At 37.0% G+C, this 72,089-nt stretch overlaps 3 protein-coding genes and 1 pseudogene across 3 annotated transcripts; all 4 read right to left on the bottom strand.

Annotated features, from left to right (window-relative positions):
• Nucleotides 1–13,618: 13,618 nt before the first annotated feature.
• IMPA1 (inositol(myo)-1(or 4)-monophosphatase 1) lies at nt 13,619–42,400 on the bottom strand. The gene is made up of 9 exons (XM_008580729.1): nt 42,329–42,400; nt 39,270–39,335; nt 38,740–38,873; nt 36,855–36,959; nt 33,392–33,437; nt 30,744–30,852; nt 29,219–29,327; nt 21,618–21,769; nt 13,619–15,055 (listed from the first exon to the last, which is right to left on the bottom strand). Exons 2-9 carry the CDS (start codon nt 39,330–39,332, stop codon nt 14,940–14,942), a joined length of 834 nt encoding a protein of 277 aa, XP_008578951.1. The 5' UTR covers nt 39,333–39,335; nt 42,329–42,400; the 3' UTR covers nt 13,619–14,939.
• Nucleotides 42,401–45,506: 3,106 nt separating this feature from the next.
• Nucleotides 45,507–46,119, bottom strand: LOC103596942 (annotated as a pseudogene).
• A 2,343-nt stretch (nt 46,120–48,462) lies between these two features.
• Nucleotides 48,463–51,583, bottom strand: SLC10A5 (solute carrier family 10, member 5). Its single transcript, XM_008580728.1, has one exon. The coding sequence runs from the start codon at nt 50,513–50,515 to the stop codon at nt 49,199–49,201; it is 1,317 nt and encodes a 438-aa protein (XP_008578950.1). The 5' UTR covers nt 50,516–51,583; the 3' UTR covers nt 48,463–49,198.
• A 2,427-nt stretch (nt 51,584–54,010) lies between these two features.
• ZFAND1 (zinc finger, AN1-type domain 1) lies at nt 54,011–71,161 on the bottom strand. Its single transcript, XM_008580727.1, has 8 exons — nt 71,090–71,161; nt 67,522–67,564; nt 66,538–66,577; nt 64,996–65,123; nt 64,817–64,908; nt 63,917–64,038; nt 54,524–54,679; nt 54,011–54,428 (listed from the first exon to the last, which is right to left on the bottom strand). Exons 1-8 carry the CDS (start codon nt 71,142–71,144, stop codon nt 54,258–54,260), a joined length of 807 nt encoding a protein of 268 aa, XP_008578949.1. The 5' UTR covers nt 71,145–71,161; the 3' UTR covers nt 54,011–54,257.
• Nucleotides 71,162–72,089: the final 928 nt, after the last annotated feature.

The raw sequence follows: 72,089 nt of genomic DNA, 5'->3' as shown, positions 1-72,089 counted from the left end.
AAACTTGCCCAAGAACACACAGATAGCGAGAGACAAGAATACTTTGGAGAGCTTCCCTGACCATACAGTCAGTTGCAGACCCCTCAGTAACTCAGCCTTGTGAGTTTTGATTTCCATCACAGTATTTTTTAAAAATTGTCTGTCTCCTCCAAATAAGATGTATGGTTCATGAGAGCAGGGACTGTGTCTCTTGTCACCATAGCCCAGCACCTACAGCCTGCCACTGTTGGTTCTCCAGAAATACTTGGATTTAATGACTTAATGGCAATGAAATAAATAAGCAGAGATTTGAATTCAGGAGTATTTGACCCCAAAGCCTTTGTCATCAATGTACTCTGCTGCCTCCATGAGTGTCCAGAAAATAGGCAGCATCCCATTAGTGACTGTCTCAATTGGATTACTTTACAGATATACATGTCATCTCCATTGTCTTAAAGAGTAGGTGAAGAAAAATGAGTCTAAAATGAACAAGATCTGATTCTTCAGAAGATTCAAAATCTTTAAACAGATTCCCATTCACCACCTCTCCTGAATCTTACCACTATGGGAAACAGAAAGAAGCCAAAAAAAAGCAGCATTCACCCTGGGCTGGATGGATTCCCTTTAAAGGGCCATTCATGTCTGGGGGTGGAGAGTGGAGGACGGATAGAGATAAGCTGCCCTATCGCATGCTGAGGAACTTGCTGTGAGTAGAATCTAATGCCAGTAAAAAGGGGTCAGTTTCCACAGTATTCTTTTGTTATTTACTTTATAGTAGTTATTTTCTCAATCATTATATGCCCTAAACTATTATTTGCCACTAACCAGGCAACTTCAGAGTGTGATCACTGTCATTCAAATCTATTAGCCTTTCTTTCTGTGTTTGAAAGTCATTAGCAGTGTTCTAGCCTAAGCCACCAATTGCAGAATAGTAAATATTGAAAGAGTAATCGTGCCATTTGAAGTGCTTCCGGCTGGAATAAATGTTTGTTCAGGTTTTAGCACTGCCCAGGTAATTACCAGGAAACGAGGCAGGCTCGCCCCTTCCAGTGCTGGGACAAGCAGGAAAAACTGCTAGGTGCAGGAACACTTTTATAGCGGCACTCTCTCAACCTACCCTTTAGGTTTATATCTTAAAGGGAAATTGCCAGTGTGTGCTCCTATTACATAAGACATGGCAAAACGAACACAAAGAGAAAACTGAAGAGAGGTTCTTTTAGGCCAACCATTGTTGGAAAAATAAAACCCAACAAAATAGGGGATCCTGAATATTACAAATCAAGAAGTCTTGCCTGTCGTTGAACTTTATTAAAAGTTGCAGTGGTGGTTCTTTTCTCCTTGTTCAGCCTTTTGTGTATGAGTTCTGAAAGACAAGTTTGCCAACGAATCCTAATTTCACCCAGATTTTTTTCCTCCACAGTCAAATTGTGCTTATAATTGATAACCAACATCTTGCTTTGAGAGATCAAGATACCAGTTTCTGATGGGGTTAAAATGCCGTTAGTTAGTCACTGTTTTTATTTTATACATACCAACTTCCTTGATAAACTATCTTCACGAGCATGGATCCACACTAAAGAAGATCTTCTAAGGATCTTTTATCTCCGATCTCATCCTTCTGCTTTTCTTCAACAATCTCTTCTACAGTGTCAACAGTCACCTCTAAGCAGATAACTCTCTTGTCTTCCTAATCCTCCCTTCTCAAACACGGTCAGCCAGTCCAGCTGCCTCTGGGCATCTCTTCCTGGATTTCCTACTCTTGCTTGAAGCTCAACATTTCCCAAACAGAATTCATTCCCAACTATGCTCCTGCAGCACCATCTTCCTAATCATGGCCCAAATCCTGTAAATGATGTCTCTACAATGGGTTTTTGATCTCTCCCCTTCCAGGGAGTTCTAGATGCCCAGAGCCAAGTGGCTTTCTCTCTTTCTTCCTTTCTTGGACTTCCATAAAAGTCTTTTAACCAGCCTCCATCCTTTCCAAATACACTCCCTTATGCAGGCAGCCATTCTTCAATCTCTAAAACCTGTATGCAAGTTGCAACCAGTCTTTCTGGTGCTCAAAAACGCCGAATAGTCCACTGGCGAATTAGAAACTCTTCAGTCCAGCTTGGTATCCAGGGCCCTCCACAATATGGTCACCTCCAATGTGCCCTTCGACTTACCCTAGATGCTCACTATATTGGAGTTCTCACCCTTCCCTAAACTAACCAGTCTTTCCCTGTCACTAAGGGTTTTCTCGTGCTAAGTTTGTATGCCAGTCTCAACTCCATCTTTCCCGATCCCACGCATTCTTTAATGTCTTCAAATTCAAAAGCCAACTTTTCCATGATGTCTTTCTAATTCCTCCTGGGAGTTTTCCTACAAATCTTTACAGCATTTTGTTGGTCTTATTCCTATCATACCTTCCTTATTTTCTTCTTCTTTGTATTATCGTTGTTGATTTGCATGTCTTACTCCCCCGACACACACACACACACACACACACACACACACCCGTCCCATGCTGGAAATGGCAAAGTAGTCAGGAAAAAGCAGCTGCTTTGTATCCTAACTCTAACATATATCTACATAGCTGTGGACAAATTCCTTATCCATCTAGACTTAGTTCCCTTATTTCTAAAAAGGGAGAAATTCTCAACTTTTTCAAATTAAAATAAATCACTTATGTTGACTACCAGGTGCTCACTAAATGCTAGCTCTTATTAACTACAATTATCAGGAAGGAGAGCACGTGGTCTTCCCATCTCCAGATGCCTGCAATGCCTAGCCCATACCTATAGAAAACAGGTGCTCAGAATGTTGGTTGAACTGTAAGGACATTGTATTTAGGTAAATCCTTTTGCTTAATGCTTATCTTGAAATCTAGAGGCAGTTGGACACTGTGTTGACCTACAGAGCACCAAAGAGATTTATCAGGCTCTGGGGTCCTCAGCTGAACCAAAATGGCCCACTTCTTACCCAATTATTACAAAGCTGCTCTTGATATGGGGAAGCCCAGCTGTCACTTATGTTTCCAAACAGATGGAGCCATGTGACAAGTATCCAAAAAGTGAAAGCCCAGCAAATGCAGCAACACCTAACAGCCTCAGTCCTGGTTCTAAGACAGAGGTGGTGTCAGGCTGCATCCTCCTAATGGCTCCCCAAGGTCATTTAGCTGAGTAGTCTCAAATTTGTGGTCTCACTGGAGATTCCTCCTGGGAGTGACTAAGGAGAGTAAAACAAGATAAAAAAATCTGGTCTCCCACCCACAACACATGACAAGTTAGTCATCGGATACTCGTAGTTAAAGCAGAATGTCCCTATGTAGTGTTGTTCCCAGGCTTAGTCTGTTTATAGTGATTCTTGCAAGCAGGGTGATTGTAATACCGACAAAAGGGCAGGGAGTGAATTTTCCCTTATGGGAACATATCAGGACAATCTAGGGTTCCCCTCCAGTTCCATTTATTCTGAGAATTACTCTCTAAATCTCCTATAAATTAATGCCTTCATGGGAATTAGCTAGCAAGTAATGGAAGATAAGACAGGTGGAATTAATGTGGAAAGATTTGGGGCCAAGCACGAAAGGGCACAAAAGAAGGAAAGGAAGCATCTCAGGGCCCACCCAGGGACCCGAGGCATGGGGAAGGGGACCGGATCCCCCTCCGACAACCAGGCACACTGCCAGTGCCTCGTGGTCTGCCTGGGGACCTGATGCATGGAGAAGGAGACCAGACCCTGCCCCCACAACCAGGCACACCACCAGCACAAAGGATCATGCCAAAAACATTACCTTCATGTGGGTGGCCAACCACAGCCGCCACAATAACCATGGTTGCTGTGAAAGCAGCAAGACGCCACAACCACCACGCCAGTCACTGTAGTGCATTGACACAAGGAGAGTCACCAGAAAGATAAAGAAAAGAAGAGGACGTCTCTCCCCACAAAGCCCATTTCAGAGTGACAGAAGAAGCATCTGCTCTATGATAATATTGGGGGAACTGATCACACCTCTCAGCATTGGACAGATCATCTAGGCAACAAATCAACAGAGTAACCATTATTCTTTCAGAAGGAGAGAAGAAATCTAGGGTAATTAAAGGGGGGAGGGGTGGGGGAGGGGGATGGGGAGAGATTGGACAAGGGGCATAAAGAATAATTATGATTAGTAACAAGGGGACCTGATCACACCTCTCAGCATTGGGCAGATCATCGAGGCAACTAATCAGCAGAGTAACCATTACTCTTTCAGAAGGAGGGAAGAAGTCTAGGGTAATTAGAGGGGGGGAGGGGAATGGGGAGAGATTGGACAAGGGGCATAAAGAATAATGATTAGTAACAACATATATGCTAGTGATATTGATTTGATCAACATATCTCAATGTTGAACCCCCAAAATATGTATAATCACTTTTGATTCAATAAAGATTGTTAAAAAATCCATATCTCTGTTTCAGATGAGTTTTCTAACTGATACATGTACCATGGGTTTAACGAAGAGAAACAAAGAAGTACAGTTGCTTTTTGATAGAAAAATGTGTCATTCACTGATAAACAAGTGTAATAGTTCTGTAATTTACATGCAAGACCTCCTCTCCCCTTACACACAGCATGAGTGAGCACACACACACACACACACATACACACAACACACAAATACACACAACACACATACACACAACACACGCATACATACATCCACACACAACACACACATCCCTGTTCCCCCCCCACGGGCATCCTCCAGGTCAGCTAAGGGTGCTTACTCTGCACCAATTACCAATATTTTTTTCTCTACAGAAGCTGAGTGTGGTAATTATACATCTGGCCATCTACCTGTTGTTGCAAAAAGGTTTTAAGATGGCATATGTGGATATGTAATTTGATAACAATTTAAATTAGAAGTGAGGTGAAAGGTGAAATTACCAAAGATGAAAACATGGGAGACAGAAAAAGAACAAAAAAAAATAATGATCTACACACATCTGCTGCCAGTGAAACACATGATTGCCTCTTAGCTTTCTAGTAGCCAAGTTTGAAGAGAAACATTATCAATTACACAAGTCCCATCTGTAAGACGTATTCCCAAACTTTTGTGTGCATCTGAATCACCCAAAGAGCTTCTAAAACATAGAATCACTCGGGCCCCACCTACAGAATTTCAAATTCTGTAAATCTGGGAGAGATCCTGGAATTTATAATTTTAGTAAGTTCCCATTGATCTCTCAGATAAAAACAAAAGTAGTACGTAGGACAAGAGCAGTAATTTTTGATATTAAATCTTAGAGAACTTTCTTCTAGGAAATGACAAAGAGAACCTTGTGAGATACCATAAACATTCTTACAGAGATGAAAGGTGAGTTTCAGAGGTCTGCAAGCTGTTACTTACCATAACCTTCAAACATGAATTTTACAGAGTAATGTAAAAGTGATAACATTGAGATTTGGTGAAAGTAGGAGTGGGGGCAAAAAAACATAGTATGTTGGGCCGGCCCGTGGCTCACTCGGGAGAATGCGGTGCTGATAACACCAAGGCCCCGGGTTCGGATCCTACATAGGGATGGCCGGTTCGCTCACTGGCTGAGCGTGGTGCTGACAACACCAAGTCAAGGGTTAAGATCCCCTTACCGGTCATCTTTTAAAAAAAAAAAAACATAGTATGTTTGCTAGGAACTTGGTTTTTGTCAGCTTGGCTTGACCCAGGATAGGCACTAAAATGGATTTTATATCTATTCAATCTCATTATCTTCATACCAAGCAAAAAATTAAGAAACCCTTAATAAATATGTCAGCAAAGCATACAAGCTTCAGGGCTATGTCAGCACTGAGCTTTATCTACACACTATCATGTGGTTTTGAGGAATGAATGTGAACTAGTTAATCTTATCTTTAAAGTTTATTCTCCCTCTGGGCCTGAGTTGGACGGAGGGAGGAGGCAGAAGGAGGGGACTGGAAGGAAGTGAGCTCATCCTCGCTTTGGGAATTGCTGTTGTGAAGATGTAAATCTGTTTTTCATTGGTCCAGATCATCTAAAGTTCTTGATATGGTGAAGTTCTCAATATACACGAATGTTGCATGATCATGTAAAATTTCATCCATTTCAATTTTGTAGCAGAAGAGACTTAAATTTTATTTTATCTTTCATGTCACATGTCTAACTTTGAATCTGAAGTGAATATGCAAGATTTTGGGGTGTTTCATAGTTTTTTTTTTTTTTTTTTTTTTTTTAACAAATCAAGTACTAAATGGGCTGGTCCTTTGTTTTGCTGGTTTGCTGGTACAGGAACAATTTGTGCTGGTTCTACACAATCTATTACTTGCAGGCATACATAAAGTTACTGCTCTCAAACTGGGGTACAAAAGGGCGTAAGAGAAGTGCTATTAGATATTGAGACCTCATTCACCTACTCAACAAATATTTAGAGAGGACTTGGTGTCTGTCAAGCACTGTGCCTGATGATGAGAATACAAGAATGAACAAAAGACTGCTGCATTGGTGTTTATCATTGTGTCTTTACAGACAAAAGGCAATTGTAACATAGTGTGGTAAGTAGTCTGAATGAAGAAATGCAGAACCCTCAGGAGAGGAAATAAATCCACACTTCGGTAGTCAGGGAAGGCTTCCTGGAGGAAGTTACATGTAAGCTAAGACCAAATATGTAGGTAATATACAAGCAGAAGTTAAACATGTGAAGGTGGGTTAGGCATGAGTTGGGATAGGGTTCAAAACAGAAGTTGGGAGAGTATTACCCCTCCCCATAACAAATGACTTGTTGTGAAAGTTCATAAGATTGAAAAAGATTAAACAAACAAAAAGTTAGAAGATATATTGCTAAGGGTGAAAGAAATCCAATCTGATCTCTACATGGTATACATGAGGCTAGGGGTGAAAAGATTGAGAGACAAGGAGGGGCAGACCAGATCTCGAATGACTTTGTAATCCATATTAAAAAATTTAGACTTTATCCCAAGAGAATTGAGGAATCATTAAGCTGGTGATCATTTATTTACATTTAGAAAGATTGCTTGAACTTCTTACTCCCTCAGACCTTTCCTTTCATGTGTAAGGTCAGCTGAGTGATACTAAAGGCTTAACATTTGAAAACCTACAGTAGTGAAAGAAATTTAGAATGGAGAACGCTGTTGCTGCTTGGAAGAGCCCAGCCAACTCCACAGGTGCACCCAAGCCCTACTGTCCTGAGTCACCAACTCAGAGGTGGCTGGAAAAACTGCTGCCACTTTCAGGTCAGTGATATGAAGGTACTTTGCCAGTTGTGAGAGACTAGATTGATGATAATGTCATTACCTTGTTCCTCAATATAAGTAGCACATTGTATACTTCTATTGTTCCTCACATCCCCCACTTCTGAATCTCCATTATCCAAGCCAACACAGTGGCTAAGGAAGGTGGGCATACATTAGTGTCTAAGCACCCCTGCCTGTACTGCTGCATATACGGCAGGTTCCCTAAGAAAGGTCAGCGGGATATTTGTAAAGGTTTTTATTAGTGGGTCAATTATTTAACAGGGATATTAAAATACATTGGTGGAAAAGTGTACTCAAGTATGATAAAAGACAAATATTTCCTTTTATATATGTTTATGATTAATGAATCCCTTTTAAAAGCTGAAGCTGGAAACTAAAATCAAGGCCATAATATATACAGGGTACCTACACTCTACTTAAGGGAATGTGCATTAATCCACAATACAGAGTAATTCAATTTATAAAGAATTCCCCTGGGTTTAATACTACATTATTAAACTTAAATATTGGCTAATGACGTTATTTAAAAAAAAAAAGTTTCAGAAGTAAAAAATGCTTAACGTACAATGATTCCCTATGTATAGTTTGCCATCTAGTGTTAATTTGTGGAAATAAAAACCGCTGGTACCACAGTTTTCAAGCAGGCTCCTCAAGCAGCAAAGGATGACTCAAAGCAACATTTCAATTTTAAGATATCAAACAGTACCATATAACCCTCTGAGGTTTGTGGAGGTGGGTGGGGGAGTTGGCTCCATCTAAAAAACCAGTTAATTCTGGGACACAAAATGATTCTCAATTCTGGCTACCTGAAAATAACGTGGTAAACTTTTAAAAAATACACGTGGTTGGGTGACACGCCAGACCTAGTAAATCAGGTGGAATGCCAGCAATGGCATGCTTTAAAATCTCCCCAGCTGATTCTGACGTATAGCTAGGGTGAGACCTGCTGGGTAATGGGTCAAGACTGTGGACCTTTGCTGTATCTCTACAGGAGTTTCACTGTTGAGCTGTAACACCTTCAGTAGGGAAAGTGGGCTACAGAACAGCTATGTGCCTCAGTAAAATGAGGATAATAACCTCTCCTGGGGTTATTGTGAGGATTAAATATAATCATGAGCATAAAGTGCTTAGCATAATGCATGGTATATTGTGCTCAATAATTGTTAAATATTATTAATAACAATATTTATTATCAAGGAAAATATTTTGTGAGCTATTTAAAGAAATTAAACTACTTAAGGGATATGAACATATTACATATGGCATGTTTTTATTCCCCTTAAACAGGTAGACATATGGGATTGAATGCTCCCACCCACCTCAATCTGAGGGCCAGCCACTCCTGAGCAGTACATTACTTCTTATCCGGTGCTGACCTAAAGCACTTTATAACATGTTAAGTTATTCCCAATCATTCCCAATCTCTGTCTTTGGGTTCAAAATTCCAAATTCCCTAGCAAATTTCATTTATCCTGCTTGGGTCAGATGTCTTCTCCTGAATTAATCAGGGGGCAGAGCCCCACCGCTTACATACGTCATGACAGTAGACCTAGCAGCTCTCAGGGAAAGGAGAATCACGGTAACTTAGAGTTATTTTTACAATCATAAAAATGATGTATTATTACTGCAGACTGTTCTGGGCAGAAGGAATATCATCTGAAAAGGCTCAGAGATTTCAAGTGAAAAGCTAATGTTTCAGCCTGGCTTGAGTATTCAGTGAGAATGTTAGGTGGGGCCATATTATGAAAAATGTGGCTATGACAAATTGGATATAGTGGAGCAGGGAAAGAGAAACATCAAATATAACAAGTGCTAGACTGAAAAGGTGGTGGAGAATGCAAACAGAGTAGCAGAAAATTCTGAGCATTAAATTAATTAGTTTGGTTTGAGACACGTTGAGCTCATAAAGTAAAGGGCATCCAGGAAGGAGATAGAGATTCAGGGGGAGAATTGAAAAGGGAAATATGGACTTTAGATCAAGATTTGGGACTCAATGGAATGGATGTGATGGTCGAAGTCATAGGGCAGGCATGAATTTCCCCAGAGTGGCTTGGTAGTCAGAAGATAAACTCTCAAAGATGGCACTCTATAGAACTGCTGCTACATTACCAGAGGAAGAAAAGTAAGCAAAGGAGATTGAGAAGTGGACAAAGAGGAAAATTTCAAAGTGTAATTTAGGAACGTAGAACAAGCAAAGGGAAGAACTGCAGAGGGGTTGAGTAAGTTAAAGTCAGAAAAGAGTTGGCTTCTGTACATTACTGGGACATCACTGTACTTCAAAAAGTACAGAACCGCTGGAGAGAGAGAGATTGGGCCAGACTGGAAATCGTCTACGTTATTGTGTGTAGCTGTAATCCATTTTTTAAAAATTGTTGTATAGCATTTGTTATGTAACTATACCACACTATAAAAAAAATTATTCTGTTGATAGACTTTTGGATTGTTTTCCATTTACGGCTATTATAAAATACAGCTGCTATGAACATACTTGTACATGCCTTTTGGTGAACCTATGTATGCATTTATGGTATGTGCCGAGGAGTGAAGTTGCTGGGTCATAGAGTAAGCATATAATTAGCTTTGGTAGATACTATCATAGTTTCCCAAAGTAGTTAGACCAATGTACACCCTGCCAATGGTGTATGAGAAAGCAAGGCTTTTACATGCAATCCTTGGTATTGTTGGGAGTTTATTTGGTTTTTGTTGTTGCTGGCTTTGTTTTGCTTTAACCATTTTGGTATATGAATTGGCATAAAACTATTGTTTTAATTTGCATTTCTTGGATGACCAATATTTAATACTTTTACATTTGCTTAGTGTTTGAATATATTACTTGTGGAGCATGTATGCAAGTTATATGCCTATTTTGTAATTGGATTATCTTTTTATGGATATGTGGGTGTTACACACTCAATGTCAGAAATATGTATTGCAAACTCTGTGAGTTGCCCTTTGGACTCTTTTAACGGTATATTTTGATAATAGAAATATGAGAATACTCCAAAGAGTTTATGGAAACACTTATATTATCTTTCAACCTATTTTTCCATGAACTTTTTGAAGTGCCCCTGTGTCGTGTAGCCCAATTTATCAATCTTCCTTTAGGGTTAGTGCTCTTTTTTGTGTCCGGCATACCAAGTCTTTGCTAGCAAGATCAGAAAGATATACTATCTTCTAGAAACTTTTACCTATATTTAGGTTTAGAATCCACATGGAATTGATTCTTGTGCATGATGTGATGGAATCAATATTCCCCCCCCCTTTAATATGAATATTCAATTGATTCCACCCCATTTATTGAAAAGACCGTCCTTTCCTTATGGCATTGCTGTGATATCGTTATCATAAACTACATAGTTCTATATGTTTGGGTCTATTTCTGGACACTCGTTCTATTGGTCTATTTGTCTAGCCTTGTTCTAATATTATCACTGTTTTAATTACAATGGTAAGTCTTGATATCTGGTGGTGCAGAATTCTAACTTTGCTCTTCTGCTTTAAGATGGTTCTTGCTATTTTTGACTCTCCACAGGTCCACATAAGTTGTCAACCCTCCCACTTTACTTCCCTCCCCCAGACACTATTAGAATTTTGATTGGGACTGTTTGAATCTATAGATCAATTTGGTAAGAAGTGACATCTGAGCAATACTGAGTATTCCAGACCATAAACATGGTATATTACTCCAATGATTCAGATTTTAAAAATTTTTTCTTAGTAATGTTTTGTAGTTTTTCTTTGTAGAGCTCTTACACATCTTTCATTACAATAATTTCTAGGAATCTGATGGCTTTCTTAATACTACTGTAAGTGGTATCTTCATTAAATGCTATCTTATGTGTTGTTAGCTTATACAAGTGCAATTGATTTTTGTACATTGACCTTATCTCCAGTGATGTCACTAAAGACATCAATTCTTATGGTTTGTCTGCAGATTCTTTTGGATTTTCTAAGTGGACAATCACATAGACTATGAATTTAGTTTTATTTCTATCATTACCAATTATTCCTTCTACTTTGTTTCCTTGTCCTGCATTTAAGACTACAGATTTCTCTATAAACATTGCTTTAACTGCATTCCACAAATATTAATGTATTTTCAAAATAAAGGATCTCAGACAGTTGAGGATGCTCAAAAATGAAAGAGACCAAACAGACAAAAACCTGAAGACTAAAGGACATGAAAGAGACAATGCAGGGGATAGAATAAGATTTACAAATATAAGAAAGAATATCCTGAGACAGATAACATATGATAAAGTTATGGAAATCGCTTAGACGCAAAAGCAAAGAGATATTAAACAGAAAAAAAATAAGTTGATAAATGTAGGAGGTTCATTTGAATGAATAACAGAACCTCCAGAAAAAAGAGGACAGAAACTAAAGTAAGAGGGAAAATGATCAAAGAAACAAAACACTAAAGACTTGAGGACTTTCCAGAATGAAAGGACACGAATGATTAAAACAATGAATGAAAAAGAAACAAATCAATGCTTATCACAGGGAAATTAGACGACTCCAGAAATAAGGAGAAAATCCTAAAACATTCCAGAGAAAAGAGTACATACTAATGGACTGACCATCAGAATGACTTCTCCTCAGCAATGCTGAAAGCTAAAAGAGAGAAGCAATGTTTTAAAAAATTGAGGGAAAATTTTTTTTCAACTTACAGCCAAACTATCAATGAAGCTTAAAGGAATAGACATTTTCTGACATGAGAGAGCTCAAAATTTTACCTCCCATGTACATTTTCACAGAAAGCACCTGGAAAATGGGCTCACCAAAATGAGCCAAAGACCAGGACACAGAAGATTCAACTTCTGTGTAAGAGAAGCAAGAGGAAGCCCTGAAAGACTATGGCCAGCAAAAATTCAGACAGAAGAAAAAGAAAAGGGCCCCAAAAGATCTATCTCCTGAGGGAGAAGAAATTAGTACTAATAGAACAGAATACTTGATTATGGTGAATAAACAGAAAACAAAGAAGTTTTACAACCCCATGGGAAATCTGTTAATTTCAAGAAGAACAAAATGTTGCACAGGAAAGAAACTGTAATCATAATACTCTTATTTGTTAGTTAACCAGTGAATAAAAGTTGTAAGTTAAACAATGAAATTAACAAAAATATTATATAGAGAAAGGTAACTCATGGGGTCATCTTCCATGAGTAAAGTCAATAAATAAAGATATAGTAGAATATATCTACTCTTTAAAAATATGTTGGTAAATACCAGCAACAACTGCTAAGAGTTTGGGGCAATGGTCTCAGGGGTGGGGTAGAATGAGATAGGAAAATGCTGTTTTTCATTCTAAGCTTTATAGTATTATTTGAAATTTTAAACTATGTACATGTATTAATTAGATCATAAAAAAGTACTTTTATTTTTCCTAAATGAGGCAGGGTAAAGATAAGGACCTGAGTGAAAGGAAACAATTTGAAATGCTTATTTTTTTTCTTTCTTTAAACATGAACATGACATCTTAGGCTCTACACTAGATCATAAAATTAAGGACAACTGAGTCCCAATGATATAAATCAAGGCAAACTACTGACTTAGGCATTGTAAACCATTTCTAGGAATAGCGAGTAATTCATAATGAAGCCAACGAATGCTTCACAAATAAGTACATAATAGAATGAGCTCAATTTATTGTAAAAAGTGGGGAGAGGTATTCAAGTGTATATATTTTATGTACCTTTGTGTGTGTATACACATAAAGGAAGAAAATATACTCTGCCTATAACATATACATGTTCAGTCTAAGAAGTCCTGTTACTTAAAGAAAGATTTTCAAATTATTGTTGAATAATTCACTTGTCAATCATCCTTTTTCAGTATCTAAAGAAATTTCAACCACCAAACATCCAACTGCATTTTTAGAATGAGAAGATGTAAAAGCTACTTATAGGAAAAAAAAATGCTTTTAAGTCTTTAAAAAAGTTGAAAAAACTATAGAAAAAAAAAGAATACATATTCAATCACAATCACAAGTTTCAAATATTTGTAACTCAATACAAAACCCCTAAAGTAGCTCAAATTATAAACTTTTTTTTTTTTTTTTATCCTTTTTTTGAGACCGGCTACACCGCGCTCAGCCAGTGAGCACACCGGCCATCCCTATATAGGATCCGAACCTGCGGCGGAAGCGCTGCTGCGCTCCCAGCGCCGCACTCTCCCGAGTGCGCCACCACGGGCTCGGCCCTCAAATTATAAACTTTTTTTTTTTTTTTATCCTTTTTTTGAGACCGGCTACACCGCGCTCAGCCAGTGAGCACACCGGCCATCCCTATATAGGATCCGAACCTGCGGCGGAAGCGCTGCTGCGCTCCCAGCGCCGCACTCTCCCGAGTGCGCCACCACGGGCTCGGCCCTCAAATTATAAACTTTAATGATGTAAATATCAATCATACTTTTTATTTAAAATCGTATTCATATGATAGTTTCTTAATTAAAATAAATTTAATTGCAAAAACAATTTGTCTTAGAACAGTATGAGACGTTTTCAGTGTGCACAATGAACAGTACAAATACAGTAATTATAATATTCAAATCACAACAATAAAATAACCTCCTACCTTGAAAACTTTATAGAAGTACTTTTCATTTGAACAAACACAAGGCTGTAACAAAACTTAATAGTTTGCTCGTGTGCCAAGCAACAAGGCTAAACATTAAATTAATCCTTTAAAAATGTCTATGAACTGGTACAATTCTTTTTGAGTTTGATAGGCAAGGACTATTAAGGAATATTTAAAGGTTGAACAGAATCCAGCAGCAACCAAGTTAAATAAGGAGTTTGGAAAGAAACCAAATAGTTCAATATTAACAGTAGAGTATCTTTGCTAGCATAACCAAATCAGTGTAAACATCTTTAAAATGTGAATGCTGAACTTAGTAAAATGTTATACTTTATCTACTTAGATACCTGATGAGAGTGCCTTCTGGAAACATTTTCTTCTCTCTTACACAGGGACTTTAAAGCAAACCCAAACATATACTGTAATACAGTGCATTTGAAAAAATACTATATTAATTTTAGAAATGCCCATAATAAGCAATGCTGTCTGGCAGTATGGTTATGTGAAATGGCATGGTAACATGAAATGCAAAAAGGGTAACTAGATAATTTTTACTTCAAAGCCTGAAGCAAAAATACAAAATAGTGAGCTCATTACTTTATGTATCGATTATAACTAGGTATTGCTCCCTTTGAAATATTCCTTCTTACAATATTTATTTTAAGATCGCCTACAATTTGACAGGTATTGTGCTAGGTGCTCTGTGTACACTGATGAAAAAACCAAATAAGGTTCTCTGCAAAGAGGGAAACCTTAGTCTAGTAAGTACTTGTTATATCCTTACAAATGTAATTAAATATGGCTTTTGGAACCAAACAAAATTTTTCCCGAAAAGGTAACTTTCCACCTGAATGTTTATGTATATAAATAGTAAGTCAAAATTTCAGAGGACTTAGAATGCAAAATTCTAACTATTTCAGCTAATGTAATACTTATCTCATAAACTGTACTTCTAGTGTATTCTTCCCAAAGTATGTTCTTAACACAAAATTTTTTAAAACAAACATTACATCTATTCTTGCATACCTAGTCTTAATAAAATATGGAATAATTTCCAATTTTTTAATTTGGACATCAAAGATGAGTGTCAGCAAATCTGGGAAAAAGCAATTATGATTGAATATGAGGCTGTTGCAATTAGTCTTCATCATCTCTTTGCAAAGGTACTATCTGGATTTCTTTGGCTATCCTTTCTGCTAATGTTCTGTTACTTGCAGCAATTATTCTTCGTGACATCAAATCAAATGGTCCACCTAAAGTCAAATCAAATAAGGAAACGGTTATATCTCATACAAAAACAATCCATATAAAACAAGTACAGCAATATGTACCACGGTCAATCTTAATGTTTTAATACTTTCAATTTTCTTAAAAAAAATCCATGCTGTCACATAACTACAATGTTTAAGCTTTGGCAGTATATAACTGATTTTCTAAGCATCTTTTTTTGAGTAAATACTTGCTGCAGTGAGTGGGAGAGAATCTCAACTCACATCATTCTGAAAAATATCTTTTCTCTTTCTAATTCTTCTCTTGCGCACTCCTTACTACCTCTTTATTGTTTGAGAATCTATGGACAGAAAATCTAACTCCGGTGCACTTTCATACCACTGTCCTTCCCATTTCCTTATTTCTTCCTTGCCTTTCTTCCAGATCACAAAAGAATTCTTTGAACCCAGGTTCACTCTTCACTTTAAAATTTCACCATCCACTCAAAGCAAGTATTTAATTTCTCTAGGCCCAAGACAGAGGGCAATAGTGGAGGAAGTCTATGTCAACTACCACCATAGTCACCATCCAGAGAGTTCTTGGTACCAACCTCAGACTCAGTGACTATCTAGAACTTCTCAATAGCCTTTCGTTAATTCCTGATATTCACTTTTGAAGAGGCTTAGCCATTTATCATTATCAGTCCCACATTACCATTGGCTCTTATTCTTACTTATATCTCCTAATGTTTATCTTGATTTCACAGAAAATCATAGTTTGTTTTTGTTTTAAAAGCTGAAGTATAACATATATCAAACATTTTTTAAAAAACCCACATATGGGAAGCTCCAGGCCCCGCCCCCACACCCTAAACTGGCAGCATGCAGGTGAACCCACCAGTGGCAGCAGGCAGCAACATCAGCCAGTGGAACTGCATGGCTGGATGCAGCCCCTCACCCAGCGTCAGACCTAGTGGGGAGCACCAGCCTATGGATCCGACCCACCGAGTTTGGCCCAGCAGAACTCCACGGTGCTAGGGGCTCATTTTATGACCACAGAGTCTCCAACGGGAACAGAGTCCCGAAGGTGGTTTAACATAACTACCGCCACACCTACTGTCAAGCAAAGACAATTCACCCCCCACAGTAGCAACCAGGGCCACTCCACAGCCAACCTCAATGTAAAAGGAGAAGCAAATCCCCTTCCAAATGACCAAGCATCAGCGAAAAAATACTAGAAGTACAAACAATCAAGAAGAAATGACACAACTGAAAGGATATAGTCATGTCCCTCGTGGAACAGGGAATCCTTGAAATGTCTGAAAAAGAATTTTGAGCAATGATCTTAAGAAAACTAGAATAAAGGAAGACTCAATTAGAAAATACAATGAAACAAGAAAAAACATCCAGAATATGAAGGAGGAAATCTACAAAGAGTAATTCCATAAAAAAGAGTGTAGGAGAACTTCTAGAAATGAAAGACTCATTCAATGAGATAAAAAACACAACTGAGAGCTTGAGCAGCAGGGTAGAGCAAGCAGAAGAAAGAATTTCAGAGCCTGAAGATGGTCTTTTTGAAATAAGTCAGGCAGACAAAAAAAAAAAAAAAAAGGAAAAAAGAATTAAAAATAATGAGGAAAACCTAAGAGAGATAGCAGACAACCTCAAGTGCTCTAACATTTGAATTATGAGTATTCCTGAAAGGAAGGAGAAAAGAAAAGGTATTGAAAACCTACTCAAGGAAATAGTAACAGAAAACTTCCCAGGTATAGGGCGAGATACAGATCTTCAGATCTAGGAAGCTCAAAGGTCCCCAAACAGATTCAACCCAAAAAGATCCTCCCCAAGACATATTATAGTTAAATTTGCAAAGCTCAAAGACAAAGAGAGAATTCTACAAGCAGCAAGAGAAAAGTGTCAGGTCACTTATAGGGGAACCTCCATCAAAATAACAGCAGACTTCTTAACCAAAACCCTACAGGCCAGAAGAAAGTGGGATGATATATTCAAAATATTGAAAAAAAGAAAATCTGCCAGCCAAGAATTCTTTACCCAGCAAGGCTCTCCTTCAGAAACGAGAGAGAAATAGTGTATTTCCCAGACAAACAAAAGTTGTGGGAGTTCACCACCACATGACCAGCCCTGCAAGAAATTCTCAAGGGAGTCATTCATCTGGAATCTGAATAATGGTGACCACCATCACAAATACACGAGAAAGAGGAAAACCCACAGTTTAAACAAAAATGCCATCAAGAAAGAGAAAGAAGCTAAATCATTCCGCCTTAAATTCCCAACTCACATTGAGGAAGAGAAACAAAAGGGGAAATAATGATCAAAAGTTATATAAACCACCTAAACAAGTAGCAATTAAATTACAGGAATTAAACAACACTTCTCAATAACTACTCTAAATGTGAATGGACTAAACTCCCCATTCAAAAGACACAGACTAACTAAATGGATTAAAAGGTTAGACCCAAGTACATGCTGTCTTCAAGAGACCCACCTCACCTGTAAAGACACTCATAGACTAAAAGTGAAGGAGTAGAAAAAGATATACCATGCAAATGGAAACCAAAATGAATAGGAGTAGCTATTCTTATATCAGACAAAACAGACTTTAAGCCAAAAAACATTTAAAAACAGACAAAGGCTATTATATAATGATAAAGGGAACTATCCAGCTATAAGACATAACAATCATGAACATGTATGCACCCAACACTGGAGCACCCAGACATATCAAGCAAACACTCTTAGACCTAAAGAAGGAGATAGGCCCTAATATGTTAATAGTGGGTGATCTCAACACCCCTCTCTCAGTATGAGACAGGACTTCCAGGCAACAAATCAACAAAGAGACACAGGATTTAATCTACACCCTAGACCAACTGGACTTGGCAGATATACACAGAATATTTCACCCAACAGCTAAAGAATGCACTTTCTTCTCATCAGCTCACGGTACATTCTCCAGGATAGACCACATATTAGGTCACAAATCTAGTCTCAGCAAAATTAAAAACATTGAAATCATTCCAACAATCTTTGTAGACCAAAATGGACTAAAACTGGAGATAAACAATAAGCAAAACACTGCAAGCTATACAAATACATGGAAAATAAATAACAGGCTCCTGAGTGACCTCAAGAAGAAATTAAACAGGAAATAAAATTTCTAGAAACTAATGAAAATAAAGATACATCATACCAAAACTTGTGGGATACTTCAAAAGCAGTACTAAAAGGCAAATTTATTGCAGTAAATGCTAATATCAAAAAAATGGAAAGACTTCAAATAACGACCTAACACTATGCCGCAAAGAACTTGAAAAACAACAACAATCCAAACCTAAAGGCAGTAGATGGAAAGAAATAATTAATATCAGAGCAGAACTAAATGAAATAGAGACCCAAAAAACAATAGAAAAGATCAACAAAACTAAATGTTGGTTTTTTGAGTAGATAAACAAAATAGACACACCATTAGCTAGATTAACAAAAAAAAAAGGAGAGAGAAGATCCAAATAACAAAAATTGGAAATGAAAAGAGAGACATTACAACTGATACCACAGAAATACAAATAATCATTAGAGACTATTATAAACAACTGTAGGGGGGGGGGGGTGAAAATCTGGAATATATGGATAAGTTTCTAGACACATATAAATTACCAAGACTGAACCAAGAAGAGATAGAAAACCTGAACAGACCAATAACAAGCAAGGAGATAGAAGTGGTAATTAGCAATCTTCCAACAAAAAAAGTCTGGGTCTGGATAGCTTTACAGCTGAATTCTATCAAACTTTTAAAGAGGAGTTAATACCAATTATCATGAAACTATTCCAAACAATTGAAACAGATGCTACTCTCCCAAACTCATTCTATGAGGCCAACATAACTCTGATACCAAAACCAGATAAAGGCACAACAAAAAAAATTACAGGCCAATATCCTTGATGAATCTAGATGCTAAAATCCTCAACAAAATATTAGCAATTAGAGTACAGTAACATATTAAAAAATTATACACTGTGATCAAGTGGGATTCATCCCAGGAATGCAAAGATGATTCAACACACAAAAGTCAATAAATGTGATACATCACATCAACAAGCTCAAGGACAAAGACCATATGATTATCTCAATAGATGCTAAAAAAGCATTTGACAACATTCAACATTCCTTCATGTTAAAGACTCTCAACAAATTAGGTATAGAAGGAAAATATGTCAACATAATAAAAGCCACTTACGACAAGCCCACCGCCAGTATTATTCTGAATGGGGAAAAATTGAAGGCTTTCCCCTTAAGGACAGGAACAAGACAAGGATGTCCACTCTCACCACTTCTATTCAACATAGTATTGGAGGTACTAGCTAGAGCAATCAGACAAGAGAAAGAGATAAAGTGAATCCAGATTGGAAAAGATGAAGTCAAACTTTCCCTATTTGCAGATGACATAATACTATATATAGAAAAATCTAAAGACTCTACCAAAAAACTCATAGAGCTGGTTAATAACTTCAGTAATGTTGCAGGATACAAAATAAATGCCCCCAAATCAGTAGCATTTATATACTCAAATAATGAATTAACAGAAAGAGAAATAAAGTAAGCCCACTTACAATTGTCACCAAAACAATATGATACCTAGGGATCAATTTAACCAAGGAGGTGAAAGACCTCTACAATGAGAATGAAAAACCACTTCTGAAAGAAGTTAAAGAAGACACAAAAAGATGGAAAGATATTCCATGCTCTTGGACTGGAAGAATTAACATTCTGAAAATGTCTATACTACCCAAAGTGATCTACAGATTTAATGCAATCCCCATCAAAATACCAATGACATTCTTCACAGAAATGAAGAAAACAATCTTACCTTTCATACAGAAAAACAAAAGACCCCAAATAGCCAAAGCAATCGTGAGCAAAAAAAAAAAAGTCCTGGTCCAGTACGGGCGCGACACTGAGGGTTGCGATCCGTTGCCGGACACGAAAAAAAACAAAACAAAACAAAAAAGAAATCACTCCTCAGGCTTATAGACATCTGATATTAGACAAAGGCAACAAAAATCTACATTTTGGAAAAGACTGCCTCTTCAACTGGATATCCATATGCGGAAAAATGAAACTAGATATGCATCTCTCACCATTACAGTAAAACCAACTCAAAAGGGATTAAAGAGGGCCCAGCCCGTGGCACACTCGGGAGAGTGCAGGCTGGAAGCGCAGCAGCGCTCCCACCATGGGTTCGGATCCTATATAGGGATGACTGGTGCGCTCACAGCGCTCACTGGCTGAGCGCGGTGCGGCCGATCTCAAAAAGGACAAAAAAAAAGGATTAAAGACCTAGGTATAAGACCCAAAACTGTAAAATTACTAAGGGAAAATATAGGTGAAACACTTCATCAGTTAGGTTGGGGCACAGGCTTTATGAACATGAGCCCAAAAGCACAAGCAACAACAAATGGGACTATATCAAACTAAAAAGTTTCTGCACAGCTAAAGAAACAATCAACGGAGGGAAAAGACAACCTACAGAGTGGGAGAAAATTTTTGCCAACTGTGCATCCGACAAGGGACTAATATCCAGAATATACATAGAACTCAAGCAATTATACAGTAAAAAAATAAATGACCCAATTTAAAAATGGGCAAAGGAGCTGAATAGACATTTTTCAAAGGAAGACATACAAATGGCTAACAGATACATGAAAAAATGCTCAACATCATCAGTCATCAAGGAAATGCATATTAAAACCACATTGAGATACCACCTCACTCCAGTTAGATTGGCCATAATCAAAAAGACAGTAAATAACAAAAGCTGACAAGGGTGTGGAGAGAAGTGAACACTACTGCACTGTTGGTGGGACTGTAAATTTGTACAACCACTTTGGAAAATAATTTGGAGGTTTCTCAAACAACTACAGATAGATCTTCCATATGATCCAGCAATCCCTCTTCGGGGTATATATCCAGAGGAATGGAAATCATCACGTCGAAGAGATACCTGCACTCCCATGTTTATTGCAGCTCTGTTACAATAGCTGAGACATGGAACCAACCTAAATGTCCATCAATAGATGATTGGATAAGGAAACTGTGGTATATATATACTATGGAATACTACTTCGCCATAAAAAAGAATGAAATACTCCCATTTGCAACAACATGGATGAACCTGGAAAAACTTACGTTGAGTGAAACAAGCAAAGCAGAGGGATAAATACCGCATGTGCTAACTCATATGTGGGAGCTAAGAGAGAAAGGAAGGCAGGAAAGAAAGACCACAGTAAGTGCCGTGATCCAACAGAGGGAGGGAACATTCCTAGAGCTACAAATTGTAGTGGAGGGGAAAAAGGGAGGAGGAGGGATGTTGGGGGATAATTAGGAGGGGACAAAGGGTACAAAAGTAATTTCTGGTAATGGGTATGCCCCAGTATGAATCTGACCCTCACATAATGGGCAGGAGGGGGGACAATCAGCTTTGTATCTAATGAATATTTGTAATAAATAAATTAATTAATAACAAAATACATATGGAGGAAAATCCAACAGATGTGAAGAGAAAACTGCTTTATTGTCTCATAATTTTACCTGTTATGTCCATTAGTACTCCACCAGCTTCTGTAACAATAATGGCAGCTCCTGCCATATCCCAGCAGTGAATTCCCATTTCATAATATGCATCTGCTCCTCCAGTTGCCACAAGGCACATATTAACAGCTGCTGTTCCAACACCACGGATCCTAATAAATAGCATTAAAAAATAAGATTAGAGGGCCGGCCCGGTGGCACACTGGATAAGTGCGCCGCTTGGGAAGCGCGGCGGCGCTCCCGCCCGAGTGTTCGGATCCCACATACAGACCGGTTCCCGCTCACTGGCTGAGCGAGGCGCGGGAGCAACACTGAGGGTTGCAATCCCATTGCCGGTCCCCGGTCCGGTACGGGGGCAACACTGAGAGTTGCGATCCGTTGCCGGACACGGAAAAAGACAAAAGACAAAAAAAAATAAATAAATAAGATTAGAAAAAATCATCCTTTCAAATAAGAGATTCTTCCTTAACTTCTATTTAAGTGTTGATTGAGATAACTTGGCCCAATCTAGACGATAACTATAAAAGAAGGTGGTATCTAATTTTAAAATAAAAATACGTAAAATCTAACTATCAGGGTATACTACATAAATCACAAAACTAATTCTCATAAAGCAATCATTTGTAATAAGATAAACATTAATACAATGATTTTTAAGGAAAAAAAAACATGGCAGAAAAGGCCATAATTTTACTATAATGGCATGAATGTATATTCATATTTGTCTAAACCCAGGCATTACGGCTTACATTACTATACATAAACACACACATACGCACACTTACCACAATGCAAATAGTCTCTAGGTAGCATAAAATATCATGTTATTGATCATTCCCAACTGGCTATTCACCATAAATGTGCCTAAAGGAATACAGCATGCCTGGCTTCTGCATAGACGTAAGCTTGCCTTGGAAGATGACTTCATGTTTGCCTTCTCATAGCAACTCTTCCTTGGAAATATACCAAGATAAATATGGCTACTATTTGATAGTCATTATATAGCTTGAGTATCCCTGTAATGTCTTTTTTTTGATTATGGAATATTTGTATTATACTTACTGGTTGAGCATCTCTAATCCATAAATCCAAAATCCTCCAGTGAGCATTTCCTTTGAGCACAATGATGGCACTCAAAAAAGTATGGATTTTGGAGCATTTAGAATTTTGGATTAGGCATGCTCAACCTGTAGTAACAAATGATTCAAGAAAGAATCATCAATAAATGCTAAAATGAGTGGGTAAAAGTTTGATATTTAGAAGGTATCAAAGTATCTCCCAACCAGATATGAAGTAATTACAGTGGGAAAAATAGCACCTTTACAATGATTGACTGTTACCAAATGATTAAAGTTAGTATCACCCATAATGGGACAAAAAGGTATCATGTGCCTTCTGATATCATGTGCACTGAGAAGAACAGAACATTACTTCTGTGGCATTCCTACCAAAAATGCATAATCCAAACATAATCATGAGGAAAGCAGACAAACCCAAATCAAGAGATATACTGCAAAATAACTGGCCTATACTTTTCAAAAATGTCAAGGTCATAAAAGACAAAGAAAGACTAAGCAACTGCTCTAAATTAAAGGAAACTGATGAGAAATTACAACTAAATGCAATGCATGACCTTGGGTTGGATCATGGGTTAGAATTTTTTCAAAATTTGAATAAAGTTCTTTATATTAGGTTATATATCAATGTTAATTCCCTGATTTTTATAATTGTACTGTAGTTATGTTTGAGAATGTTCCTTTTATTGAAGAAATACACACTGAAGTGTGTATTTGGGAGAAAGGGGTCATCATGTCTACAAGTTACTTTCAAATGTATTTTCCTCAAGCTCCTTTTGTAATGTTTAATCTTCTGGAAATAAGGAGTGAGTTCTGTTTACTGAGATCTTTCACAGTTTATTATTTAAAATATAATGGGAAATTGATGACTAATGTGGTATTTGTTTTGTATCTAAAATATAAAAGTAGAAAATATTGCACCTGAGTGCATCCTTTATACCAAAGCATTTTTTAAGAAGAGGATTAGAATGACATGATGTCTTTGATTTGGAATATGTTTGCCTGCCTATGTTCGTTCTGCACATTAAATGTAAGAAAGAACTAGCAAGTGCAACAAATTTCCACAGATGTTTGTTTCCCAAATAAATAAATCAGATTAACTTTAGTGGCTATTTTTAGTTTATAAAGAAAGATGTGTTTTTCTCCCTTTTCACATGGGATATGTAATAGTTCATTTCTCATGTTATAGAAAGCAACTACCAAGATCTTTCACAAGTAACCCCTTGGTATTTCTATCCAGAGATAGAATCCCAGGCTGGAAGAACAGCAGTAATACTACTAGCAATGCTTCTGTCTACTTTTAATGAGTATCACGGGCTCTCAGGAAAGGGGTCTTGTAGTCAGAAAGAGAATATTCTTTTGTAGACAAGTATCACTAAAAGATTAACAAAAATATCACTTAATAATAGGTAATTAAGGCCATGGTCTAGATTCTGTACTGTGTTCTGAATCCTATCTTAGTCTGATCTTCCAACAGAGTTAGTATAGCTCAGAGCAAAAATGACTATCTTTGGTGTCACAAAGATTTGAGTTTGCCCCCCTGCTCAGCTGCTTAAACCTATAATCTTGAAAAAGTTTCTTTGAGTTTTAGCTTTCTTGTCATCAAATGGGGATACTATCTTATTTTTCACCACTACTGTAATAATTAAAAATGATATATACGAAGCACCCCACAGAGTACCTAGCGTATATATCCTTAATAAAATTTAGCTATGTTTATAATGTAATTATTGTCTAAACCATGATGCCAGAAAGCATAATATAACAGACATAGTGCATTTCATCTAAATGAATTCCCAAAATTTAAACAAAGGAAATGGACCCACAATAATTTACTTTGTCTCATAAATGTTATTTCCTAGTTAGGAAGTTATCAGTCTGCTTCTATTTGTTTAAAGCATTCATTCAGATTATAACTTTTAGTTGCATTTTGTTTCGTATAAGTAATTCTGAAATCATACTGAAAAACAGAAGAATCAGCTGATTGCAAAAGATCATAAAAAGAAACCAATAAATTAGTACTTCTCCTTGGTAACATTTTCCTGGTTATACTTTTTACTTCAGCCAATGGCAAAATAAAAGGTTAAAGTTGTAAACCACTTGTAGCTTTTTTATGGCTAACATAACATTTTATTGCCCATGGTTAAAAGTCCTTGGTTCCAAACAGCACTGTAGCAGCAGGTTTTCTAATCTTATTGCTCTTCCGTCAAGGACATCATTCTGGGAGTTTCTATAGCTACTTGATAGTGACACTCTCTCTTACTTTATCTAGACCACAGATTTACAGCCCATAATTATAGTTTGTATAATGGTCAAACTATACTTTGAATGTCCTGACTCTTAAAAGAGAAGTCTAATATTGCAAAAAGAGAAATGATCTGGAAGCCAGGGTTCTAGTCATGTCACCATCTAGCTGTGTGATCTTAAGCAGCCACTTCACCTCTCTGAACTACACTCAACTCACCTACAAAATAAGGCTGGATTATTAGATGATCTTTAATCAGTTCTAAGAATTTTATAACTCGGTGACAATATTTTCAGAAAAATGTAGGAACAGTTGGTGGTGAAATAAAATCATAAAAGTCTGTTGCTATTCAACAGTTTTGTATATTAGGATTTTTTATGCAAACAACTACAATAAAGGTCAGAGAAATGCTATTTAATATAGCCATTAGCTATATTAAATTTAAGGACCTCGAACTTCTGGTTTTTCTTGAAAATTTAAGGATAAATGTAAGGACAAATATTTGCTTTTACTTTCTTCACTTATCAAACTCTTTATAGAAGAACTCTGAGGTTTGGAGAATAATAGCACCATCCTGATTTTGAATTCCCTATCATTCTCTCCTAGAAAAATGAAATTAAATCAAGAAGGAGGACAAATAAAACCTACAGGACCCATTCCTTCAGCATTTCTAGGAATCAGAAAACACACTCTTAAACTATCTGTAAATATAAGGAAAAATAAACAAACCAATTCTAATAGAGCACCACAAGCCCTTGGATGCAAACAATGGGGGAGAAGAGGCAGAAAAGACTTTACGACAAAAAGCAGAGAGGAACAGAGGACCCACAGGGACCACAGACAAAATCACTCTTGGAAAGAGAAAGTGAGATAATAAATGCAAAAATACCGAACACAGATCAGGACTTGATAATTCGCAGTCGTGACTACAGAGAAGGAGCTGAAATATATGCAGAACCTGACTCAGCAGCCTTAGGGAAGCTGTAATTCTGGAGAAGAATCAGATAAGAAAGAAGAGGGGGTACCCTCTTGGAGACAAAGAAATAAAGGAAAAGTAGGAATTACTAATGGAAAATTAAGGATCCTGCAGAAATAGAAGAGAAACAAGACATGCCAACCCCACCTCCCCACCACCACTTAACAGATATTCATAAAAGAAAATGCACAGAAGGGCAGAACTGGCAAAATAAGGAGCTCTGAAACCAGGAACACTGATCACAAAATGTACAGAAATTTTAAAAAGTAGACCACATCCACTCAAACTACTGGAAAGTATCAGATATTGCTAATAAATTTTTTTTTTGGCTGATAAAGACTCCCCCAAAAATCAACAATTAAGCAGAAGAAAATCTGAATTAAATATCTTCAAACAAAGACTTGTGAATATGGGGGGAAAAGGGTTAAATCAGAAATACAGGAACTCAGAGAATGGACCAAAAAATAAAAAAATAAAATGAGATGATTATTGAACTCAGAAAAGAAATGGGGAAAAACAGACAAAATGATATGATGAAGAATAAATTTAACAAGGTGCCCAGAGGAGAACAGATGCCTAAAAAAGGGAAATCAAGAAAAACAATAAAAGAAAGAAGTAAAAAAGGGGCAGAAAGTGGCAGAAATGGAGGACAGAAAGGAAGTTGAACATTCCCATGGGTGTCTTTGAAGAAGAAAATGAAATGGAAGTGAACTGATATTTAAAACGATAACTCAAGAAAACTTTCCAGAAATAAAAAACACATAAATCTACACACTGAAGAAGAAAATTGACCCAGAATGAGCAATTCTTAAATATTTGTAAACCTATTAGTCTTTTAAAATTAAGGGGAAAAAAAAATTCTCACAGTCTTCATGTAAAAGATAAAATAATTTAAAAACCAAGAAAATGGGGCTGGCTAGTTAGCTCACTTGGTTAGAGTATGATGTTGGTTAACAACAAGGTCAAGGGTTTGAATCCCATACTGGCCAGCTGCCAGAAAACAAAAAACAAACAAACAAACAAAAAAAAAAAAACTAAGGAAATTAGATTGGCATCAGACTTCTCAAAAACATACAAAGCAAAGCAACAGTGAAATAGCATTTTCAAGAAATTTAGTTCATACTTTTTCATTAAGGATATATATCCAGCCAAGCTGTCCTTCATGTTTCAAGGCCACACAAAAACAGTTTAGAATATACCAAACTCAGGGAATACTATGCACATGTGCCTTCCCCAAGAAATCTCCTAGAGGATGAGCTTCATCCAATCAAAACATGACTGGAAAATTTTACAAAAGGACTTCGAGAATTTTATAAAATCAAACACAGCACTAAGACCAAAGAAGGAATCATGACTGAAGAATATGTAATAATGATATGTTCTAACAAAGTACAAAGAATGCAACTTAAAAAATGGGATATAAAGAGAGAGAAAAGGGGAAAAGTGGAGTAAAATCATTTACTGTTACACAGTTAACAGGTGGAAACTTTACAGAGGTTCCAATTTTTAGTAAATGGGTAAGAAAAAGAGTACTAATGGCACTATAAAAAGTTTTAACACCAAAGAAACCTGTTAGAATAAAACTTAACCTTTCATAAATACAGGGAAAAAAAAAGAAAGGGCACACCAAATAAACTACACCATAATAAATACAGTAATTAAAACATAAGATAATGCAACAGAATTGATAACAAACGAAACAGTCATATCAATAAATCAACAGGCCTAACTTGTCTATTAAAAGAAAAAGATTTTCAAGTTGACTTATAAAGTGAAGCTCCACTCTACGCCCTATACAAGAGATACACTTAAAATGCAATAATTCAAAAAGACTAAAAATGAAAGAGTAGACAAAGATTTAAAAGGCAAATAAGAATAATAAGAAAGCAGAAATTACAATTCTAATGTCAAAGGAGACTTCAAGCCTGAAAGGATGACACAGGACAAAGGATAGTTTATAATGTTAAAATTATACAATGAAGGTATAACTATTATGACAGACAAAAAAATAAATAAAAACAATATAATAAGGCAGATCTATTGCCTATATATTGAAAATAGAGAATGTACGCCCCCCCCCAATGCATAGGGAACTTTCACAAAAATTGATCACAGACTAGGGTATGAAGAAGACATCAGGAAGTCCCATAAAGTAGAATTATTACAATGCAATAAAGCTACACATTAAAAATGAAATTTAAAAAAAAAAACAAAAAGGCCTTTCCTTATAGAAATTTAAGAATACAACTCTTGGGTAAAACACAAACAAATTACAGAATTTATGAAAAATATTTATCATGAAAACAATACATGGAATCTACGGGATACACTGAAAGAAGTTACCAAATAAAAATTCACAGCCTAAATACTTATATCAATAAAAATCAAAAAATTAAAATAAATTCTCTACTCAGAAAGGAAAAAAAAGAAAACAAGGTGAACCAAAAGAAAGTACAGGATGAAAATAATAAGAGAAAAACAGTAGATCAGATTAATAAATTTAAATCCTGGTTCTTTGAAAAAAATAAACAAAATAGACAAACCATTAGGTAATTTAATCAATAGGAAAAGAAAAAAAGCACAAATACATAAAATAACAAGTGACAAGAGGGAAATAACTACTGATACAGAGAAATCAGAAATTCATTATGAGTCTACCTTGCATTCCTCTATGCAAATAATTTGAAAAATTAGAAGAAATGAGTAACTTTGGAGGCTGTGGAAATATTCTAGATTAGAGGAGGCTAAAGAGACATGGCAGCTTAATATAATGCCTGTCCTAGGCTGAATCCTGCTCTGGAGGAAGGAAGATGCTATAAAGGACATTATTAGATTGACTGACAAAATTGAATACAGACAGTATATTAGATCAAAAAGTATATTTCTGAAGTCAATAACTGTACCTTGGTTATGGAAGAGAGTAACACTATTCTTAGAAAATAAACTGAAGCATTTAGGAGTAAAGAGATATGATGTACATAATTTATTCTAAAATGGTTCAGGGAAAAAAATACCCACAGAGAGAAAGAGAGAGAGAATGATAAAGCAAATGGGGTAAAATGTTAACAACAGGTAAATATGGGTTAAGGATATACTACTGTTCTTTGTACTATTTTATTGCCATAATTTTTGTTAAATTTTAAATTACTTTCAAATAAAAAGGGTTCAAAAATACATTACAAAATTAGAATAATGGTACCGATTCCATGCCTGTTAATAAAAATTTCATTTCTAAAGGAAAATTTATTCATTCACAATGTTAAATTATCTAGAACTGTTAGGTAGGAAATAAAAAGGAGCTTACCCATGAACGGGAATGCATAAAAGCTTTTCCATATTAGAAAGAACAATTCTTACAGTCTCTGGTGTTCTACAAGAGCCCAACTCGGTCACCAAGAGTGATTTGGTAATATCTAAAAAGAAAATGTTTTAAATAATCACTAGATTTTAATAATCAGAATTCTAGAAAAAATTTGACACTTGTAAAACAGAATAAAACAGGACACATTTACCCTTTTCCTAGTTTTATCAAATTTGTTTCTCTCTAAAGTCTTTAAGTATTTTGCTGATGAATTTATTATCCCCAAACGATTGTTTTTATAAGCATCAAAAAAAGTCCAGCTTCTTAGACCATTGCCCCAAAAGTGCAGAATATAACCAAATTGCCTGCATGTATGAAACCTTTAATGGGAAACAAATATCTTGAACATAAAGAAAGTAGAAGTTAGAAATTAAATTCAGTAAGAAATTTATGTATAGATTTAAAATGAAACTAAAATTAAAATTAAGTAGTAGCTCTCTTATCTGATCTCCATTTACCAATTTGACAGATTATCCAGAGATTTCCATTTTCCCTCTCAAACACTGTGACAAGCTCAGGACACACTCAACACTGCCCACAATTCACCTCTTCCCACCAGCTGAGGTATATATGTTCACCAGCTGTGTTTGTTCCAAGCATGTTTATAACTGTTGTGCTACTTTCTAATAGTTACTTAATTTAATTAAATATTACGTAAAGTGAAAAATGATTATAAAAAGGGAAAGAGTTGTTTCTATGAAAGCTACCGTATTCCTTTAGTTCTAAGATGCATAGTTTTTCACTTGTTAACATCTCAAAACTTGGAAGCACCGCCCAGTCTTTTGAGTCTTAGAGTTCAATGAAAAGGAAATGAACTAAAAATCTGCTCTCAACTTAGGTGTTTGACTGAGGGGGAAAACTGTAAAAGTCTAGAAAGATTCTGAACTCAGACTGTTTTGCAAGTATCGTTAAATTCTTGTTGAACTTAAGAGAATCGGAAAGTGCAGACTGTGGAAGATGTTAGATGTGGTTAGAAAAGTGACTCAAAACTTCAATCAGCTGTCACAAAGAAAGACGACTTAAAATGTCAATCATCTAGCTAATTAAAAATGTGTATGTATTATTTTTAATGATTCCCAGCTTAAATGGACTTTTTAAAAAATTGTCTAATAATTGGTCCAGTGGCATCAGATCAGAGGAATTCTACGAAGAATTTGAAATACAGTAGCTGAAACAACAAAACATGAACTCCACAAGGGTAGGAAGCCAGTCTTATTTGTCTTCCTGTTCCCATCACCTAGTGCAGCACTGAGCTTGAGCGTATGTTTTATTCAATTATGTTTGCTTTTCCTGCTTCTGCTACCACATTCAAAACTGAAGGCCAAATAAAAAAGTAAGGAGGAAATAAACAGAATTTATGAATCGGTAATACTTAAGAGAACTCCATAGATGAACATTAAAAAACAATATGAGTATATAGTATCACAGTATCACAATATCAATATCAGAAATTGGAGGATAAACTTACCTCCTTGTTGTGAAACCTGTAGTTTTTGACCATTACAAAAGGCACCTTTTCCTCTCCTGCCAGTATACATCTTATCTTCCACACAACTGTACACAACTCCAAATTCTATCTGCAGAATAAAAAAAAGTTTCCTTCACCAAACCTGAGTATTTTTTGTCATTAAATCAATACTTTCTTGCCCTAAGAAAGTAACAAAATCTGGTATACCAACTAATAATAATGATTCAAATGGCTAAACTGTGGGATACTTGAAATGCTAATTTTCAGCCTCAACAGAGAAAGAGTCCATCAGGCCTAAAATCCTTGAATCTCTTCCCATCCACATCTAGACTTAACCAAGAGCATCTACCTTGCCTCTCTCTCTCCTGCCTCAGCTGAAGACAGATCTTTCCTGTTTTCTAAGGTGAACATTTCCTCCTGTGTTATAATTCCTACCCTGCCATATATTCTCTGGAAAACTTCTCCATCAACTGATCCCTCTTCTCTCAGATTTCTCTTCTGGCACCCTCTCACCAAGTTTCTTAATGTTATAGTTTGAATATCTGTTTCCTTCAAAACTCAGGTTGAAATTTAATTGCCAATGTAACGGTACTGGGAGGTGATGCCTTTAAGCGGTGATTAGGCCATGAGGGCTCCACCCCTTTGGGTGGGTTTAATGCCTTAATGAAAGGGCTTTCGGGAAAGGGCTCTCTCTCTTGGCCCTTCCACCTTCTGCCATGTGAGGATCCGGCCTTCGTCTCCTTCATTGGACACAACCTGCAAGGCACCATCTTGGAAGAAGAGAAAGGCCTCACCAGACACCAAACCTGCCAATGCCTTGATCTTAGACTTCCCAGCCTCCAGAACTGTGAGAAATAAATTTCTATTCATTATAAATTACCCTGTCTCAGGTACTCTGTTATAGCATTGCAAATGGACTAAGACACTTGAAAAACCTTCTTTTCATTGCCAAAAAGTAGTCTGGACTTTATTACCCCTCACCTCTTCTTAGTACATTTCAATGTGGCCTCTGCCCTGATCACTCATTCTTCTGAAACTCCTGCACGGAGATCACCAGTGAACTCTTACTGCCCAAATGCCCTTTCTGAAGGATCGGAGCCTGCTGGCCATCATTAACACTTCTTCAATACCTTGTGTGGTACCGCCACACTCCCGGCAGTACTCTCCTGCTTCTCCTGCCTCGCTTACTCAGTGTCGTCCACTCAGCATCACTATTTAAAACCTTCTCTGCCTATTCCTGAAAACTTGTGTACTTCAGACTATTTTTTGTACTTCCACTCCCCTTTTAGCTCTTCATATTCTTATGGGTTGGTCCTTACCAGTCCACAAATTCAACAACCCCCCGTAATTCTGGCTTGCATCAAACCCATCATCACAGGTAATAACCTGTGCTTCAGAACTTAGTTTTGCAGAAACCTTGTTCAAAGAGCTCAAAATCACTCACTGCCTGATTACACCCCATTCCTTCCCCACGAATCCCCTCCTTCAAATTTTATCTTAAGAACATTTCTTGTTTTTGCAATTTCCTTGGTTATTCTCACCTGCCTCTTCTTAGTTCAGAATTTCCCACTCTCCAGTATAATCTCTACATTGCTGAAATACTCTGTCACTCTCCACTTAAAAACCTCTACTGGTTTCCTACTCCCTAGAAAAAAAATCTAAATTTTCTCACATGGTCTGGCCACAATGCCTCACAATAAGGACACAACTCACTTACCTCACCAACCTCTGCTCTGGCCACTTTTGATGAACATCTCACTGTTCCCCATCCTCATCATGTTCATCAACTTCTCCAAGCTGTTCTTTTTGACTAAAATGCTTTCCTTTTCTTTTTTTACTAAGTGCCAACTCACATGACCAACTTCTAAGACCCCTTCTGTTATAAAGATTTCTTCAACCCACTCTGTGCAGAATTAGTTACATCATTTTCTGTGTTTCCACAGTATTTTTTTTTTTATGGTATCTTTATCTGTTCATACATCTAACTTTGCACTGAACTGTGAGTTCAATGTCAGGGACAACTCACAGCCCAGGGCTGCGTATATGCTAAATGCTCACTTAACTCCTTTTGAATATTAGTGAGAACAATTATGTAAGACATTAGTAAACATCCTTCACTGTTTGGCCAACCACATAGCCAAACAGCAAGAAAATGCAATAGCATGGCTTTTACTCTATGGGACTTTAGATATAAGTATTCAATTATGTTTAAGTTTCCGAATTTACTGTGCATTTTCCAACCATGTTTGGTCTCTGCCACTTCCTGGTCTTTGAATGTGTCTCTTCACTGACACCTATTAAACATTCCTAGCTCAAATCCCACCTCTTCCATGAACCATTTTAGATTACATATCAAGTATTATATCTGACTTTATCACAACATATAATGATGATTACACACTTAACTGTATATCAGTTACTTGTATGTATTTCTCCTTACAACTCCTGCTTCTCAGAAAACATTAGATTTTCTTCACTTAAAATCTATTGCGAAAATTTTAACAGTCCTGTAGCTTATATTCAAAATAATGCAATTACAAAAAATTGAATATAGAGAAAAATCTGAATTTTTTTATGGAGACACATTTATTCTTTCTCAAAAAATAAGAGCAAGGCATTTCATCAACCATACATTTAAAACAACATACCTTTTTATTTATAACAAAGCCAATCGAAACAGCTACAAAAGGAAAACTAAAAAAAAAAAACACAAAATTATCAAGATAGAACTTATTTTCAATAAAATTCATCTTTTCATAATATAAGTGCTTATGAAATTTTTATATAAACTGTCTCATCCTTCCTCCTCCAAAAAACATGTAGAACATGTATAGTATACAATCATTTGTGTAAATAGGAGGGAAGAGGGAGTTAGTATGTATATATACATACATACATATAGGATGCTTCTATAGGCATGATACATCTCTGAAAGGATTCACAGAAAATGTCATTTATTGGAAATCTTTCTACTTTTTTGATACAAGCACATATTGCTATAAGTTTCCCTCTTAGTACTGCTTTTGCAGTATATCATAGTTTTTGGCATGTTTTCTTTCTATTTTCATTTGTTTTGAGGAATTTTTTTTCTTAATTTCCTTTTTAAACCATTGGTCATTCAGAAGCATGTTGTTTAATTTCCATGTATTTGTATAGTACTCAAAGTTTCTCTTGTTTTTGATTTCTAGGTTTCTTCTGCTCTGGTCTGAAAAGACACTTGATATAATTTCAATATTTTTAAATTTATTGAGATTTGACTTGTGGCCTAACTTGTGATCTGTCCTGGAGACTGTTCCATGTGCTGGTGAGAAGAATGTGTATTCTGCAGACGATGAATGAAATGTTCTGTAAAAGTCTTTTAGGTACATTTGATCTATAATGATATTTGAACCCAATGTTTCTTTACTTTCTGTGTAGATGATCTGTCCAGTGCTGAGAGAGGGCTGTTGAAGTCCCCAACTATTATTGTATTGAGGTCTATCTCTCTCTTTAGATCCAAAAATATTTGCTTTATATGTCTGGGTGCTCTGATGTTGTGTGCATATGTGTCTACAATTATTATATCCTCTTGCTGAATTGATCCCTTTATCATTATATAGTACTCTTCTTTGTCTCTTTTTATACTTTTTGGGTTAAAGTCTATTTTATCTGATATAAGTATAGCCACTCCTGCTCATTTTTGGTTTCCATTTGTATGCAATATTTTTATCCATCCCTTCATTAATAGACTGTGTGTGTCTTTACAGGTAAAATGAGTTTCTTGTAGGCAATATATAGTTGGGTCTTGGTTTTTAACCTATTCAGCCAGTCTTTATCTTTTAAATAGGGAATTTAATCCATTCACATTTAAGGTTGTTATTGAAAAATGTGTCCCTACTTCTGACATTTGTTACTTTTACGATTGTTTTACATATCCTTTGTATCCTTCTTCCTCTTACATTATTTGTCTTTGCTGTTTAGGGGTTATCTGTAGTGATAAGATATAATTTCTCTCTCTCCTTTGTGTAACTGCTCTACCAGTGAGTTATATGCTTTTGCATGTTTTCAGGAGAGTAGGTATTGTCCTTTTACCTCCAGATATAGGACTCCCTTTAGGATTTCTTGTAGGGCCAGTCTAGTGATGATGAATTTGCTCAATTTTTGTTTGTATGAGACCCATGAGCTTCTTAACACTGTTTTCTTTCCTGGACTGAACTCATTCTATATACAGAACATTCCAATAGTGATCTCTTGATCTCAAAGCAGCAATGTTGCTAGCTTACATTTTTATATGGTCCAACCGTGAGAAAAGGAGTAGTGAACAGGGCACTTTACAACAAGACAAGTCCATAACATTAATATTCCTTCACTGGCTTCTGGTCAAGTTGGCAGAATAGACAGTCCCCAGCATCACACTCTCCCACAAATCAACCAATTTATAACTATTAAAAAGTAATGACAGCCAAGCAGGGGCCGCTAGAACTCAGGGGAAGAGGAGGAGAGACCTACGGAGTGCATGAAGGTGGGAGAAGCCACAATGAGAGAAAGAAAGAAGTTCTCCAACCATTTTGAGCCCCAGCTGCTTTAAGGCTGGAGCTGGTGAGTGCACATTGAACAAGAGCTGGCAAAAGCTGCAGTTGTGCCCTTTGGATAGAGTTGCTTGGAGGCTGCAGAGGAGGAAAGGGCGTTGGTGGCCCTCAGGCCAGCAAGTCTACTAACAAGGTTCCCACAGACCCACACAGGAGCAAGGCTGAAAACTGAAAAAAAGGAGCCACTCAGAGGCCAGTGAGTCATTGCAAGGGATCGGCATATGGCCCGTAACATGGGAAGTGGTTGAAGCACAGGCAGTAGGGGAGATGGTCCCAGTAGGAGAACACTAGGGCACAGCAAAGACAGCTGGTCTTCCCCCCAATCAGCACAGTACCACCCAGTGGACACTGGTCAGGAATACAGAACTGCAGGGGGTACAGTTTGCTGAAAAGACTCAGGCCCAGACCAGAGTTTCTAAACAATCCAGGTGTACTGGATCACATGAGTCCTGAAAGTACCTATAAAGTCAACCATTATAACCTGAGCTACACAAAAAGCCTTCCCCAGGGAATCAGCAGCAAAACAACAATTTAGCTCAACCACAGAGCTAAAGTACTGGTCCCCATAGGAAGTTCCCCCACTTTAGAAGTAAGCAAAGGACAACAAATTAGTTCCAGTGCAGAGTTTAAGTGGTAGGAACAGCAAATAATCCAACACAGAACTGAAAGAAAAAACTGAACACCCACAGACCAGAGACAAAGTTTGATATTAACTAGTAAAGGTCTCTCATCACTAAAGTACACCTATAAAACCTAGAAGGACCATAAGTCCCCTGGCCTACCAAGCCAAGGGGGGGGAAAGGGCTGAGTGCCTCAGCCATGCCCCCCTGACACCTGCAACCAGTCCCGAGGGAAGGGGGCCAAGGGCCTCAGCCAGGCAACCCCAACACCCACAACAAGCCCAGCGATGACACTGAGTCACCACAGGAAGCACGCCAGGCTCTCCCAAGCTGGGGCATTGGGGGTCAAGGGCCTTGGCCATACGCCCCTGACACCCACAGCTGGCCCAGCAATGACCACTGAGCTGCTGCAGGAAGTGCCCTGGGCACCTGTGCAGGGGTGGTAGCAGGGGCAAGAGCTTCAGCCACACCCCTCTGACTTCTGCACCCAGCCCAGCAATGACCAAGCCACCGCTGGCTGGAAGCCTCCTGGTCTCCCATGTAGGAATGAGGGGGTGCCACAGGCCTCAACCCTGCCCCTCCTCCTTCCTCCTTCGCCTCCCACCCTATTTCCTTCCCCTTTCCCCCTCCCACCAACTGTTCTGCAACAACATCACAGAATGTAAAAAAAAAAAAAGTAATATTAATAAATAGACTTAAAAAGAAAATATTCCTTCACCTCCTCCATATCTGATAAAAAGTCTGCACAATACACTTTGTATTACATTTTAATTACTATTACATTTTATATGTACTTTCTTAGAATAAAGAAGCATAAACAAATTACACAATTCTCTAAAGTGTATATGTTCCTCAACAGAGTGCACTAAAGGTCCATCCAGTTTATATATAACAGTAACTACATTAAAATTTTAAAAACATACCTATGTACGAAGTTAGTTGTTCCATCAATGGGGTCAATGATCCATGTAGGGTTGTCTGTTAAGACACTTTTTTCCCCAGCTGCCACAGATTCCTCACCAATGAAACTAAAAGCAAGAACGACAAACTCCTTATTTTTACATTGCTTTCAACAATATTCAAACCATAACATTTCAGCTACACAGACTTTATTGTAAAACTTAACAAATGTCTATACACTACTTTTCTATTGTTGCTCCTTTTTCCTTCCTATAGAGACTAGTAAAAGAAAGCTTTATTTTATTTCTCCCAAATCAAAGTCATAAGAAAAATTACAGAATTCAAATTTTTTAATGCAATACCAGAGTACATAAAGGCACACACATGTGCACAGACACACACCTGAAAAGGGCATTTGCTGCAGATGAGAAAGCATTAAGGAAATGTGGTTATTTTAAAAAGTAGTCCACACATTCTCTAATACTCCTCCCTTCAAGAGATAAAGCCTACTACCCCTTGCCTTGAGTGTGAGTTGAATTTAGTGACTAGTTTCTAACCAATACAATAAAGTGGAAGTGACAGCGTACAACTTTGGAGACTAGCTCACAAAATGGCCCTTCCCTACTCTGGGAGAAGCGGGCTGCCATGTTGTGAGCAGCTCTGTGAAAAGGACAACATGGCGAGGAACTGAAGGAAGCTGCCAACAGGCAACCCACGAGGAACTAAAGCCTGCCAACAATCATGAAAGAATCCTTGAGCCCCAGTTCATCCTTGAGATGACTACAGCTCTGAGAGTTTGACTAACTTCATGAGCGACTTTGGCCAGAAACATTCAGCTAAGCTATTCTCTTATTTCCAACCCCAGGAAACTGTGAGATTACAAATGTTCATTGTCTGGAGCTCTAAATTTTTAGGGTAATATGCTTTGCAGTAATAGATAACTAATACAGAGAATATTAAATAAGGCAATGATAAAGCAAATCACCCACCAAATTACTGTGTGTACATGCTTTCCTAAAACATGCTATGCAATAAATCTTAGGTAAATTCCATAAATAGTGTCTGAGTTCATTGGTTTTCTTCTTTCCCATTTTCTTTTTTATTTATTTTCCTTTATTCAACAATGAGCTGTCCTAATAATCATTATCATGATCATCTTTTATCTCTTTTTCTCTTAGCTGTAAATTTTTTTATTGGGAATAAGTATATGTAGCTGCAGCTTTAAACATTTTTTCTTCTCAATGGCTAAAAACACCAGGAATGGCCAATGGCATGACTAGGAAGAAGTGCAGAATGACAGTGCTAAAACTTTAAAATGATGACAATGTTTCTACTATATTTCTGTGCCTGTAAGAGAGCTCTGACTTTAGGATTTTCTCTCAAACTCCTTAAAGCTACTGCCACTTTAGCATATACAGAAGTTTATAATATACAGAATAAAATCAAACTTCTAAATCACGTCTATCTATGGCAGACATCTGTCACATCAGCATCTCAGCATCCGAACATTCCTCTCACCATGTAGAAATCCAAATACTCCCTCTTCCCTGATCCCAGGCAGCGTGAGCATGGGCGAACAATCTAAGCTCAGAAACCACATGTTCCTGCTCAGGACTTGTAATTTTAAGCTAATAAGGTAAAAATATAAGGTTGGTTAGAAAGTATTCAAAACCACCAGAGTCAGGAGTTAGGCCACCAGTGGCATCCTAAGCAATGGTTCCTGTGTCCCCAGTATGCCTTCCTTCTTCCCATGGTTCTTGTCTGAGCTACCCAACACCCTCAAAATAAATTCCTTTTCAGTTCAAGTTAACTGAAGTCAGGTTTTGTGTCTAGAGTCAAAATTATTGCCTAGTATATTGACTCCAACCTAGGCTTTGTTTCATCATATGAAATTAAAAAAAGAAATACCTGTGAGATGGATACTTTTCCTTTATAGAAGAGATAAGCATTTTTTCAATTTTTTGGTCAGTAGCAGTTACCAAATCAGCGGGAGAACTTTTAATCATAACATTCATTTCATTTTTTAGAGCTTCACGAACCACCTAAAAAGATTTTTTGGTAAGAAAACAGAAAAGGCACAAGTAATTTTAAATCAAACAAAAAGATGAAACATACGAATGGTTTAAAACATTCACTCTGTCTTATATGATATTCTTAAAAGATATTCTTAAAAATTTCTTACAAGATTGTCTATAAAATAAGTCTTTAATGGTTATGACATTATATATACAAAATTATACAATCCTTTATCCTATTTTAGATTCACAACTGACATCAAAAAAAGTTTAATGATATAAAATTGGAGTATTCACTCTATTTAAAGTGTTTAATAAAATGAAAACAAATGTAGATTAATTAAAATATGTGTTTTATTTAACAACGCAACCATACACTGTCTATATCCATCATATTATAGCTGACAAAATTTTAGTTCATACCTCTCCAGCTTGTCTTGCTAAGTTTACTGCATAATCCATGCATTCCTGCCAAGGATCAGCCATCTCCTGAAAATATTTAATACCTATCAGTGCGAAGTAGTTACAATTCTCTAAAAGTCTTAATTATAGAATAGTTCACAAAAGTATTTCAATTAGCAACAGACTTTCATTTCATGATTCATCCCCTGCCCTTTTCTAAAGTTCAACTTTTTTTCTAAGATTTGGGAAAATGGGTTTTCCCAGTAAAAACCATTTTTTATGTAAGTTACTTCACTTCTATTGTAGAAACATTTTCATAACAAAAAATATTCTATGAAATCATCTCCCAAAGTGTCCATATCATATCACATTGAAAAACAAAACAAACATTAGTTTGAGGAATAAAGAAGAAAGGACAAAAAATATTTTAAGAGATAGGTGCATGTTTGGGTGGAGAATAAGGCAAAAATAAGAAAGAACACTGGGAATACTGTAATAAAAGCTTTGAAGGGAAGTAGGAAAAGGTGCACATACTAATTGAATGCTAGGCAGTTAGGTGCTTTACATATGAGACTTTAAAAAAGATAAGATTGTAAAAATGAAGAACTTAAGGCTCAGAGATGAGATATTTGGCCAAAGTTATATAGACAGATGACACTGTCAGAATTTGAACTCAATTCAGATTTTTTTCCTGCTCTTTCTATTATAACATTCTGAGGTAAGAAAGTCCCAGGACTAAAAAAATAAAGTAAAAAGCAAAAACAAAATTTATTTTCCTGAATTTCAGACAGGGGTGAAAAACAACGTAATTTTGTGTTCTGGACCGTCCAACTTTCCTCTGACTTCTGATGACTAAAATAACTCACCACTCACCATACTCTAAAATCTGTACCTTGCACAGTGAAGCTTTTTAAGTCGTCAGACTCGGAAAATGTGGCATCATTTATAAAGCAACCCTAATTTTGTCTTCTTCATAACTGAGGATAACTGACACACTTATCCCTAAACACAGTGCTCACATTATCCCTATCCGTGGTCCTCACATTACAGCAAAGGGGAGAGGAGAGAAAGGGAGGGCAAGGACAGATACAGCCGGTTTCTGCTAGTTGTATTTTCTTCTTGGCATAATCATTTAACATCTCTTTAAAGTGAGGCCACTTTTGGAGTTATATAAGTAGCTTCTAAGAGCTCTTGAGGAATTGTTTCCAAGCTTAGTTTTTCATTCTTACTCCCATTCCATTTGACTAGTCTTAACAGAACTAGATGTTCTCAAAGTGCATCTGCTTTCTTGCCAGAAACTTTGCTCAAGCCCCTCGCACCACCACCTTCTAATAGCACTGATATGACTCCTACCAGGTCTTCAAGGCTCATTTCAAAAGCTACCCTCTCTTCTAGGGATTCTCCACCCAGAAGTCACTACTTGTTTAATCATTCAACAGATACTTGCTAAACACATATTATATGCTGTACACTGCACCGTGATGAGGAAAAACAGGAGTCAAATATTAATAAAAAAATCACAGTCTACATGCAAACTCATAAATGTAGTAAAGGCTAAGTAAGAGAAGTGTAATGAGAAACATTTAACAGGGAAACTTTGACCAGGATTTAGGCATCTGATTAGGTTTCCCAAAGGAAAAGATTAAACCAAGATGTGAAGGATAAGTGAATAGGCATTAACTAACTCAACTACAGGATGCCTGGTACATGAAGAGTAACTGAAAGGCCCAAGTGTGACAGTTCAGAGATCAAGGGCAACGCGAAGGGTAAGGCTAGGGAGGTAGTAGAGATCTTCCCTTACTGTGCCTTACAGATTAGGTTATGATTTGAGAGCCATGAGGAATGATTTCATTGAACAGAATGCATTGGAGGGTGGAAGGAAGAGCAGAAAGTGAGTGTGGGTGGACGAATTAGGAGATTTAGATTCAGGATGCAGTAGTTCAGAGGAGACCATTGGTTGGCTGAAACCTGGGGAGGGCGGTTTTCTAAGCAGAGAAGTTGAGAGAATCAAGAGTAATCTGTTTGGGGAGATAAAATTGGGGGGATTTTGTAATAGATTGGACATGGAATATGAGGGAGAGGAAGGGTTCAACAATGCTCAGATTCCCCACTTTGGCAACTGAATGGATAATGATGACATCTACCAAAACAGGGAGCTACAAAAAAGAGTCAAATTTGGGATTTGGGTAGGAAGTTGAGAATTCAAGAGTTTAATTAGCAGAGGATGAGGGGTCTTTGTGAAATCAAAAGGAGACATTAATTAGACGGCTAACTTATATGGATTCCGAGTTCAGAGGAGAGGTATGGCCTGTAAATATAAATATGTAAGTAACTGGAATATGCAGCAACTGAGGTCCTGAGTCTGAATGACATTCCCTAGGAGGGAACTGGGAATGTCCTAGCCTGAAATGCAAGAAGCTCAGAGGAAGCCTTTGCCTGGAAGAGTCCATAAAACTTCGTATATCCCTCTTAGGACACCCAGCAATGTCTTTCTTGCACCTTAGCCATTTGTGTGCAAGCCATATTTTCTCAAGTTTGAGTGCATTTCTTTATGGAAAGGGGCCATATTTTATTCAATTTCATTACCCCAAAGTCATAAAAACCTGAAACGTTTCCAACTGTTTCTGTCCTGGTCACAGCCTTCCCGGTAGTGGGAGCCATATCACCATCCTCTCTGTCACCTGTCCCGAGCAGCGCTACATCATCACTTACACGGTGACTACGTGACCCCGGGAATGTGCCAGGTCTTTCTGAGCTTCTTCGGAGTCGGTATAATGACAAGGGGCAATTATTCTACATAAGCTGCCCAAGGGGTCAGTGAGATCGCGTGGGTGAAACCTCTACACCAACGTCTGGACCGTTGCCAGTGACACTCGGCGGCGGCTCTGGGTAGCACCGCCGGGCAGAGAGGTCGCTCCAGCTGCGGCCTCCGCCCCCAGGCGCCACCCCCAGCACCGCTGACCGCGACCTCCCACGCCGGCCACGGCCGGAGAGGGGCCGCTCCGCGCCGCCCAGCCCCGCAGCGCCCACCAAACCCGCTAGAGGGTGTCCAGGGATCGCGGGAGTAACACGGGTCTCACCTCGGATTGGATGGCGTCCTGCTCGCTGTGCACCCGGCGTCGTCCGCTGCTCAGCTTTTCCGGGGAAAGAGGGGATGCGCCGGAAAGGAAGTCCCGCCTCCTTAAGTCCTGTCCCAGATGGGGGCGTGGCTGCCCGGCCCCGCCCCGCTGCTGGAGCCCCGTCCCGAGGCGCGCCCCCGGGAGGCTTCTGCCTTGCCTCTCCGCCTTCTCAGCGCGGGTTCTGCTAACTTCTTTTCTCCTGCTTGTCCTTTCTTTTCGAAATTAAAAAAAAATTCCTTTCCTCGTTATTTTCCCGTCCCTTCTTTCGTCTTCCATTGTTCATGTTTTCTTATTTCTCTTTCTCCTTTTCTCTCCTTTATTCCATACTATCATTTTGACAAAACGAATTAGAGATATGACTCCAGTTGTGTAACTTTTATTTGCTAAACCTATACTGGATTTTGTTGTTGTTGTTGTTTAATCGATAACCAGAACGAACTGCCCCTATTCTCGATAATTCATTTAGATGCTATTATTGAACACTTTGCATGCATCAGGCAATTGGGTTTTTATATGCATTATATTTTATATGCATTATATTTATATGCATTATTTAAGTAAAATAACTTAAATGTGGCAATAGTTCTACGAGGAAGGCAGGATTAGCTTCATCATACGGATGGGGAAACTGAGGCTAGGTTGCATTATACGAGGTACAAAGGCTAGTCTACAGGTCTTAGAATGTTTCCTCTTCTTGAAAGGTGTGGCAACATGGTAAATATATCATCATAATGCAAAAAACATTCACAGATATAAGATGTCCTAGACACAAACAAGACAAGAAAAGTGGGTTATTTTGCTTCTTGCTTGTGAAGAGATTGTTTCCCTTAGTTTAATCAAAAGACAAGATGTTCTCACCAATGTGTTACAAATGAACCACGTCTTAAAGATGAATGATGTGAACTGTGGATCCAATTCTCAAACCTCACAAACAGCCAGAACTTGTCTTTATTCTCCAAAAGAATGATGTCTTAGGTTTCTGATTGGGATACCTCTGTTTGTCTATCAAATGATACTTTTATTTTCTTGATTTGAAAAAAGCCTTTAGAAACTAGCTTTTTCATTCTTCATTGTCAATCATCTTAAAATAAAAATCTTGCCAACTACACGCCGACACGTGTTGACTTGTAACCAAATAAAATTTTCCAGGCTTTAGCAGACATGTCATAAGAATCATCTTTAAACCTTTTATAAATGAATTGCACCAGTGACTTGGCAAAGCTGCTAAAATTATGTAAGCAATTTGAAATAAGACAGATAAAAGATCAAATATTAAAAACATTTCAAGCTACATCAAATGAGCAAGAAGTCAGTTTTTTTCAAGAGGCCTCGGCTGCTACTTCACAATTGTTCTTAGGTAACTCATTTTTTTTTTCAGTCCAAAGAGGCCGCTCTGCTTCCAAATACCGTACTGAAAGTGAAATGAAAAAAACTGCCAGTACACAGGGAAGTCTAGTGGTCAGATCTGTTTGTGGCAGTGTTGCAAACTGGCCCCACACAATCCAAAGGACCTCTGTGAAAGTAGTTCAGATGGCTGCAGAGACCTCAGTACATGACACATTGTGCTTGCGTTTCCAAGGGGGCAGTATTTAAAGCTACAGTCACATCTGCAGCCATTGTTTCCAATCCCAAAGAACATCTGCTGTGCCAAGGTGGTTACAACTGAGGCTGAGGGTGAGAGGACAGGTTCCCACCTCAGTCACACACTGTGCCGGGACAAAATCTTTCCTTGGTATGGTGTCCTGGTCATCACTGTTCCATCCTTCCTTAATGATGAGTCTCTTCTAAGAGGCCTTTGATATCCTTGCCTGCCACCTGACTCCCTCTTGGGGCTCAGAAGAGGATAATGCAAAGTGAACACCTAAGCAGCAGCCTCAAAAGCAAAGTTTTCCTCTGAGTTTCTTCTGCCTTCTTGTCTTTCAGCTTCATTCTCCCCTGAGGCAAGCTACAGAAACTAGAATCCTTCTTCCCTAAGGTGGGTCATAGAAACCAGAACCCCTTTTCCCCAAAGCGACCCATAAAGACTATATTATTAGTAAAGACTACTAATTATTCTAATTATCATAAAAACACTAATTATTCTCTAATCTTCCCCCCTGCTTTTCTGTCTTGGAGCTGGCCATAAAGAAATTCTCTGCCCTACCTTGTGTGATTGTAGGTCATTAGACCCCCATTCCAGAAGGGGTCTTGCTCCATACCTGGGAGGAAGGAATGCTGCACAGAGAGGCCAAGAAGAATCTGAACAGCCAGGCCTTGTTGAGTTTCCCCACTCAGTCTATTAGCATTATAACATACTTTTTTTTATCTGATCACATTTGTACATGGCTGTCTCTGCTTCATAGAACCTAAGCATAAAATTGGAATTCTCAAAATAGAATTAAAATATGAATATTTCCATGAACTTTTTGAAGTGCCCTCATATCTTTGGGTCTTTATTCTGAAGGCTCTTGTGTCACATAAAACTATGATTAAATAAATTATGCCTTTTTTCCCTTATTAATCTTGTCAGTTGATTTTTCAGCAAACCTTCAGAAACTTCCTAGATACCTGACTGTACACAGAGGAAGTCTGAGGAAGGATGCCTTTTGTCAAGCCACAGAGTGGTCTGGTCATCACTCCCCGTAGACAATAGGTACCTAATTGCCCTGTATTTGTATAATAAAGAGGGACCACCACCAGATTACTTTCCCAGAAATTGTGGGCATTTTCTAACTCTAGTCTCTGGAGCTGACTTCTTTTAAATGGCAACTTCTTTGAATAAGAACTTCAGGTTCCATATACCAAAACTTTCTTAGTTAATAAGTAACTGTTTAAGTGTACTTTGATAAAATACGATCAAGGTTACATAAACAATTTGCAGCTCAGTGATAGCCTGTAGTCCCTGCCCTCAGGAAGCTCATATTTTGGTTATTGCCTTTTTAGGGGACAAATGAAAAACTCCTTCTGTGCCATGAACTTTCAGTGACAAATCAACTGACAAACACATATTAATAGGAAAAATAGGCATAAACATTTTTATAGTTTTTTTCACTTTCAAAACAACATCAAAAAGTGAGTGTATTTAACTGTACTCAGCTCACAATAGAGCTAATAGGTGAACAGAATAATTCATGCTATAGCATGTTTAATAAACTGGCAGGACAGAGAGTTGGTCAAAGGAAGGCAGAGGAAGTTTGTCTTGTATGAATTAGAACCGAGGGGCTCCATAACCATCTGGCATTTGCTCAATGTTGGTTAGAAATGTACATGATAGAAACTCCAGGTATCTTCTGGATTCTTTAAGGTCAGGGTCAACTGTGGCCACAATCTAACACTTGTGCTGAGTTACACTCTGTATTAAGCAGTCATCTGCATAGGTTCCTTTGTGTGTGGATGGTAATCATTGAACTCTTGGATTCTTGGCAATCCTGAGAGCCACTCGATATTTCTGCCCCAATCTCTCAGTTTCAGCCATTACATAGTCAGTTATACAAGGGATACACTTGGCATACAGACAGTCCGCCATTGACTGCACTAAGTCCAGTTTGGCTTAAACAGTAAAGTTGGTATCAACCAGGATGTGGTAAGGTAGGCCCAGCTGTGTATTATATTGGAATAGGCAGAAAGGGTGTTGGGGACTTCTCTTTCCTTCAGTGTCCTGGGGTCTTTCTTTCTTTTTCGGTTTTAATCTATCCTTTTCTTTAAGCCTCTGATCTCTGAGACTAAGCATTCACTTCAGTCACATACTTCCTTGTTTTCTTTTGCTTCCCCATGCTTACGCACATTCTGGTTCTTCTGGCATCTATTTACTTATAGTTTTATGTGACAAAGGAATCTTTAGAATGAAGACCCAAAAATACAGGAAAAACTGTCCATTTTTTTTTCTTTTTTAGGTTTATTTATTTATTCCAAATTTTATTTTATTTTGTCAATATAAGATGTGGTTGATTATTGTGGCCCATTACCAAAACCTCCCCCACTCCTCCCTCTCCCCGCTCCCTTCCAACAATGTCCTTCCTGTTTGCTTGTCGTATCAACTTCAAGGAATTGTAATTGTTGTGTCTTCTGTCCTCCCCCCAGTTTTTTTGTGTATTTATTTATTTTTAGCTCCCACAAATAAGTGAGAACATGTGATATTTCTCTTTCTGTGCCTGACTGGTTTCACTTAATATAATTCTCTCTAGGTCCATCCATGTCATTGCAAATGGCAGTATTTCATTCTTTTTTATAGCAGAGTAGTATTCCATTGTGTAGATATACCACATTTTCCGTATCCACTCATCTGATGAGGGACATTTGAGCTGGTTCCAACTCTTAGCTATTGTAAAGAGTGCTGCGATGTACATTGGAGAACAGGTATACCTTTGACTTGATGATTTCCATTCCTCTGGGTATATTCCCAGCAGTGGGATTGCTGAGTCATATGGTTGATCTATCTGCAATTGTTTGAGGAACCTCCATACTATTTTCCATAGAGGCTGCACCATTTTGCAGTCCCACCAACAATGTATGAGAGTTCCTTTTTCTCCGCAACCTCACCAGCATTTATCATTCAGAGTCTTTTGGATTTTAGCCATCCTAACTGCGGTGAGATGGTATCTCAGTGTGGTTTTGATTTGCATTTCCCGAATGCTGAGTGATGTTAAGCATTTTTTCATATGTCTGTTGGCCATTCGTAAAACTGTCCATTTTTATGCTTAGGTTCTATGAAGCGAGACAGCCATGTAGAAATGTGATCAGACAAAAAGTATGATATAATGCTAATAGACTGGAGTGGGGAAACTCAACAAGGCCTGGCTGTTCAGATTCTTCTTAGCCTCTCTGTGCAGCATTCCTTCCTCCCAGGTATGGAGCAAGACCCCTTCTGGAATGGAGGTCTAATGACCTACAATCAGGCAAGGTAGGGCAGAAAATTTCTTTATGGCCAGCTCCGAGACAGAAAGGCAAGGGTAAGATTAGAGAATAATTGTTGTCTTTATGGGTGGCATTGGGGGAAAGGGGCTCTGGTTTCTATGACCTGCCTTGGGAAAGATGATTCTAGTTTCTGTAGCTTGCCTCAGGGGAGCAGGAGGCTGGAGAAAGTAAGAGGAAAACTTTGCTTTTGAGGCTGCGTTTTAGGTCTTCAATTTGGGGTATTGTTTTCTGAGCCCCGACACCTAATTGGAAAGCAACAGCAGTGTGTGGTTATTCTCATCAACCTGAACCTTCTTCACTTTACCCCATTACTCTGCCCACGGTGCTATGCCCAGAATCACAAACTTACATAGTTGAGCAAGATCTCAAACCTCGGTGTTTGAAACACAGAGAAGTGTTTTGTTGAGATCACATGGTTAATGATAAAGTTCAACTAGAAAGGTAGGTCTCAGGTCTCCCAATTAGTAAAATATGTTCATTAAAATGTATGTAAATAAATTTGTGCAAATTTACTTATATTTTAACCCCCTAAGTAGAGATTTCTGTTTAAAGAAGTCAGTAGCAAAATATTCCACATAGGCAATTATTATTTTATAAATCAAATAACCATCCACCATCACACTAAACCAGGCCTTTTATAAATCTTTGTATTCATACACCGGATTTGGTGGCATTGGAAAAAAAGGAACCTTGGTTGTCATATCATCTGGCAAAATAAACAAAAATTCCCTAATACTATGGGCAAGAAATGGTAAATAACGCCGATAGGAAAATGTTAAGTTTTCAGTTTCCATACATAATTATCAGATTGATATTTTCAAAACAGCAGCAGATATGTTAGGGTCAGAAGTTTAAACTCTGATAAAATAATAATAGCAGCTAATGATTACTGAGCACTTAACTATGCAACAGGCTCTCTTCTAAGCACATACGATTTCATTTAATTCCCAGGACAATCTGACAGCAATGGAGTTGACACCATTATCTTCATGCTTTACATGTGGAAACTAGATTGCAGGAAGATTAGCTAATTTGCCTACAACCATTAGGCTAGGAAATTAAACAGAATTACTTAGACTGATATATCCTATTCTTGATGTCCATACTTTTATTGGAGAAAAATGGAGACTAGTCTTAGATACTAAAAGTTCCCTTTGAAATTTCAGAAGTGGTATAGGAAAAAGCACACTACTCATTTGGGCCCTAGTCTGTGCTTCAACACTTTATTTGAATAAACTCATAAAAAATATTGTGGTAGACATTACGGGGAGCATCCAAATGAATAAACATAATTCTCATGCCCAAAGATTTACAGCAAAATAGAAAGGATAAAACAGGAATATAAATAGCTGTGAGACAAGAAAGTTTGGCTAGCATGAACAAAGACATATTTGTAAGATACAAAGTCATTCTGTTTGATTGGAGCAAAGGCTGTGTGTAAAGGAGATAAAACTAGAAAGCTAGATTAAGGTCAGATGGTAGATTATAATAAATGCTTCACTAAGGAATACAGACATTAAGGCAAAAAGGTTTCGTTGCAGGGAAGTTACATGATCAAAGTTAGAGTTTAGGAAGATTAATCTCACAGTGAATGGAGGGTAGACAGAGAGGCCAAAAGCCAGTTTAAAAAGGTTTAGGGAAGAGGCAATACAAGGCAGAACAAAGGTGGTAGCACTGGGAATGGAGAGGAAACTGATAAAATGATACTATAGGCAATTTTCTGTAGAAAATGAAAAGTTGTCTCCTTCCACTAAACTCCTGTGTATTTTACGTTCTGTACCATTCATTAGCACATATGATTTTATAAATATATATTCTCTACCCAATGTCAGAATTTTAACTACATTATCAGTGGCTTAAGAGTAGACACCATTTCAGACATTCTTTGAATCTCCCACAGTGCCTCTCCAGGGTAGGTATTCAGTAATGCTTTAATTATTAGACTAGGGAAAATTTTTTTCTTTTATATTCTATAGTACGGATACATCTTTTCTTAGTTTTGTAGACCAGAAGGATTAGTAACATTTCACATCCAGAACACATGGCTACTGTAAAAGGAGCCACAGAAGCTGAGACTGCCTTAGACTGTGGAAAAGAGAGCTGAATAACAGCAAGGGCTAAGAAACTATTTAACATCCCACTTTCGATAGCAACAGTTTTACAAATAGGGAGAGGCAGCATACAAACTTTAGCAAAGGAGTACCCAAACAACAAACCCAAAGCGGGAACTATAAGACCCAGTAGAAACACTTTCAGGTTAGTTGTTTTCAGAAACGTGAATCCCATTCTAAGAGTCAAATAAATCCCTACAAACATTAAAATTAAACTCAGAGGTCTAATTATTCTCTCTAAGAAGTTTGCTTTTTTAGGCATTCTATGCTTGATGACTATTCCAACTGACATTGGTATAAGTATGAAAAGGAGTGTTGACACGATTTTAAAAACAGGATTATGAAACGCACCTGATGATCCTAATATCCTACTATATATAAAAGAATTGACAGGCATCATTATCAGGGCCAATAATGTTGATGTGCAAGTCATCAAAATGGCCAAAGTAATATCTCCTTCCAGCAGCAAAGCAAAGAGATAGCCCCCACCCCCTCCTGGGCATGAGCAGGTCATTACAAATCCAAAAGCTTGTACCTCAGGTAATGCCAAAATCTGAGACAAAAGAAATCCACAAAATGGCATTAGAAAAAACTGTGTAACTGCTCCAAGAATTATTGGTAAAGGTCTCTTCCATACTGTTTGAAACACTTGTAATTCAACCTTGCAACCAAATGCACACTTATTTAACAGTATCAGTGGTAAAATAAGCATTAGGATATTTCTATCAATAGGCATCGATGATTGGAAAAGACTGTGTTTTGTTTGTTTGAGCACTTTGACTTTGATGTTCTTTATTTCTTCAATGAGTCTTTCTTGCTTACCTTCAAAATCCCAGAGTTGAACTGTCAAATTTGTCTCTCCTTCTTCTTCTGTCACTAGGTTTATGGTAAAATTTGTAATATCCAGTGTGGTCTTGGTGACATTCACCACTTGCAGCATTTTAGGATCTTCTAATTGTACAAAGAGGTAGCTGGAGTTAGGCTGTTTCTCTTTGTAACTTGACCTTACAGTGATGCTTTCTTCAGTCTTTGTGAAAAAAAGTATTTCAGTCTTTTCTAAATTCAGAAAACTGAGAAATGATTTTCTTGCTTCTTCCAGAGTCACAAACAACAAAAGTAGGACAATAAAAAGTTTTCTAATCATTTTGAAAGCTTAAATAAATCATATATGCAAAACCGCTTTTGAAAAACTAAAGAAAATTCTTTGGAGAGGTGTTCCGTGAATGTCTGAGTTTGAGTTAGGTAACAGTTGTTTTTGCTGGATGAAAGTCCAATAGGAGGGACTGTTGTACCTTTCAAACAAATACCTAGCTATCTAATAAGTGACACAACCTGTTTAACGTGTGGTTAAGAAAATTTAAAAGCCATGGCCATGACACTTAGGTTCAATTTATCCCAACAGAAACCTAATCTCTTTCCCCCTAACTTCCTCATTTTTGCTAATTAAAAAACAGCCTTCTATTTACCTGAATTTAAAATCTTGGTGTCATATTTTTTTAGTTCTCTTCCTTGCTAAGGAAAATTTACACTAAAAGCAGTCAGAAACAAAAAATATAAAATAGATATTGAAGAAGCCTGGAGGTCAGTGTCACTATTTTATTCATTTGAGTCAAAGTCAAATAAATACTTACCGAACATGTTTGCTGGAACACTGAGCTAGAAGGGGTTACACAACAGCGATCAAGCCAGATGCAGTCTGTTCTCATGGAGCTTAGTCGGAATGCGCATTATCATTATTCAGAAAACTACAGAGACCATAAACTGGCCTTGGCAGCATCCTTAGGCTGGTAAGAGTTTTCCTTCACCTCTAAAAAGTGACTGTATCCATCAGGCAAAAACTGAAATTGTTTTTGGTGTGCTTACATAGGAAAATAATTTCCTGGATGGTTACCAGATAACTTGGGAATGTAAGGAAAGTAGGTAGCCGGTACCAGAGTCAAAGGTACATCATGGCGAAAGGACTACTGCTACTGAACACTTAGACCTTGACACAGTGGGGCAATGGAAAGACACTGGCATTAATTCTAATCTCTTATTCCTTCTCTGTAACACTACAGTTAGGAACAAGGACATTCAAATGACACAATTTAGGTCATATGTCTATGCCGCAGTTGCCAGGGATAAGGAACAGCATCAGGGTTTTGGGAGTTCAACCCACAGACTCACAAAACTGTGTATTTTCCAAACAAGGGGAGGGAATTCTGATGCTAAGCAGCAAAAACCAAAAATGAAATAAAAAACAAAAACCCCAAACAGTACAACTGTCTATTATTGAGCCTACAGGTATAGTAGTCTTTGAACACATGACCTTTTCAGGAGATCTTTCATGTAATCATGATGCAATCTGTGCTAACTGTAACAGCAGTATATATTATTTTAGATCATATTAGCTCCTCAAAAATTTTCAAAGCGATTTTTATAATTTTGTCAAGTTTTAAAAAAATTTACTTACGTTGGCTCATCTTTCAAATGTAACAGACTTTAGATCTCATAACATTTTATTTTCATGTGCCACATTAAGAAAAAGAAGATACACTGTACCAGTGGTAAGAATACGGAAAGGAACTAATCTGTTTCAGTAACATTTCAGTTAAATTCCCAGGGAACTTCCTAGTTTACATGCGAAAAACAAAACAAATATAAACAAAAACTTTAAAAAACCAAAGCCATCTTTGCAGTTGTGACCAAATACTTTAATTTGCAATTTTTGTTGTGCAGGTCGGAGATGTGAAGTATGCCATTTTTTTCCCCCTCAGATTCCTCTATCTGCAACCTTTCCCCCTCTTCAGGTTCTCAAAGCCTTCTCCTTACCTGAAAACTGTGGGAATAAAACCTGACAAACCTGGGGAAAATCTGATAATCATTCACTAGGGTGGGGTGGGGACAGTGAAATCCTAAAATTTCATTAAGTGTATTTAACTGAAAGCCCTAAAGGAAAGCCTGAGAAAGATGTCTGATTTCAGAGTAATTTGTAAATAGGGAGCTAGAAGGATTCATATTCTCTCTCTCCCACATCTTGTTCTGTTTAGGAGACTACTCATGTTGGAGCTGCCAGTCCCTAGCACTGAAGATGCTAGTACCTAAGTCTCCTCCAGACTAGTCTGCTCTACTGTTTGGGACTTGACCTAACTAACAAGCAGTATGCCTACTGATATACATAAGTCTTTCCCTCCATGCTGTTTTGTCTCTTTTCTGTCTAATCATTAATAGAAACTCTTCTTCATTCCCCCTATGTTTAATTCAATCTCTGCCAGCCTTACCTCCCCTCTTCTTAACCCCCACAGTTACTGTATCTTCAGAATATTTAGTTTTAGTTCAATTCATGAGACATGTGTTGATAACCTACTATATGCAATAGATGTGACAGATGGTAAGGAATTACTTTGTATTAAAACTTTATGGTTTTATATATAGGAATATATTTAAGGATTATTTCTACCTCTAAAACATTTTATAGTTTCTAATAAAAGAGCTATTGGAACGTAGCTACACTTACTGTTTATCTACTCATTTGGCACTTTCTACACTACTTGGTATTATAGTTATAAATATGTACACACCTCTTCATTGTATCCACCATGGCAATCAGAAACAAATTACATTTAGTAGGTACTCAAACAGGTATGATATTGAATGAATATATACGCACCTGATAAAAGTCAGAAATTATCTCCATCCTCACATGAAAATAATATGAAGAAAGAATTAGAGATGAAATAGACTAAATGAGCATTCTGACTTTATTGCTTTAAATCTAAAGCCATTATACACGTCCAGAATAATTACAATAGAAAAGGGAAAAAGAACAAATAGAAATAGAAATAATTTCTATTCCTTCTATATAGTAGTACTTTGTTAGGTATAGATGGAAAACATCAGTCAGAAGCATTAATTTGAATTTGTTGATAAAATGTAGTTAATTTTGGCATGTGTTTTGCTTTGGTATATATACAAAGACTGTAATGAAGTTGAACTATCCTACCTTTCTTCTCATTTGTAATACTTTCATACAAACAAAAATGATGAATCCTACTGGAGGCGAGTCTTTATCAGAGACATGCCCCAACACAGGTGAAATGAAGAAAATCATTTTACCTTCTTAGACCTCAGACTCCTAATTGAAAAACTTAGAAGACTGAATGACATGATCTCTAAATTTCTACAATTCACATACACACATCAACTTGTACATCATGATGTAGGTGGACAGCAAGACTATACTTTTTGGCCCCATGATACTAGGGCTGTCATGTGACTTGCTCAAAGCAAAAGTGATACATCCTAAGAGCCAAGTGAAATGTCTGGCATCTCTTTCTAACTCTGCCACAAAAATGGCAACATCCCCAAAAGAGGTTTTTCCTTCAGTTGGGATCCTGGAATGAAGATGACATGGAGCAGAACCACAGCTAGTCAACAGTTGGCACTAACCAAAGGGAAATACACCTTTGTTGTTATTACTACAGAATAACCTAATAGGGCCGAGCCCATGGCGCACTCGGGAGAGTGTGGCGCTGGGAGCAGCAGCGCTCCTGCCGCGGGTTCGGATCCTATATAGGGATGACCGGTGCGCTCACAGCGCTCACTGGCTGAGCGCAGTGCGGCCGGTCTCAAAAAAAAGGACAAAAAAAAAAAAAAAGAATAACCTAATAAAAGCTAATTAAATACAAAAATTTGCTAAAAATTGAGTATCGGTTTGTAGTTAACCTTTAAAACACAAAAACTCACAATCAATAGAAATCTGATCATGTAAGTTATGACATAATGGAAATAAGTTAAAAAGCAACTTTTAAAAATTAAAAAAAAACATTGTATTTGTAGTAAAAGATATTAATTAAAACATATACATAGCATTTTCCTTGTGATTTCTGGCTTGAATCCTTGAATGACTATTCCAAGTAAGAATCAATATTTCTTAAAAACTGTTCTTCATCACTAAGATATTCCAAGATAATACTTCCACCATTATATAAAGGATAATTTTCCTTAGCAATCCAGGTTTCCAAAGTATGATCCAATGGTAAGGCTTCTCCTGAAGGAATATGACATAACCTTAATTTCTGTTTGGAAAGAAATAAATCATACGAATGAATAAACATGCTGGTATAGAGTATCCTAAAACTTTTAGAGAGAAATGATTATAGCTAGATGTTACCTTAGCTATTAATTTGTTATTGTCATTTTTAAGACTGGCTAGAGAAGCTGCACAGTCTATGACCTTTCCAATTCTCCATCGGTGGCAAAAGAACATTGGTTTGCTCTTTTCTTTGCTCCCCTTAGGTAAGAAAACCTGAAAGTAAATTCTTTCTGTCTGTAAAAATAAAAAGTTAAAATACAGATTATATATATAAAATAGACATCTGTTTATGTAATGTCTGGTGACATCCCTTCCTTTCTTCTTCTAGTTACCTTCTAACAATGCAACTTTTAGCAGGAATACCAATCATAGTAGCCCAGCATCCACCTAAATGCACAGGCATACGACCAAGACCTAGCCAGGGTGATCTGTGCAAAGACAAGCATGTGACCTAAGTTGGGACAATCATGGTCTTTTCCTGGAATTTTATGTTCAAAAGCTGGGGGGAGGGAAATCCTCTTTTTTCTGAGTTTTTAAAGTCTTACTGAATTAAACCTGGAGTTGCCTGCAACTATTTCTCACACTCCTTAGACATTCCTAAACTAATGTGGAAAAAGTCACCCTAAATGGGAAAGAATGAGTGCAATACACAGAGAGAGAAGTCAAGAAAACAGATGGACTCTTTCTATATAATTTGAGCCCCTTGAGACTAGATCAATCCATCATTCCCCATTATATGAGGAAAAAAATTCATTTTGATGGTGCTAGTTAGAGTTCAGTTTCTGTCACTTGTAATTGAAAGCTTCCTGTCACATATAACAGTTCATGTGAAAGACCTCACTACATATTTAGAGACAGCAGAACTTTTTAGAAGAAAGTCAAAACAAAAACAAAACAAAACAAAAAAACCCCAGACAAGTACCTTATCAGTAAAAGAGAGAAACTTGGAGATGGTTTCTCTAATATTTTATACCCTATCTGCTTCCTTATATTGTATTTTCTTGCTTAACTAACAAATGCAGGAAAAGGAAAAATAGGAGCAAAGATGCTAGGTCTTTGATCTTCCCTGATTCCTAAAAACTGTAAGTGCTGGTTTGATCAATTATTGCTACAATAAAAATTTTGGCATAACTGGAGCATCTCTAAGTATGGGGAAAAGATCATAATTATTTAAGACATAATAGATTCAACACAATTCCCATCTCAGCACTAAGGAATTTAGATTTCTTGAAGACAAGAGGAGTATGTTGTTACAGATAACAAACATTAAAAGAAAAAATAAGAAATCATTGGAAATTCAAGCTTTGGGCCAATTCTTTAACCAAACAGTCCCTGCTCCAAAAACAAAGAAACAAGAACACACATATGAGAAGAGAAAATTAAAAAGACATAGCCTCACCTAAAATAAATAAATAAATAAAGTCTGAAGATCAAAAATAAAACAGAAATGCAAAGTGATAGGCAGTCTGAGTCAGTGGCCTTCAGATCTCCAGAAGAGGAAGAGGTAGTTAGGAGTTCAGCTTGTGGGTAAAGGGGAAATAACAGCGCCCCATGGAGATAAAGATACAGCTCCTGGGTCAGGCTCACTGCTTGGAAGTGGAAGCAAGTGTGGGACTTGTGCTCTAGGAAAGGAGGCTAAAGAAGTTACTGCTGTATGTTGACTAAGGCTACTGCTTATGTAAACCAATATTTAGGGAGTCAGAAAAGCACAGATATAACCTCCTGACAGTGAACAAAGTCACGGTTTTCCAGCCCAGTAAATGCATGTTTAACAACCTGGAAATCTCTGTAGGGCAGAAGCACAAACTGCCAATCTCAAAATTGGATTTGGAATGAAGGTCCTGGGTGGGTGGGCCGGGAAGAAGAAAATGTAAAATTGCCAGATAAGCATTGTTGAGTAAGGGGAGGAAGAGAGATACAGAAAAAACCTCCTACTTGAAACAAACATGTAGAATCAGTAAACTAAAATTTCAAAACTAATTGTAGGTTATTAACTAGCTCGTTATGAGCAAATAACTGAACTTAAAAAAAGACATTCAAATTAGTTATTCGGGATGCATGAGGAGATAAATTAAGGAATAACATTCACAAAAACTAACAGGAAGTTATGAAACCAAAACAGGCAGAAACGAAACAAGAAAAAACATAAAAGATCCAATTACAAATATAAAAGTTAAAGAAGTTTCATACACTGTGAGTTCTGCAAGGAAAAGAAAAAGAAAAAAACAGTTTCTGAAATAAGAAACTCAAACAGGATAAATTTTTATAATCCTCAACAAAAAGGCTTAAAAGGCTTAATTCATTAAAAGATGGATTTGAGGAAGTCATCTAGAATGTAGCACAAATAGACACAAAGAGAAAAAATTACAGATTCGCAAAATATGTCAACAAGAGTTACGAATGAGAAGGAATGGTGAAGAAGCAATATTCAGAGAGAAAATTACTTCAATTTTCCAAAAGTGAAGAGGTAAGTCAAAATGGAAAATGTACTTGAAGTGCCCAGCTGGATAACTGAAATAAATCCATACCTAGAGAACACTACACTGGACTCAAAATTTTTTTTCTCTACATTAGTAGTAAGTACCTAGAAATAGAAGTGGGTAGAAATATTTTGTTCACAATAAAAACAGAAATCATAAAATAATTAGCAATGAGAATAAGGTATAAGACAAAATGAGAAAAATATAAAATGCTACATGAAGCAATAAAACATGACTTGAATAAATTAAAAGGTTTTTTTCATATAAGGTTCTTAGGAAGACAATGTCATAAAAATGACAATGTCAAAAAAACTTTCCTCCCCAATTAATATATAGCATATAATGCAAATCCAATGTGAATCCTTCAGGAGGGGTCCTGAGTCAAGCCTAAAGCCTAGACTTGCTAATAAATTGCAGGTAGGGAATTGCATTTTACTTCAACTAAAATCACAGAAATCACTCAAGAATGAATTGAGGAGGTTTTGCATCAGTTACTAGTATCTCATGAGCAAGGAAGGGGCCAGAATTCCCAGGTCAAAAAGGAGGATGCCAAGAGGGTATAAAATCCCCATGAGAATGGCCAAGGGGCCTTATAAGAAATGGTTGAATCCTCACTTCCCACTGCCACTATTATTCACATCTTACACCCTTGAGGGAAACACTGGGGGATGTAAGCCACATTTTTAATACCACGTTGTGCTATCTCTTGCTTTTTATTTTTTTATAATCATACTCTCATTTTCACCTTTAAAGAGTCTATATTCTTTAATAGCAACTGTTGGAGTCTATCATTCACAGTATTGTCCCATGAGGCAACCATGAAAATCCTGAGAGGTGTTTTTCAAAATTTGTATATAATAATCATAAAGTTCATACGGATGAATAAATGCTAAAGATGAAAAAAAAAAAAAAAACCTAAGAAAGAAATATGGAAAATTATGGATGAAACTTGCATAATCAGATACAGAACATTCTTTAAAGCCACTGTATCAAATCAATTTGGTATTAATGCATGAGTAAAAAATAGATAAGCGGAATAGAATAGGAAATTAAAAAATTGATCCATATATATAAAATGCTAAAATTTATTGTGAGGTCATGTTTTGGTATTTCAATTCAATGAAACAAAGATTATTTATTTATTTGTTTGTTTATTTTGGCGGTTGGCTGGTACAGGGATCCAAAGGTGACTTATTTAATAATTAGTGATGGAAAAACTAGCTAAACAACTAGAAAATAGTAAAACTGGGCCCTTAGTACATTTCATACACTAAAAAGAAATATCCAAATAGATTAAAGACAATAAAAAAACAAATGTTAAAGAAAACCAAAACATAAATGAAAAAAAAGACAGACTTTAGAAAAATTTAAAACATTGAGAATGAGAAATGTAAGTGAAATCAACACATTTGATAGATTTTGGAAAAAAGTTTGCAAAGCAGATTGATTATAGATAAAGGATTAATATCTATACACTCCAAGAGCTTCCATAAGTTGACCAAACAGAATAAAAAGACAAACCACTCAAAAGAAAAAAATCAAAGACTATAAATGGGCAAATCAGAGAAGAGCAATTCCAAATGGGCAAAGAAACATATTAAAAGATGCTCAAACTGAATAGTAGTCAAAGAAATACAAATTAAAGCAATCATGAGATACCTTTTTACAGCCACCAGACTGGAAAACAATAAGAGTGAGAACAGCTACTGGAAACCATGGCAGGAGAAGGGCACTCTCATGTCTGGCCACAAGAGGCATACTAAACTGGTTAGGATGGCAGGCTCTTACCACCTGAGTGATCTTGAGCAATACTTAATTTTGGATTACTTATCTGTGAAATGAGGATAATATTACAGAAAAGTTTTTGAGTACTAAAGGGGATAAAAAAATCTACAGCCCAAAACAATGCCTGGCATAGGTAATCAGTCAATAAAATTTGACTATTATAATTATTGCTGGAAGAAACATGAATTATTGCAACTTCTTTGTAACGTACTTTGGCAATAAATACTAAAATTTAAAATACACATACTCTTTGATATGGCAAACACACTCTTGGGAGTTTATCTCTCACAGAAATAGTAGTACCAGAGTAAGGCTACTTAGCACAGTGGCAAAAACTAGGAACAAAGTGATTGCTTACCAATAGGAAAATGGCAAAATGAATCACAGTACATCCACACCTCACAATATTATGCAACTTTTAAAGAAAATTATTTAAAGCCACACCAGCTCACTTGAGGGAATTTCTACTAGGCATTAATGAGAGAATATATAATCTACCCAAAACCTCTTTTATTTTCATTAATATCCCTAATCACTATATGACATATTATGTACTTAATAACTGTCTCACCCCAATAGAATATAAACTCCACAAGGGTACTGTTTTACTCACTGCTGTGTCCCCAGGGCCTGGTATAAAGAATATATTCCAAAAAAGCAGCATGTTGACTAAATGAATATAATGACATTTTTGTAAAATAATTACAGAAAAACGCTCTTTATGCCTTTGCATACATATACAAGTAGAATACATTTCCATTTATGTAAAATTATACATATGTATATACACATGTACATACAGTATATATGGATATGTGCATGTATATATATGCATATGTATGTGTTTATGTGTATGTATACATATTATATATGTAGGCATGCACATATATAAATACATACATACATACATATATCTCTATACACCTATATTTACACATGTACACATAAAAATTGATGATAAGGGTAAAAACATATCTACAAACTTGTGGAGTGCTCCATAATATATCGTTAAGTGTTTTAAGAACATTGTTTCTGAAGCCAAGTCACCTGGTTTCAAACATTAGCAGTTTTCCATTTACTAGCTATGTTACTGGAAAGTTACTTAACCTTTTTTTGTCTCAGTTTTCTAATCTATAAAATAGAGTTAATAGTGCATACCTCATAAGTTTGTTGCAAGGATAAAATGTGTTACTTTGTTACTAGAACAAAGTAAGTGCTATACAAGTTTTTACTATTATGTTTTAAGTAATAAAAGAATTGCAAAGTAATGTGAATAATATTATTGGATACTTTAGGAAAGGTCTCCTCAACTCTGTCACTATTGACATTTTGGACCAGAAAATTCTCTGTTGTGGGCCCTGTCCTGTGTAGTGTAGGATGTTTAACAGCATCTCTGGCCTCTACTCACTAGATACCAGTAGCCCCCTATCCCCAACTGTGACAAGCAAAAATGTCCCCAGACATTTTCACATGTCTCCTAGGGGACAAAATCACCCTCAGCTGAGAACCACTACTTTAGAAGGATGGAAATGAGTAAGGGACACAGGAGGGTGTGTTTGTTTTTTTCTATATGCATCTTTTAATAATTATACTTGTTAAAGGTATGTACTAACTTCGCAATTTTAAAAGTATCAAATAAATAAAATTTCAAACAGGAAAAATATTAAGGATAATTATTAAAATCAGAAAACTGTTATCAATGGTTTTTAAACCAGAAGAATAAAAGTGAATATGGAAAATTCAATCAGTACAAAAGACGACAGGAAAGAGAAAGAATCAAAGAAAAATGATTATGAACAGAAAACATAAGACGGAAGAAATATGTTCAAATGCATCAGTGATTACAATAAATATAAAACGATTCGACTCACCTATAAAAGAGAGATACTATCAAACTGGATTAAAAAAACAAAGTCCAGCTACATGCTGCTTACAAGAGACACCCTAAAACAAAACAACACAGAAAAGTTGAATATAAAGGAATGAAAAAAAGACATAATAGTTAAATATTCACCAAAAGAAAGCTAGTGAAACAATATTCCTATACTTCAAAACAGGATTTAACACAAAATTCATAAAGATAAAAAAATGAAGAAACCCTATTCACCTGATACTACACAATTCAGCAAAACTGTTAGAATTATAAGAAAAAAGATAACAAAACCACACCCATAGTGGGTGATTTTAGCACATCTGTCTCAAAAACTGACAGACTTAGCAGACCAAAAATTAGTAAGCACATGAACACACAAACACATATGCATACATATGGACAGAGACAGAGAATGCAAATGGTAATGCCAATAGGACAAAATGTAAATTACTGGTGCATTTGGGTAGAGGATATGGAAAAGTTCTTCGTACTGTTCTTGCAACTTCTCTGTATTTGAAATTGTATAAAAATAAAGATAACCAAAAAAAAACACACCCAAACAAGTACATTGAAAATAAGTAAGGTGACATTCTAGATGACAAGTTGGAAAAAACAAAGCAGAAAGAAATAAAAGAGTAGAAATTGGTGAAACAGAAAACAAAGAAACAACAGAGGTCAATAAAACCAAAATATGGTTCTTTGAAAAGACTAACACAAAAATAAAGATAAACCTCTAGCAACACAGTTTAAGGGGAAATAAAAGTACAAATGAAAAATATTCAGAATGAAATGGAACAACTAAAGACACAATAGAGATTTTTGGATCATAACACTTGAACTTCATAAAAATAAACTGGAAAATCTACATCAAATAAGAATTTTTTTAAAAATATGATTTATCAAACTGATTTCAGAAGAAACAGATTATCTAAATAAACCAAGTAGTATATAACACATTGGAATAGTATTCAAAATTATACCCTCAAAAAAGAAAACATATCAAAAAGTTATAAATGAATGTAACCACCTTCAAGAACAAAAAATCGCCACGTTCTACAACTATCTCAAAGAACAGAAGAGGGAAAGCTGCTTAATTAATTTTACAAGTATAATCTTGATATTAATGTCACCAAATAACACTAAATAATATGTTAGCAAATGAATTTGGCGATGCATTTTAAAACAATTATATACCAGAGTCAAGTGGTTTATCCTGAAATATGTGAATGATTTAACAATAGAAAAATTGATCAATGTAACTTATCAAATTAATAAGGAAAAAATGATCATCTTATTATATGCAAGAAAAAAAATTATAGTAAAGTTTAATGCTCGTTCATAATATAAATTCTGAACAAATTAGGAATAGGAAGAAATATCATTAACCTGATAAAGGCTACTATTAAATACCTACAGAAAACATAATACTTGATGAAACTTTCGAAGCATTTGCATTGAGTCAGAAACATGATGAAGATGCCTGCTACTACCCATACTATTCAACATTGTTCTGGAGATCTCAGCACTAAGACAAGTAATGATAATAAAAAGAAGGAGTAAGAGGAAAAGAAAATTCTTGGAAAAAAACCCCAACAAAAACTGGCATTTGCAGAAGATATGACTGCACAGAAAATCTACAAAGTATGAGAAATATTAGTGATATATTTGTGGGACAGCAATAACTAATTACTAAAATGTAATTTTTTTTAAAAGTATCACTTACAATGACAGCAAAAATTATAAAGAGCCTGAGAATGAACCTAAGAAAAGAAAATTGAATAATTATGGCAAGCATTATAGAATATTACTTAAACATATTTAAAAAAGACCTAAAGAAAAGTTGGAAAGATAAACTATAGACATGGATGGGAAGAGTCAAAATTCTAAAGATGTCTACTGTCTCTAACCTAAAATTCAGCACAATTCCTATGAAAACTGTAATTTTACAGAACAGAACAAAGTGATCCTAAAATTTTTAAGGAAGAATAAATGGACAAGAATAAATATGATGGAAAGCACTAATGGAAGGAGATAAATCAGTACTATCACTGACAATAGGAAGTGGACAATGTCTAGTAAAGCTGAAGATGAGCAAATCCCATTTCCCAGCTTTTTTATTTCTAGATATATTCCTAGAGTAGCATTTTTTTTTTTTTGTCTTTTGTCTTTTTCCGTGTCCGGCAACGGATCGCAACCCTCAGTGTTGCCCCCGTACCGGACCGGGGACCGGCAATGGGATCGCAACCCTCGGTGCCGCTCCCGCGCCTCGCTCAGCCAGTGAGCGGGAACCGGTCTGTATGTGGGATCCGAACCCTCGGGCGGGAGCGCCGCTGCGCTTCCCAAGCGGCGCACTATCCAGTGTGCCACCGGGCCGGCCCCTAGAGTAGCATTTTTTAATCTTATGGTCTCAATCCATCAGGGGTTAGAAAATTAACCTAAGAGGCTCTGACCAACAATCTTTAAAATAAAATAAAATAAAAATTACCAGAATATATAACACATATTAAGGCTAAGTATAATTTAATGAAACTGTGTTAAGGTATGCATATGTGTGTGTGTGTGTGTATGTGTGTGTACACACACACACACATACTGGGTTGTTGTATAAACTAACTGATATTGTGAAGTTTCTTGGCAGCTGGCCAGTAGGAGGAACCAAACCCTTGCCCTTGGTGTTACTGGCCAGCCAATATTGTGAAGTTTTAAAGAAACTGTACTAGAGAAACTGTCCAACACATATGCAAGGATGTTCATAGCAGAATACTTTATAATAGCAAAAATTGGAAAAATCTGAATTTTGTTTATTTATTTATTTATTTATTTTTTTTAAAAGATGACCGGTAAGGGGATCTCAACCCTTGGCTTGGTGTTGTCAGCACCACGCTCAGCCAGTGAGCAAACCGGCCATCCCTATATAGGATCCGAACCCGTGGCCTTGGTGTTATCAGCACCGCACTCTACCGAGTGAGCCACAGGCCGGCCCTTGAATTTTGTTTATTAAGGGAATGCATAAACTGGGGTATACTCACAGTATGGAATAATGTACAGCTATCAAAATGAATAAACTAGATATCAAATGTATCAGCATGGATAAATGTTAAAAACATGATGCCACTAGAAAAAAAAAGTTGCAGAAAGATACATATGGCTCACTGCCATTTCTGTAAAGTGAAAAACTTACAAAACTATGTATTATTTATGCAGACATATACCATGTAATATTATAAATGATATATGTCAAGTCCACCTTAGTTACATGATGAGAAGGAGGAATAAAAAAGGAACTTCAACTATATTTGGAAATTTTTGGTTTTCAAAATCCCTAAGACCAACCTGTGGCAATGACTTGTCCCCATCAGCATGCATCTTTAGTTTCATCAATGCAACCTTTGCAGCAGTTTCACTATTTTTTGCACCTCTCCATCGTTTATTTGCTTTCTCTCCTGTCTTGGAATCTAAGAAATAAGTGTATGCATGTAAGAACATAAGAACTTTTATGTTACATTTTCCCAGAGTTTTATTAAACAGCATTTATTAATTATGGCCCTGAAATATACACAAATTACACACAATAGATATATAGAGACCACATTCATTGTATAGGCATTGTGTTTACATGATCAATGGAAAAATATCATTGAGGTTTATCTAAGCAAATTCCACATCAAAAAAATCAATTATATGCTTCTTTCCAACTTAAGGCTATTTAATCTAAAGTGGCCACTAATACTTTTACAGAGAGCCCTAAGATTTGGTTATGAAAGATTTTAACAAAGGTACTATCCTTAATACAGAATGAAAATTCTGAACTAATTTATTAGCAGAGAGACTGATCTAAGTCACAGATACATTCTTTCCTGGTACTTGATATCATCAGCAGCATTCATAGTACGGCTGACAAGCCTTATAATTTAGTCTTTAGAGAAAGCGATCTACTACTTCAACCTCATGAATACCATTTCTAACCATGATGGATAAATACCTGATTTAAGTGGCCCAGCAAAAGAGAACCTATGGTAGCATAGTTCCAAACAATTTCCAAATTTTCTTTGGTCAAGCAGGCATTTTGAGAAATACTGTCACAAGAATGTCATTAAAATGCAAGTTATTACCACTGGAGCTCTTAACAATGCCTTCCATAGCTGGTAAGCAGACATAAGATACAGGAGCTCTGGACCTAATAGATTTCATGGCAATGAAGAAAGCAAGAAAACAAACTTTCTAGATACTTACCAATAATGTCTTTAACAAGTTTCTGAGTGGCAGCCATACGAGGCTTTGGGATTTCCAGTTTTTCACACTCATGGTCTGATTGATGACGGTGTCTACAGGCAACAGAAAAGTGACACTAGTTCATGTATTTGTATACAACTTAAACAGATATATAAAGCTTCAATGGTCTAAGTGATCACCTCAGGCAAAAATTTTTCTCACAATAAGGACATATAACTGCCACAAGCTCTCTTTCAGCACAGTCTTTGAATGAACATGGGTAAGATTTATGTTTATCTGTCTTCAGTTGCTCATTGGTTACAGTCACCTGTAAATGTAAAAAGGGAAAAATGGCATTATCTTTGTATTTCACATTTAAAACAAATCAAGAAATCTGTTTTGGAAGGCAGCATCCATATCATTTTTGCTTAAACTTATTACAGCAAATGACACATTCACAAAAATTATAATGAGTGTTTGTGTTGAGTCTTTATAATAAGTGTTTCTGCACAAGCAAATTAACTGTTTTACGTTAACACACTTTTCCTACTGTGGTATTGTGCTATTATGATATATACATGTATATGTTGGTTTTGGTCCACGGTTCCTGGCTCCTAACTCCCACAGTCCTTGTTCTTTTGTTAGAATGCTGGGGCACTTTAGGCCTCAGAAGCAGGGCTCAGAAAACAGAATCTCTCTCTCTGCCCTTCTCCTGCCCTCCTTTCACCTGCTCCTTTTTTTTCTCAAGGCTAATAATATACTCTAATCTTCCCCCTGCCTTTCTGTCTTATAACTAGTCATAAAGAAATTCTCTCCCTACCTTCTCTAATAGTAGGTCATAAGACCCCCATTCCAGAAGAGGTTTTGCCCCATACCTGGGAGGAAGACATACTGCAGAGAGGCCAAGAAAAATCTGCACAGGCAGGCCTTGCTGGGTTTTCTCACTTAGTCTATCAGCATTAGATCAAACCCTGTTTGTCCAATCACATTTCTACATGGTTGTCCATGCTTCAATCATACCTATCCAATGAAATCTCCATAAAAGGCCCAAGACGAGGTGGTACAAGAAGCTTCTGGACAGCTGAACTCTACTGCCAGGAGGTAATGAGCTGAACTCATTACCCCAACTCCAGAGCAACAAAAGCTCCTGAGCTTGGGACCCTTCCAGACCTGGCTATAAGTACCTCTTCATCTGGCTGTTTATTTGTATCTTTTAAAATATCGTTTATAATAAACTGGTAAACACGTTTCCCTGAGTTCTGTGAGCTGCACAAGCAAATGAATCAAGCCTAAAGCATGGGAACCTCGACTTGAAGCTGGTTGGTCAGAAGTTCCAGAGGTCCTGACTTATGACTGGTATCTGCAAGTATGTTCAATTTTGGGAGACAAAGCCCTCAACCTGTAGTATATAACACTATCCCACTGGAGGAAGTATATGATGAAGACAATAATTCCAATGTATATTTATAAATATATAGCCTAATGCTGTAAGTGGGCTACCTAAACAGAAATGTTAGGAACTAAGAATTAGGAGGATCAGAATTTATAAATACCAAGCAGACCAATTTTTCTTTAAAACAGAGAAAAATAACATAAATGAAACAAAAGCCTCTTTACATAATCAGATTATTATGCTAAACTTTAATCTCTGCCGCACTGACTGGCTTTAAATCTAAACAAATTCTAAATGAAAATATACGAATACAGATATGTCTTACCAGATTGCAGAACTATTAACATACCTCAGGACAACCATGAGACCCTCTGCTTCTGTGTTCAAGGCTTAAATAATAATAATAAAAAAAAGTGTTTATTTAAATGCAATCAAATAATATAATTAAAATGACTATAGTAATATGAGATATCTTAATGTTTAGCATCCTAAAAATAAATTACATTTATACTACATTAATGTCTTTGCACATAAGAATAAAATGAAATGACAGATAAATTACATATGAAGCATTTATAGTCTCCAAAGTTTTAAAACACAAACCTTCAACTTTAATATAAAACAATTCACCACTCCAAATTACCTTTACTCTGAGTGCTTTCAGGTGTGTTAAAATACCAACAAATTTTTCAATTCCTTTTATTTCTTAAAGACCATCAGTAGCAAAATATCAAAGGAGTGCTGTAATTCTAAATGATTTAAAAATACGCATTACTTTTATTTACTTCTAATGAATCTTCCTGAATTATACTCTGAAAAGAATTTGTTCTTTCAGTGAATAAATTAAATGCTTGATTTTTAAAAGCTTAATTGTAAAGAAAATACATTTTTCAAAATTCCTGGTTAGTTCCCAGGTTTTACTTTGCGTGTGATGTGTTCAAATGACATGTGATATCATTTTCAGAATTTTATAGGTTGGGGCTCTTTTCATTTTATTAATTAAAATAAAGAGTAATAAGTATAGCTGGGTATTTTAACCATATTCTTTATATTGTAGATATTATTTTCTGCTTGTAATTAAAAGACACAAATACAGTTTTTACATAAAATTCACATATATAAATCCCATTTCTGGATGTTTAAAGATCAGTCACAAATAACTAATCAGAGCATATGTATAGTCTGTTTCTTTTTTCCAAGTGATTACTATACCAAATATCAAATATCAACAGCTAAACTAACAACTACTTTAAATCACTCTGCTTTTCAGAAATAAAACACATATTACAAACACTAAAATTACTTCCAAATTCTGCATAAAAACTTAACTTACCAAAATATTCCTGAACAACCATCACATACAAATGGAAGAAAATCTAAAATTGAGAAAAAATGTTGTATGTACAGGTCAGTATCTGATTTTGTTTTAGTTTCCTTAAGCAAAAATAACCCTAAAAGTAATGAAGCACCTCTATAGGAGAACTTCCCTTTTTGAGTATTATCCAAGCACAGCAAGTCAGTAGGTAACAACTGTTGAACAAAAGTCATCACACCCTCAATAACTCTAAAAGAAAGTAACTGTATTGACAGGAGATAGATATTACTTGTACTAGCTTTGCTGTATTAGAGGAAGTTCTCTTGGTATTTATTATTTTGATTTGTTTTGTTTCCCAGATTTACTGGGTGTTGTTTTTGAGGACTATACTGCAAAAATTCTGCATTTAGAGTAAAAAACCTGGGCTTCAATTCTGATTCGAGTGTTTATTAATCTAGCAATGCCAGATTAATACTAGCAATTACTTAATAGTAAATTACTTAATAGTAAAGCTTTGGATATATTTATTTGTTATAGTATATAGTTGATGGAGTTTGGATGTGTTGTCCCCTCCAAAACTAATGTGGAGATTTGATCTCCAATGTGGCAGTGTTGGAAACTGATTGAGTCATGGGGACAGATCGCTCATGAATGGATTAATGCTCTCCCTGGGGGAAGAGGGGTGGTGAGTTCTCGCTCCATTAGTTCCCCGCAAGAGCTGATTGTTTAAGTAACCCTGACACCTTCTCTCTCTCTCTCTCTCTTGCTTCCTCTCGCCATGTGATCTGCTTGTACCCGCGGGCTGCCTGCCACTTTCCACCATGAGTAGAAGCAGCCCGAGGCCCATGCCAGATGTAGCTGTCCCAGAATCATGAGCCAAATAAACCTCTTTTCCTTATAAATTACCCAGTCTCAGGTATTTCTGTTATAGCAACACAAAATGGACTAAAACAATAGTATATGTGTGTTGGTCTCTGTATGTATGTATATATTTGTACACAAAACCAAAGCTCTATTATATATAGATATAAATAGATATGAGGGTACTTCAGTAAGTTTGTGGAAAAATAGAACTAAAAGATAATACAAATCTCTCTATATAGATACAAGCATATCTATATATAAATATATAGATACAAGCATGTAGTACCTGTGTATATATGTGTATGCATGTATGTATATATTTCTATCTGTATCTGTGCTGTATGCCACACCTGCCTCATAGAGTAATTGTAAAAACCAAACGAGATACATGTAAAAGAGCAGTAACAAAGCAACTATAATTAATAAGAATAATCACAACAATTAACATCTTTTGAATATGCTCAACTCAAAAAAATACTGCAGTGACTGGGTGGAGATACTTTCAAAGAGACCTCAAAAATTCAATAAATGATTGATATTTAAAATTAATTACTGAATTGTTTCTTTCTTTGCTTTTAAGTTAGGACCAAGTAAGTAAGCAACAACTAAGTTGGAATCTGAACTTTTGGAAAGCACATAAAAGTATTCATTCTCAGATGTGGCAACTAACTATTAATCACTATCTAAATTGTTTTCAGTACACTTCATATTCAATTACAGTATACAGACAAGTGAGGCTGGATATATCCAATCATACCACTTTCACTAACTGAAAACCAGGAGGTAGTACTCATTCCCACTTTAGAGAAAGCTACAGTTGCCTTGAAAAGATCTCATTCCACAGGGTATCCTAACCCAAAATAGAAAGATGTCCTATTGTATCCAAAAAGGACCCCTGGATAATTATGACGTCCACAAGAGGGCCTGAATACTTCTTGCCTCACCTGAGAAGTGGGCTTGATGAACTGTCAGTGTTATTAGTAAAACATGATACTGTGAGCTTCTGTCATATCAAGAAATTATGGATACATTTGTCAACGAGAGAAAAAAATCAAAGCAGGTAATACTCTGCAAAACTTTTATATCTTTTTCAATATGGAAAAATTGTACATGCTTGCTATTTTGTGACTTTTGGTAACCAAGTATTATATGCAAACCCGAAGGACTCAGGGAAAAGAGTGAAGATAATTTCCTTGTACCCGATACCATCCTTCTATTCATCCAGAAGCTAGATGAAATTTAGGATACCAAATTAAATCTTAACCCCTTTCCAGTAGTCCCAAAGAGATAGGCCCTGCCCTGATCTCATCTCAGATATTGACACTAAAGACACATGAAGTTGGAAAGGAAGATGAACTATGTCACAGATAGCAGATAATATGTATTGGACTCATTACATGTGAGGTTGGAAAGGAAGATGAACTGTCATAGGTAATAGATGACATGCATTAGACTCCTCAGGGGGAATCAGGCACACCTGATATACATAACTACAGTCAAAACTCAAATGGCTGTTTCCACATGAAAGGACTGCAAGGAAACAGGTTCTTACCTGTTTAGTGGCTGGTGATTACAGCTAGTGGTGAAAAATACATATACAGAGTGCTACAAATAAAAAGAACCTAGCAGGGACTGTGATACTTGTCCTTTCATCCATGCCCGTGGCAGGTATTATTAATCAATTATGACATACACTGAACCTGGGCTAAACCTCAGAGTCCTCAACACAGTGATTCAGGCACTTGCTATAAATGACTGAACCTGCAGGAGGAAATGAAACCTATTTTCCACCCTATTGTAGTATGTGCCAAATATGATGATACACATTTGGAATGAGACCCAGGTATCAACGACTGGGCAGTCTGTGTGGCTCTTAGGAACTTACCTGTTCCAATTGTATAACATCCTGAGCCTGTACCACACCACTACGAGCTATATGTACTGCAAGGTCTCTCAGTCCAATGGAGGGAGAGCATCACCGTATTACTAATACTTTCTAAAATGCAGCTTATTAGGCTGAAAGTTCCTCTGTGTAAAAGACCATAGCTTATACCCTTATGTGGTCCCAGCACCAAAATCAATGCTCTGTAAATGTTCGCCCAAACAATGATAATCAGAATCAACGAATGCTCAAGCTAGGAGAGCATAGAATAGTCTGAGGATCAGGATCCCTTTGAGAATCTGATAAAAGCTAGGGGCCTTCTCACAGACACTCGTTTCCTAAGAAGCTCATGAACACCAGGTTAAAAACTGGTCTCACCCAACTCTTCCGTCTGATAGATAAGTAACTGATAAGTAAACAAAAGTGTGAGAAAGTGCCTAGCCCAAGGTCACAGTGGCAAGGCCAGAGGAGCGCTCCAGTGTTCCGAACCGCAGACGCAAGCGTCCTCCCTCCGCGCGCTCAGCAGAAAGGAGTGGGGGCTACGCGACCCAGCAGTGTGCTCCGTGGACTTCCCGGGCAAGGTGCTCTCGAAAACCAAAGAGAACATTGCATGCTACGTTTTCAGGAATGCACAGCTCCCTTCCAATGAGACCACAAGTCTCTTCCAAAGGCACAGGGGCAACAAAAAAGCCTCAACACACGTCACTGCAGACCCAGTAGGGACGTGCCCGCCCCACTCCTGCGGCTGGCCCCGGAGCCTCCCCTCACCCGCCACCCACACCTGTAGAGCCAAAGCGCGGCCCGGGTCTCCGTGGCCCGGAACGGGGACTCCCTGATCACCTCGCTGCCGGCAATGCTCCACTTGGCAGTGCTGCCCAATATCCAACTCCGCCATCTCCCCAGCAGAGCCAGGGGCGGGCAGAGCCGGAGGGGCGTGGCGACGCCTCTCGCGCGACGCCTGCTGGGAGCGCGGCGAATCCAGGGGCGGAGCCTGCTGGTGGGGGCGGGGCGAGGGCCGGAAGCCCGATTGCGCAAAGTACAGAATACACTACTAAGTCTAGGTGCCTGTTGCGAAGGTCTGCCGCCTGGTTCTTAAAGAGATACCCAGCTGCCTTACTGCAGGGTTGCGTGCAGCCACCAGAATCGCGAGCGGCCTCACAAAGGTTGCCTTTTTTTTTTTTTTTTTTTAATTCAACTCCAGGAACCAGCACAGCTCCTGGCACAAGGTATTGCAAGAATCAAGTGACAGAGACGGACACCGGTTATTCAATACCAGTGTTACTTGATTATATAGTTTAAAGTAAATGCCCCTTGTAAGGGAGTCATTAGGCTTTTTTAAAAGTAAACGTTTCTTTTTCTTTCTCTCTCCGCCCCCCCCCCCTTTTTTCTTCAATTCTGGTACGAAAAATAAAAATCTAACTCTTCAGTTTAGAGAGTACAGACTTATTTGACAAAACTACCTGAAGAAGGCTTATGAGGATTCTATTGGGATGTAAGGAAGTATCAGGTGCCTGGTGAGCCACCTCAAGGGTGCTGAGGAAGGAGATGCTCTTGGGATCAAATGTATACCATTCCACTGACGTGAAGCCAGACACCGCTCAGAGTGGATGTGTGACAGTCAGCTACACTCACGACAGGAACTGAAAAAGTATCCAGTGTCTCCTACATAACTTTCAGGATTCCCAAATCAGTATTCATCGAGGACGAGGAATGGTGGGATGGGAAACAGGAATCGTTACTTCAAGATTTGCTCTTGAAAACTATTTAAGATTTCCGTTTCAGAATTGCTCGGGTCTCTGGAGAATTTAGAGCTGGAATTAGATTTTAGATCTGGAAGCAA

This window comes from Galeopterus variegatus, unplaced genomic scaffold (assembly GCF_000696425.1).
Source record: "Galeopterus variegatus unplaced genomic scaffold, G_variegatus-3.0.2 Scaffold2148, whole genome shotgun sequence".
NCBI lineage: Eukaryota > Metazoa > Chordata > Mammalia > Dermoptera > Cynocephalidae > Galeopterus > Galeopterus variegatus.
This window is presented reverse-complemented; position numbering and strand designations above follow the sequence as displayed.

Coding starts and splice junctions, on each gene's coding strand:
- SLC10A5 (XM_008580728.1), bottom strand. CDS start 50,515: ATGATTAGAAAACTTTTTATTGTCCTACTTTTGTTGTTTGTGACTCTG.
- IMPA1 (XM_008580729.1), bottom strand. CDS start 39,332: ATGGCTGATCCTTGGCAGGAATGCATGGATTATGCAGTAAACTTAGCA. Junction 38,874..39,269: donor TAGCAAGACAAGCTGGAGAG/GTATGAACTAAA, acceptor AAATCTTTTTAG/GTGGTTCGTGAAGCTCTAAA. Junction 29,328..30,743: donor ACAGGTTTCACAACAAGGAG/GTAAGTTTATCC, acceptor TTTTCTTTTTAG/ATATTACCAAATCACTCTTG.
- ZFAND1 (XM_008580727.1), bottom strand. CDS start 71,144: ATGGCGGAGTTGGATATTGGGCAGCACTGCCAAGTGGAGCATTGCCGG. Junction 66,578..67,521: donor GGTTGTTCAGGAATATTTTG/GTAAGTTAAGTT, acceptor TTATTATTTAAG/CCTTGAACACAGAAGCAGAG. Junction 65,124..66,537: donor GGTCTCATGGTTGTCCTGAG/GTATGTTAATAG, acceptor TTACATTTACAG/GTGACTGTAACCAATGAGCA.